This window comes from Nuphar pumila, chromosome 2 (genome assembly GCF_984573655.1).
Source record: "Nuphar pumila chromosome 2, dmNupPumi1.hap1.1, whole genome shotgun sequence".
In the NCBI taxonomy this organism is placed as follows: domain Eukaryota; kingdom Viridiplantae; phylum Streptophyta; class Magnoliopsida; order Nymphaeales; family Nymphaeaceae; genus Nuphar; species Nuphar pumila.
The window spans coordinates 138,905,913-138,978,001 of NC_143250.1; the positions used below are offsets into that span (position 1 = coordinate 138,905,913).

Genomic DNA, 72,089 nt, shown 5'->3' on the forward strand with positions numbered 1-72,089 from the left:
TTTCTTACACTTGAGGCCCTTTTTTTAACCTGCAAATAGGGGTGGCCATTGGGCCCGCCTGGCCTGGCTTGATAAAGGCCCGATAGAACTGTCCCATGTCTTGTTTCGAGCCCAGCCCGACTCAGTTATACTTGGGCTCGAGTCAGGCTTGCGCTGGGCCTGGCACGACCTGATTCGGGCATGGGCTTCAAAATGCAGCCTGAACCCGACCCGATATGCGCCACCTACAGTCAGATGGGCACCCCTACCCGTAAAGAGGTTTTTCTAAAGTGGAAAAGGAGATAAAATAAAACGCAAATAAAAAAAATGAAAGTAAAAAAAGAAAATAAAAGAATGTGGGGGCATTTACGTTATTGGAGCAAATTATTGGGGGTTTAGTAAGAAAAAAGATTTTTGATTGCTGCCCGTTAGAAGGGAGCCCTCTCCAAAACCGTCGCCCTTCAAAGAAATATAGCCGTTGCGGTAACGGTTCTGTTCTTGCTGCCATTTCAAAATGACCCCAAAAATCAAACCGGTCATTTAATGATCAATCTTCGACGCTTCGTTGTTTTTTCTTCAATCGTCTCTCTTGCAAGCTGTTTTTTTAAAAGCAGAATCAGAAAATCTGAGGGAGAAAAAAGGGAAGCACAACCATGGATCAGGAAAAGGAAGAGGAGAGCAAGATGATTCCCGTCTTCACCGTGTTCAAGAACGGAGCCCACGTCAAGAACATCATCCTCCGAAACACATCGCTTTCAGAGCCCGAACTCAACCAAGAAGACCTGACTCTGATGGTTGGTCGTCACCCTGATTGTGATATTGTGCTAGAGCACCCCAGCATCAGCCGCTACCATCTGCATCTGAAGTTCAACGAGTCTTCGAGGTGGCTCTTTGTAACGGATCTGTCCTCAGGTACTCAGTCTTTCAATTTCTTGTGATACCCAAATGGTTGATTTAGTTTTGTATCCAAAAGATTTGATGAGAACATCATGTTTGTGTGCAGTTCATGGAACAATGATTTCCGGACGAAAAATTGACCCCCAAGTTTCTGTGCAAGTCGAAGAAGGAGACGTTCTGAAGCTTGGAGCTTCAACAAGAATGTATAAGCTTAGATGGGTATCGTCGATTTGCGATTTAGAGGCCGAAAATGAGATGCCATCACCATCTTTTTCCGAAAATCAGGAGGTAACAATGTTACCAAGTCCCCCCTCCCCCCTCTCTGTTTTCAGCATTACCCTGTATCTTTGTGGAATTGTATTATTCTTATGTCAATGATTTTGATACAACAGGAGAGGAAGGATGGATTTGTTGGTGCTGATGAATATGATAAATGGTCCGCATCAGCACCTTCTATGGAGCTTGAATCTTCATACTCTTCATTACCAGAAGTTTCTTTGGTCGATCAGATGATATCTGGAAAAGAAATTCAAGGATCTCATAGTTGTGGGATTAAGAAAAAATCAGGCACTGAGAATCTTTGGCTCAGAAGGTGCGGGTCTTCAGCCCCTCGTATTCGTACTAATGAGAGGAATGACGAAGGGCTTGACATGGGATTGTATGCTGAGATCAATGATTTAGATGGCAATGATGCCGCAATTATCAGTCAGACTAAGGACAGAACCAACATAGATGTAACTGACAGCCAAGAAGAACAATTTGTTTTGAGCAAAGAGAATCCGAGCACCAACTATTTAAATGTTCTCCAATCAGATAATAAGGGTTCCCGTGAAAACTTGGATACCGAAGTCTGCGTCTGTGAGGATGCTAAAACCACGAATATCACCTCAGGAGAAATTGATCAGCATGAAGAGGAGGTAATCCTGCATGAGTCACACTTCCATAATTTTAATGAAGAGGAAGACATGTTCTTGCTAAATAAGATCACTCCACAAACTTCTCTATGCATTTCAAAATCAAAAGAGGAAGCTGCCTCTGAAAATGCATTTGAAGTCAAGGAGAACCAGATCACGGGATATTTGGATGGTCTCCAATTAGATAATGTAGTAGCAAGAGAAAACTCGGAGGCTGCACTTAGCAATTGCAATTATCGTGCAACCTTGAATAATAGATGGAGAACACAGTTGGAGCAGGGGGTTCCCTCTCACTCACTCTGCAGAAGTGTTAGTGAAGAAGCAAATGCTTTCTCTTCAGATCAGGAGAATTTGACTCCAAAATCAAATATCAAAATTGCCTGTGAAAGCTTGGTTGAGGCAAGTAACAATAAGACACCTGTGACTGCTAAACAGCGAACAAAGCAGCATCAGTTGCTGGGATCATCTTTAGATGCCGGTTTCTCATTGGATCAGGAGAATTTGACACCAAAATCAAATACCAAAGTTGCCTGTGAAAGCTTTGTTGAAGCAAGTGATGGCAATAAGACACCTGTGGCTGCTGAACAGGATACAAAGCAACACCAGTTGCTGGGATCATCTTTAGGTTCTGGTTTCTCATCAGCTCAGGAGAATTTGACACCAAAATCAAATACCAAAGTTGCCTGTGATAGCTTGGTTGAAGCGAGTAACAATAGGATACCTGTGACTGCTGAACAGGGTACAAAGCAGCACCAGTTGCTGGGATCATCTTTAGGTTCTGGTTTCTCATTAGCTCAGAAGAATTTGACGCCAAAATCAAATACCAAAGTTGCCTGTGATAGCTTGGTTGAAGCGAGTAACAATAGGATACTTGTGACTGCTGAACAGGGTACAAAGCAGCATCAGTTGCTGGGATCATCTTTAAGTTCTGGTTTCACAAAGTCTGATATGGAAGGTATCTTCCCATCAGAAGAGGAGAACCCCACTTATCAAGTTTCTTCTAATGTTTTAAAATCAAGGAGGCGGCTTTACTACGGCCATCTAGATGAAGCCGGAAGCAGCAGAACACCTATGAGTGTTGAACAGCATGCTAAGGAGCATGGTTTGCAAGGTTCATCTCCACTGGTTCATCGAATCACCAACTATGATATGGAAGATATGTCAGACAAGGAGAATTTGACTCCACAAGTTCCCTCAACACGTGTTTTAGATGAAGCTGGAAGCAGCAGAACACCTATGAGTGTTGAACAGCATGCTAAGGAGCATGGTTTGCAAGGTTCATCTACACTGGCTCATAGAACCACCAACTATGATATGGAAGATATGTTCCCGTCAGACAAGGAGAATTTGACTCCACAAGTTCCCTCAACACGTGTTTTAAAGTCGAGTATGAAACTTACCCCCAAAAAGTTGATCATGGAAGCCGAAAACTGCAGAATCGTTGCAGCTGCTAGTCTGGACATGAAGCAGCGAGTGTGGCATGCTGGTTCACCCTTGGATGATTTCAGAAACTCCATTACAGAAGATATGTTTCTATCTGACAAAGAGAATGTGACCCCAAAAGTTTCTCGAGCTTTGAAGTCGAAGACTCGGATTCCATCAAAGTTCAAAGAGGAGATGATCTTCAAAAAAAGGTCAGAAGAAAGAATACCTTTCCAAAATTTGCTCCTGAATTCTCCTGACAATGTCAAACGATCGCCTGGCATCACTGCATCAAGAACTAGTTATACTGTTACATGCCAAAAGGCCGGTGCAGACAGGAGTTGTTCTTCTGTGGTAAGCAAATGCTTGAGCCTCTTTTGTATTTCTTATCCTTTATTTTGTTGGATGAGAAAACCAATTGAACATGTTGCAGATTCAGTCTGTAAATCTTCAAGCTGCTGAGAACATGGAGGCAGCAGCAAAAAAGAAATGGTACATGGTGGTTGACACAAGTTGCCTTATGAATGCACAATCCAGAAGGTCACTCAAGTTAATGGAAGGTCTGAAAGGGACTCAGCTTATTGTCCCAAGAATGGGTAAACAAACCAAATTTTAAAACTGGCATTTTTGCGCTTAGTTTGATTCAGTGTATCTGCTTTATTCATTTAGAAGGATTCCATTATGATGTGCTGTTTCTGGTACAGTTGTTAGGGAGTTAGATAGCCAGAAACACAGAGCAAGCAGGTTCAGAAGAGAATCAGAGGCTGATTTGATCATGCAATGGATAGAGGAGTGTATGGTGAAAATGAGCTGGTGGATTCATGTGCAGAGCTCCAGTGAGTGTGTTCCAGTATCTGCAACTCCGCCAGTGTCTCCTCACACGCAACCAAGCCAAGGAGGCAGTGAATCCAGTAGCTGCAATGCAGCTAGTTTTGTTACTGCCAGTCAAATGCCATTCTCGAATTATGGGAGTTTTGCAGAGATAGTTTCACCTACATCAGGAGATCACATACTTGAATGTGCACTCCTCTTCAAGAGACTGAAGACAGATGGACAGCTCGTCCTTTTAACGAAAGAGGTTGGCCTAAAAATTAAAGCCATGGCAGAGGTAATATCAAACTTCCCCTACCAATTTCTAGAACTCATTTTCATAATGCCTCCTTCCTAGTCTAATTACTTTTGTAATCCTGATGCTTTTAGGGACTGATCTGTGAGACCCCAGAGGAGTTCTGCCAGAGTCTGGTGAACCCATACTCTGAAAGGTTCTTGTGGTTGGAAAGCACTCCAAGAGGACCAACTTGGTCCAGCTTCGATAACGATGGCGGCTTGAGAGGGACTTATCATGAACCTGTGAGAGCACCAAAGGGGGATCCCTTCAAGAAGGTGTTGTTTACGGAAGGTGCTAAGGGTCTGAAACTTATACTGCACCATAATTATCATTATGGGCAGAACAACTTACCTGCATAAGACTCTTTTCAAGTAAGCATATTGTTATACATGCAATTAGTAGGGACCCCTTCAAAAGAAGAAGGTAAACGGAAGGCGTTAAGGGTCTGAAACTTGTTTGTTACTGCACCATAATTATCATTATGGGCAGAACAACTTTACCTGCATAGGACTCTTTTCAAGTATGCATACTGCTGCATATGCAATTAGTACAGCAGTCGCAAGTTCCCTACCAATCATTATCATGTGGCAATGACAATTTAGTTGGGGAGATCAACTCTTAATAGTAGCTCTTCTCTTTCATGTTTCAGTTTGTGCAATTATGGCAGCACTCGCATGCTTCTCTTTTTTCAGTTTTCATGTTGCAAGGCCAGCAAGCTTTAAATTCATCAAATATATATGCCATTTTCTGTAGACCACCAAGTCATCTCATAGTTTGAGAGAATTCATTTGAATAAGGAATCCTTGAGTCTCTCTTCACAATGCATTGAATATTATTTTCTGTTACAATCAAACTTCAAAATCTTTAATGAAGCAGGACATGGATTTTTTAATCATCTTATGATCAATAAGAAAATGAAACTCATCTTATATTTGAATTTCAATGATGAAATCATTGTTATTCTTAAAAAGTCGTAAACAACTAATACAAAATACTTGATGTATCAAAGTAGACAAGTTTAAAATAATGTGAGAATCCTAGAATCATTCACTTGCTTCCAGTATTGATCATAATGATTATTAAGAAAATGAAAGTCATCTTATATTTGAATTTCAATGACGAAATCATTGTTATTCTTAAAAAGTCGTAAACAACTGATACAAAATACTTGAAAACAAGGAATAAAGAAGAATACAACTAAGACTCCCCTATATATATCAAAGTAGACAAGTTCAAAATAATGTGAGAATCTTAGAATCATTCATTTGATTACTACTTCCAGTATTAATCATAATGGTTATTAAGATTTATAAAATTTGCATTTTTTATAAAAGAAGATGCCTAATCTCTTATGCAATAACATGCTACTAGAGAATATCTTAGAACACTAGGGGCAAGTTTGGAAGAAAGAAAAACTCATAGGAAAAAAAAGTTTTGTCTAAGATGGATGGTGGTGGTTGTGGTGGTGGGGAGTATAAAAATAAATTCTCTTGGTAGGAAACATTTCTCCACACCCCCCATGGAGGAATGTTTCCTATTAAAAAATGTACTTAGAAAAACTCTCAACGAAAAAGTCTCTCTCGTTTGGAAGGGTACGGATTTCCCATTTTGCATCACTTTTCCTATATCTTTCTCACTTCCAAACGTGCCCTAGAGATATCATTCTTTCCATTGAGTGTGTAAACTATATTTTCTTTATGTCAACCTCTCCATCTTGATCGATCATACACTGTGAGATAGATAAAGGTTACAAGCATTTGCGGTTTTCTAAATGAACTTACAATAAAAGGTTATTAAGAAATTACCGTATACAAGAAATTACCGTAACTAAATGCGATTGAGAATGCATTTTCATAGTTCCTTTTTCAAAAATAAAAAATGATAGACCCAAGATTGATATCTAGCATGCATAATAACAATGTAATAAGGATTTAATCCTGAACATGTGATTGATAGCTCTTGACTTTATGAACAGAGGGCTAAAGGCCAACCTATGGAGGCATTGATATTTTGGTGTGCATGATAGGACTTGAAAGATAAACTCGGTTGAGGATCCTTGACCTGATAAACTTTACATGATTCCAATATTTCATTTCTCTTCTTGACTTCTTGTGCAGTGTAATGGATCTGGCTACCAAGCTTCTTCAATTTCTTGAACATAATTAGAATAACCTTTTTACTTGCCCAAGACTCAACATTGATCTCTAGCATGTAAACTTTTTCTATAATGTATGCAATTCAACTTGCCTTTTAACATAGTGCCATTGGGATAAGACGCTTCTTCTTCCCTCACCACCTCAAAAATTTATTCTATCAGATGATATATGGTCAGTTAAAAAATCTGATCTCTTCCCACTAAACCTTCTAAATGATATTAAAGCTCTGTTTGGGAGCCTTGAATGAGAGGTGTGTTGCTGGTTTCCTCAGCGCTCTCATATTCTCTGCTATTTGGGAGCAGTGGTGTTGCCAAAACACTGAATTGGGAATGGAGTTGGCAGCCCCAACAACCACACTTCAACTCCACCTCAACAATACATTTTGGCAAAACCAGATTTGGCAACACATGGGAATGGTGTTTCCATCTCAATGCAAGGCACCCAAACAGATTCTAAATTTTTCCTGTCGTTTTCTCTTTGAAGAGGAGCATACATGTACCAAAGTTAGGGTTTTCGATCCTTGTGATATTGGACTTCACATGTTATATATTATGTGGGTAGTAGACAATTTTGTAAAGCATTCGTGAATCTACACAAGCACAAGGCATCAAACACAGTAATCCACGCCAATAATTCTGGAAAACTTGTGTAATGAAAATCTGGTTAATTACATGAGAAACTAAATTCAAGGCAAATATACCAAGGGCCTTCAATTAATTTAGGGTTTTCGATCATTAAGGGAGGGCTAAAGTGTAGAAGGCATTCAAGACCTTTTATTTGTTTTTTTAGATAATCTAGGGAACCACCCCAATCCCCCATTGGCTGGCCTCAGGTTGGTAAAACCCTTGAGGTCCCCCCTGCCCGCTGAAGAGTACACTCAGCTTCGACCTTGTGGCAAGGGATGCCACCCCTGGGTTTCTGGGTTTCGAACTTGAGACTTCCCGTCAACTTGGTGACATTCACAAGTCATCCCTACCAGATGATGGGGAACCCTCTTGGGCACGTAGGATCTTTATTAGTCAATACATTTTTTAAAATAACTTCTACAGAAGTTTCAAAATATGTATCTTTTTTAATATTGTTGGCCCCATTTAATTTCTCTTTAAAAAGCCTTTCAAGATGAATAGTCACATTATGAAGAGACAAATTTTGAAGCATCTAAGATATTTTTTTCTTCGAATTTAAAATATTCTCATAGGAAAATAAAGTTTTGCCTATGGGAAGTTTTCTAAAAGAAAGTTTTTTACTTGTTTGTATAGCATGAGAAAAAATGAGAGAGAGGAGGAGGAGGGTGGTGGTTAAATGGATAATGGTGGTGGTGAGATGGGTGGTGGGGAGTGTAAAAATAAATTTTCTCATGGTAGGAAACATTCCTTCACTCCCCCTCGAAGGAATGTTACCTATCAAAAAGTATATTTTTTAGAAAAACTATCTCAGCCAAAGGTCCCTCGTTTGGGAGGGTCAAAAAATTTGTACTGATTTTCCATTTTGTATCACTTTTCCTACATCTTTCTTATTTCCGAACGTGCCCCAAGGGTCGTTGAAGGCTTCTAAAGTATGTTAGTCACACTAGGATTGTCACAATCAAAGTCAACTAACTATTTAGGGTCATTTTTGTTAGAGAATCAAAACATTGAAAAAAAGCAGTCTTTAAAAGTCATTTACAGCTCTAGAACAATCCAGAAGCTTCCTCACCCTATATATACCCATGGCTTAACCTGTGAGGCATATCATTCTTCCTCCCTTTTTTTTGTTTTTTTTTGTTTTTGGACAATTTCTTAGTTGTATGTAATCAAAATTCCTGTAAAAAGACCTTAGACGGTTGCGCACATGGCCACAGGCTTGTTGATAAAAACTTTCATGCTTCACATTTTCAAAAATTCTAAAATTAGATGATTGAAGTTCCAAAGAGCATTAGTAAGAACGTACTTGTAGTGTTTGATCTCAAACCTATAAAATCCATTTTTTACCAGTTATACAACTATACCATTGGGTTTTGAACCTCCAACGTCCCAACACAAGGTGACGTGCACTACTGCTCCTACCATACATGTGGAGCCCTTGTTGGTAAAAAGAAAAAGTTGCTTTGCTCCAACAATTTTTTTTTCAAAAAAAGCTAGACATATAACTTTGTGCATATTGAAGGGCTTGACTCGAGCCTTTGAATTGCATTGCTAGTTTGGCAACAGCCTAGGCTTGGCCGCTTTGGCATGGTACCAAAAAGGGCTATCTCCAAGCCTAACCCAGCCCAACTTCGATAGGGAATCAGGTCAGGGACTCAGGGGCACCCTACCATCAGGGGTCCCTTGGTGGCCGTTAATCATAAGATGAACGACATCCAAACCATCATGGGAGGGATGCCATCTCTTAGATGGGCCTGGCCATTTTCTTTTGGATGCTTCAGAGGGGCTTAAAATAGACAGCTCACAAAGATTTGTTTGTAGCCTTTTGATGGGTGTAAGATGAATGGCATCCAAGGCACCCCTGACCTGGGTCTCTACCATAAGAAAAACCATACCTGGGTCCTATAAGAATTACATAAACCAGACCCTATTCATACCCAGTAAAATAATTTTTTTTTATCTTTTAAATATTGAAAAATCACGTGTTAAATGAATCTCGATATGAAATTTCATAAACCATACCCAGCTCCATATACTAATTGGATCTTTTGGGTCCAACCCAGTTTCTAATTAGACCTCCTTCTTTATCACCAAACCCTAACCCTATAGGGTTTGGTACGGGTCGCATTGACACCCCTACCTGACAGAAAGAATGGGCACATTGCAGGTAAACCATATAATTGGCAGGTCTAGGGCAGTCTCATGTTGAAAGGGTCCACGGCTTCAACTACGGGTGCAAATGAATCGAGCTTGGTCGGACCTTCAATCTGAATCCAACACATTATTTCTGGATATGTATTCTTCAAATAAGAGTATTCAGGTCAGAGTCAGATTCACATGCTTGGATTATTTTCTAATTTAATTTGGATTTGAATCCATGTTTTGAATCGGATCGGTGTTCGGATTGAGATTTAATCCAATATATTTACATTTTTTACATGTGAAAACCTTGAACCTGGTTTTCATTTACCGGATAGAGTATTAACATATATACTTTGGAATTTGGATCAGGATTCAAACCCTACATCATCGGTTCTCATCTGGACCCAGAAACAAGATTTGGACCAGATGCACAAAATGTGGATTTGGATCGAGCATGACCCAGCCATTTTCCTACCCTTTGCACCCTACCTTCAACCAAAGCCATGAACGTCCAAAACAGTAGGTGACCTTAACCTGGGGGTACAACCAAGTACTTTTCACAATAACGGCTAAATGAAGGAAGGGGCGGGCTTAGGGGTGTCAACGGGCCTAGTTTACCCAGATCCAACCCCAACCAAACTCAATAGGATCCAGGTATGGTGATAAATAAGAAGACCTGACTCAGGTCTGGATCCGAAGGTCCCATTAATACATAGACTCGGGTATAGTTTGTGAAATTTTATACCAGACCTGAACCCGACCCGAGTTTCGATTAAGACCCACAAATTTTTAATGTAAAAATGATAAAAAAAATATGGTTTTGCTGGGTATGGTCCTGTTTTGGTTCATGTAGCTCTTATTGGGTCCGGGTATGATTTTTCATATAGTAGATCTACTTATACCTGGGTCTAGACCCAATACCATACCCAAAAATCTAGTCTAAGTTTGGTTCTACTTAGGTCCGAACCAAACCCAACCCATTGATACCCCTAGGCTGGCCCCACATTAGTTCTATGATGTGTCCAGCTATCATTGGTCACCTAGCTCTGATTAGACAAGGGACCAGATGAAGAAGTCTCAATGTCAAGCTGGTAAAGAGGGTGTGGGGCGCCCTTATCTAGAAGGGGGCTTGTGTGTTGTATACAAAAGCAAATTTCTCTACTTTTTTTCACTTGGGGAGACAAGAGGCAATAATAAAATTAGATTGCAATCAGGATGCATGATAGGTATGGTTTTGATAACAAGGACAGGCCCGACCCACCAACCGACCCAAATGACAGTGACTAACCAACTAGGACCAAACACAAAGCTAGATCCCTTTTTTAATAAGCCCAAGCATGCCATACATCTTTTTGTCTCTTGATTCATTAATGCATGAAGGTGTGGCCCTCACTCTTTCTCTTTGTTCCACTTTTGTAGTAGCTCGGCTTGGCTTGGGTTTGTTAGTTGGACTTTTTTTTTTTTTGAATTTATAACCCAAAGAAACTGCACTATGTACTAAGACCTGGTCTAGCTCAGCCTATCATACCTACGATCGTCACGCTGGCGGTGTAAAACTCCGAGGCTAGGACCCCTGCCCTTAGGGCCTATGCTACGCGTTGGCTTGTGTAGAGGGGTGACACCCATGAGAATCGAACCTTGACTGTAGCCAACCCTGCTTGGGGCTTGTTAGTTAGACTTGGTGTGCGGTATATGAATGTATACGGTTTGGTGTAAGTAAGGATCTAGTTGTTATTAAGTCTGACCTAATCGAATCTAGCTTGATCAGATGATTTGGAAGCAGATGGCAATCAACTGAAAACAGATCTGGATCAGACTACCTTCAAGTCTAACATTTACATATATTCAGATTAAAAATTTAGTGATCCAGATGCCAAACTCAATGTATAGACTGGATCTAGTTATTGATCAGATCAGACTTTGGCTGCCAAATCCGACTTACACATTTGGATTCAATCGGACATCCAACCTTAATCCAAGCTGTCTACTTCTCTACGTGCAGGACCAAATTTGAATGTGAATCTGAATCTTAAGCAGCAAATCTGAATCAAAATCTCGATCCAGACTTGATCTGTTTTTTTTTTAGTTAAATTTGAGAGTCAAGCCGGATCATGAGGCCATAAAATATGAATCAACTGTCAGCATCAATTATATGTTACATTCCCCACTTCCACAGAACCTAATAACTTAGTTCTTTCGACTAAATTACCAAAATCATTTGCTTTTCTTCAAGTGATAATTAGCAAAATTTAGATAAAACTACTAAAATGTGTAAAACTTCTACAAATATCTTTCACAAATAATGTGTGTGTGCATGTGTTGATAAGTCTTTTTTTTTAAAGGCAAGCTGAGGTTAGGCAGACCCCAACAGTTATTATTCAACGTACCACTGGGTTTTGAACCTGCAACGTCCCACCACAAGGAGATGTGCACTGACAGCTCCTACCAACCACGTGGAGCCCCCCTTGGTGTGAACACAAAAATTGGTATCAATGCGTATGGATTGATATACCATGCTTCTTTTACTTTAGAACATACTTGGAAATTATAAATTGAAATATTTCAATATATTTTAAGCTAAAAATGAACAGCCCAAATTGCATCAAAATATAACTACAGAAAAACAAACAGAAGGTCTTCTGCATCTAAATTGTTAGATTAAAACTATGATCTGTACTAAGCAAACAAGTCTAAGTCCAACACACACACACACACACACACACACACACACACACATATATATATATATATATATATATATATATATATATATTGTGTGTGTGTGTGTGTGTGTGTTGGGGGAAGGGGTTGAAGTTAAGCAAGACAGTTTGAAGTCCTTCCACAAATGAAAATTTTTGGAGTCTAAAATGGAATATTAGGACTTGTCTTTATAGCAGCGGTTCACAAAGAGAGTAATGGAAACCAACTTATGGAGGTTGACAGGCAGGGACAGTCTGATAATAGGAATTCACCTAGCCTGTACTTAATGAGTCAGATAGTCATATTCATGTTTATGGATCACAACAGTATGGTTCAACAGATTGAAAACACAGAAAAACATTGCTTTGCTTTATGACAAAGAACCCACCAAGTTGGAGCCTTTTTTTTTTGCCCCATGCTACAGTGAAACCTTAGGAGAGTGGACCGTTCTCATAGCACTGTTTCATGAGACAGGGTGAGGTCAGAGGGGCCTTGGTTGGATAGTTTATTAACTCTCAAATGGGTCCCACAGAGTCATTCATCTTGTAGATGAACGGCATCTAAAGGACAAAAAATGAATGAAATGTTTGGATTTACCTTCATCTCATGGATGAATGGCATCCAAGGTACCTCTACGATACTGACAATGCCTACCCCTCTTAAATCTTATAATGCAAGTCGTTTTGATCAAATCTGACCTTATGAATGGATTCAACATGGTAGATTCAGTAAGAATGGCCTTTGGACCATATCTTTTCAAGGAAAAAAAATAAATATTTGTGCTTTATGAACTGTTGATCTTGAATTGTCATAAAATCCGTCAGATCTCGATGATTTAAAAGTTGATCTTCACTAGATTAATGATGTAGAACACATCCAAAGGGTCCAACTTGATCAAAACAACTCGCATCAATGAAATCTCAAGGAAGGGTGCTAAGATAGGGATGACATAGGGGATGAGTGGAACCAAATTTGCCTCTGACCTGATAAGCTCTCTTCCTCCTATTTCATACCCATCTCATGAGAAATTGATCTCGCGATCATCGGGCACCTCGATGATCACGCCAACTAACGACGAATTAAAACAGAGAACTTAGTTTAGATTGTCACAGACTCACAGTCACTTGAAAACAAAAAGCCTGCACAACGATTCCTTGCCAAGATTGAGCATCCACCACAAAATGGTGGTGGTGGTCGGCTAGGAGCCAAGCCAATAACAAAGCAACTAAAGCATAACAACAATAGAAGAAATCACCAGACATCATTACACCTCCCTCCAAACATTCGCTACAAAATATCCCAAGATCTCAATCATGAGACAAATGAAAGCGATTGGTTGGCAAGATCCAAGTGACCCACCTCAACGGAGGGCTGATAACAGGACACGTCAGCCAGGGTCGGTGCATCTAACGGGGCTCCGTTTCCAAATCTTCAACACAAAAAAAGAAAGAAAGAAAGAAAGGGAAGGATAGGCGTGAGAGTTGTTATTGTTAAGTCTCGCCGTCCAAATTTCTTATAATCCATCTAGTGTCATCCCACGCGCAATCAAGCACTTATTTTCCTCTTTCTCTTCCCCCTTACTCTTAAATGTTTGTCACCCTCTTGAGCTGTTGCTTGCTTCCATTGTATGTCACGGTACCTTTCCTTTTCACATCAGAAGGGACTCAAGATTTTGCCACCCTTTTATTTTGATAGCTTATGTTGAGTCTCAAGAAGAATTAATTAATTTCTGGTGACTTCAAGCTTGTGTTTCTTCATTGGTTCATTTATTAGGAGGGTGTTTGGAGGTTTATTTTTTGAGGGCAGGTTGCAGAAACCATATCTAGTTGCAGAGAGACCATCGTTTCTTATCGGTTAGATCTGGTGAGTGTTGCAGTTTTTCTTCTAGTTTTTCTTTTGAGTTTCCTGTTGGAAATTTGTAGAATTTGTTTTTCACAAGATCATTAATGTAATGTGATACAACTTGATTATTTCCAACATTGAGCTCTCCCTCTCTCTGTTCATCTTTGATGGTATGTAACCAATCATCTCTCTCTCTCTCTCTCTCTCTCTCTCTCTCTCTCTCTCTCTCTCTCTCTCTCTCTCTCTATATATATATATATATATATATATATATATATATATATATATATATATATATATATATATATATATATATATATATATATATATCTGTTCATGTCTTTGATGGTATGTAACCAATCATCTCTCTCGGGATTGAAGGACTGAGTCATTTGTATATTTGAAGACTACGAGTGATATTTTTTTCAGCTTGGCAAGATCTTTTCGGTAATTTGAATGGTTGTTCAGGTGCTGGTGTAGGTGAGTGGGGGTGGCGAGATATCCACCATTGAGTGCCAAATAAAGTCTCTCTCTCTCTCTCTCTCTCTCTCTCTCTCTCTCTCTCTCTCTCTCTCTCTCTCTCTCTCTCTCTCTCTCCTTTGCTTTTCTTTCTTCACATTCTTTGCCCCTCAAAAGTCTTCGGCTTCCGTCCATCCATGGTGACAAAAGATCTCATGCATCTCCATTTTCCTCATGCGAATTCATTTATCCTAACCAAGTTAGGAATTGACAGGACCATATCCTTTATATGTAGTCTAAACTTTATTTAGTAGAAAACATGTAATAAATTAGAAATAATTTTTATCAGGTTTTTTTAAAAGATCAATAAAATATCAATGGCACACATTGCACAAAAACTTTACAGTAAAAAATTTAGGTTCTCTATTGAAATGTCTCAATAGGTCTCATATTCTGGGATAAAGAAACAACGATAAACACTTGCACAAATTCAATAAGCAGAAAAACACCTACAATACAGGGTAATACTTCTGTGCTAAATGAAATATGCTAATTGAGTTTTAAAGTTTTTTTAGTTTTATTTTTAAATTTTGACCGTATAGATGTGATTTATTTTCTTGATTTTATATGGAACAACTCTTGAAACGTTCTATTCCAACATATGGGTGAGTTTTTATAAGGTTAGAAAAAATCAACGATCCAAAATCTTTATAAATTTTTTAGGCTCCGAATAGCATTTTTCATCAAAAACACATGATTTAGGTATGGATTCCTAGTAAATCGACCATGCCCAACACATTTATGGGATTGAAACAGTAAAAAAAACTACCAGAAAAGCCGAAAACCCCATTTGACATGTTTCATTTAGTTCAGATGTATTACCCTATATATATATATATATATATATATATATATTAGTGTGTCTATTGTGCTACCGAACCACCGTAACTTAACTTATGGTGGTAGTACAATTTGGATTTCTATAGATCTAATCCTTAAAGAAAAATGTAACCTTAAATATCATTTTTAACATGTTTTTTTTTTAATCATAGTTTTAACAAGATCTATTTACTATTTTCATTCATTAAAGTTGACTCCAAGATGATGTTTTGAGCCATTTTCAAACCATGTTTATCAATCATATCATGTTTAACATGATTTATTTACTATTTCCATTCACTAAAGTTGACCTCAAGATGATGTTTTGAGCCATTTTCAAACCATGTTTATCTATCATATCATGTTTAGCATGATTTATTTACTATTTTCATGTTGACTTGAAGATGATGTTTTGAACCATTTTTAAACCATACTTCATGAACTGTGAGCCAATGAAATGTTGCTACCTTAAAGAATTGAATATATTCACATATTAGAGACAATTAAATCTACTAACATGGTAAATATGCCATTCTAATGCATTTGTACGGTTAGATCCAACATTTGGTATCATGATTTAAAGAAGAGTGTGTACCATCATTTAGAACCATAATACATTTCTTATATATATATATATATAAGTGGGGATGGAAATTAGCATATAAATAACATTGGTAATATGTTGTTAGCAGATAAATTGTAAATGGAAGGAGAATCATGCATACCCCCTGGGTTTAGATTCCATCCAACTGAAGAGGAGCTCGTTGGTTATTATCTCGCGAGGAAAGTTGCAGACCTAAAAATTGACCTAGATGTCATCACAGATGTTGATCTCTACAGAATCGAGCCATGGGATCTCCAAGGTAATTTACTCAAAAATCCACAAGGGATAATAAAATGAAGAGCATTTGCTTGATTTTATTATCTTTGTGTTTTATTTTTTCAACTATTGATACTACATTAATCAAATTTCCAGTAGACAAAGGCTCAACTTTTATGGGGCCAAATGAGATAACTGGGTGGTTAAGTCGCACTACTAATATAACCGAGGGGTCTCAGGTTCAAATCCCACATGTTATTCCCTAGCCTTTTTTTGATATTTAAGGAGAAACCCCCCAATTCAGGTTATCCCTCTGCTTGCCTATTGAAAATGACTCAATTGTTTTTTTATGATGAGGAACCTTCACTGAGAACCGGGTCACTTAATGGGGCCGCCCCATGCAAGGTAAACACTGGGTGCAAACCCTTACCGAACCCACCAGTTAAAAGCGCCCGGGTAGGACTCGATTAGTTTTAGTGATGTTAATTGGAGAATACAACTTGGCCATCAATAGAGTTGTGTATATCTCTTTACCCGAGCCAGGCTCGGGTGTCATCACATCAGTGTGCTTCTGCACCCGGCTGCTCTCTATCTGCTTTTGGGCTCCGCAACTGACAGTAAGTCAGCCAAAGATGGAGGGCATCAGGTGTGGTGCAGCCGCAGACTTCAAAGTGTGCTATGTGATGGCACCTGATCCTGGCTCCTCTTTACCCTCTCTTTAAACAGTGATATTGTTAAAATTTGTCCTACTTTTCCGACAGGTGGTAGAAGCGGAAACAGATTAGGTCATGCTGAACATGAGCGCTTTTGCTCATGCCGACATCGTGGCCATCCGATTTGTATTTTAAAAAGCTAAAAAGTCGACAAAACCACGTGGCATTCATCCAAAATACAAACAGACGGCCACGATGTCGGCATGAGAAAAAACGCTCATGTTCAGCATGACCTGATCTGCTTTCGGTAGAAGCCTATTGGTCTAAGATATTAGTCCTCTAAAATCTTGTATTTTTTTTCTTTTGAAAAGAGTCCTCTTGCATCTTGTAATGCAGTGGATAGACTTGCTATGATTCTTTTTCAAGTTTTGACAACCGTTTGCTGCATTCAGCTTCCTTCTTTCTTGCATGATTTGACTGGTTCCAATGTTAGGTTAAAAACAAAACAAGGTTGCTGCAGCTTTCTCTTGCCACATGAAAAGTTTGCTACTGTAGTGTGTAGCAGAAGGCTACAGATAAAGTAAAACGTTTTATGTAAAACATCAACGCAAAAGTGACTTTGTCTCATGTTAGCCCGCGGGACCCACTCGATACTTTGTCTGACAAAGAGGTGTCACGCTTTGTGTTGGCATTTTACAGTTAACTTTGTGAAAAGCTGTTTTACCTGAGCTTGTTGCATTTTGTAATAATATCAACAGCGACGATCACAACTACTATATAGATATGTGTCATTATTATTAGTGTTAGTATTACGGGGTAATGTTTGCTACCTCGTGGGGGGTAAGAAGCCCCTTAGTGAAGAAAATATAATAATTTTATTTTTTCATCTATTTTGCACATCTGACCCTCTAGATGTGATTTAGATATTAAGTTTTAGCAGAAACTGACCTTTGGATAATGTTTTTCTGACGTATATGTCAGATTTTATGATAGTTGTAAAAATCAATGGCCTACAATGTACCAAATTTTCAAATTTCAAAGAAACATATTTTTACCTTAAACTCTATGATCAGTGATGATGGTGAGATGTGGTGAGATGAGTGATGGAGAGTGTAAGAAAAATGTTTTTTTTTATCAAAAAGTCTACTTTTTAGAAAAACTCTTTCAACGAAAAAGTCTCTCTCGTTTGGAAGGGTCAAATTTTTTTCACTTTGTATCACTTTTCTTACATCTTTCCCACTTTCAAATGTGCCCCAAGCAAGGTGTGAATGGATGTCCACATGGGGGCAGGGAAAAGCTGAGACACACCTACCAGCATAGACTTTTCCTTTCTTTTTGCAGTTTGTTTCACCAATGGTGGAAAAAGTATGGACTTTAATTTTGTGGCCAGCATCACATTTTCCCACGAAAAAGACCCCAAACAAACGGGTTCTAGAGCTGACCTTGTTTAGTCCATCTAAGAACTAAGCCTATAGTTTGCCCCTATTATTGTCATCAAATGAATTGAAACTGACTGACTGCGTTCTAGTAATTTACAGATAAGTGTAAGCTTGGCTATGAAGAACAAACAGAGTGGTACTTCTTTAGCCATAAAGACAAGAAGTATCCAACTGGAACAAGGACAAATAGGGCCACTGCAGCAGGCTTTTGGAAGGCAACAGGAAGGGACAAGGCTGTGTTCTCCAAATTTAAGCTCATAGGGTTGAGGAAGACACTGGTGTTCTACAGAGGACGGGCTCCGAATGGCGGAAAGACAGACTGGATCATGCATGAGTACAGATTAGAGACTAATGAACATGGACAACCTCAGGTTTGTATCCAGTCCCTTTGACAATATTTCAATATTCTCATTTTTAAGTTATTTTTCATCTGCATGCAAGTATTGGACTTTGGCTGTGTCGCTCAAGATGGTTTGGTCCATGAGTTGCATTAAGGGGCGTTTGATGGCGCCCAAGAGAGAAACTTTCGTTTTTTGCATGGAGTCCGTACATGACATCAAATGTAGAAAAACATTTCTGCTTTTTGCATCGGTGACGTCCCCTACGGTATCTCTATTAGGCATGTAAATCTGTTTAGCGGTTTCTTTGCTCCCTAATTCCTTCACTCGCTTGTTCTTTTTAGGCCAGGAAAAGAATAAAAGAATTCATCGGTCACTTTCGCTCCTTTTTTAAGGGCTTTTTTTAAAACAACAATTCCATCGTTTTCCTTACTGTTTGTTGAGAAAAAGTCACTAGATGTACCTAGTGACTTTTTCCCTGGATAAAATTGTCTCCAGTAATAACTTTTACCCCCAATCAAACACGCCCTAGATGTCTTTTGAAGATTGGGACACTAAGGGTGCATTTGCATGCCATGGAAATCTGAGGGTTTCTGCGAAAAATGCATGAAAATTTGCACATATTTATGTACATGACATGCCGTGGAGCCGCCTGCTGCAATAGGCAAACACAGTTCAAGTCGCGTATGGCGTTTGACAGCTCGACTCAAAAAACTTGTGGCCAAGACAGTCTAGTTTCGATCAGTAAACATTGAAATATCTGAATCTAAACAATGTCACAATCAAGAAAAGAGAAAACATATTGCTGAGAAAAATCCCAGGATCAATAAAAAATGTGCTCGTTTTGAATAATATAAAAAGAACATCAGTATATACTTAAAAACATTAAACATATCAAAAAAAGGATTATATTTGCTACCCTCAACTGTACTTGTACCCTCTAGTAGAAACAGCTTATTTCTTAACATTTTCTTGATTTTTTTTTTGTAGATTAAACCTTATGGATATGATCTATATGGTTTGTTTAGACAAATACAAGTTGTAGTTCATCCCATCATGTCATATAAGTGGATTTTTTAAGGGCTTCAAATTTCAACAGTCCACAATGCATCAAAATTTTGCAATTGCCAAAATCATGTTTTTATGCTATGTTGCAGGATGAGGGTTGGGTTGTCTGCCGCGCATTTAGAAAGCAAAGTCCCTCTCAAAGGTCAATTACACCCATTTGGGATCTTGGAGGCCCCTCTTTCATGAACCAAGCAAGGGCACATCATCGACTATTGACACACCTAGATGACCCCACCCACAGTGCTACACTTGCTTGCAACATGGATGATCTTGTGCCCTCCAAGCTTCACACAGAGAACCAATTCCTCCACCTTCCCCAACTAGAGAGCCCTTCTCTCCCACCAAGCCAACTATATAAGGAGGCAACCTGTCATTCCTATGGTTCATCCAATGAGGGGAATGACCTTAATGGGTACCACTGCTTTGATAACACTGAAGGGCTTGTAGTCGATTGGACAACCCTAGACAGCCAGGGCACACCTCAACTCAGTGAGACTACATCAGATTCCAACTACTACATTCCACTGTTTCAAGTAGAGAAGCAATCACTTGAGCAATACCAACCACATTTTTTTCCTCAGCACTCATTTCACAACCCCTAAAGCCTATATGGAGAGATGATCTCTACTAGAGCATAAAAAAAGGTAAAGAAAACTAATACCACGGCTGATACTGTAAGATCATGTTTTGAGGATCTATTTCTGTTGAAAGGATCCAAGGATAAGAAGCATGGCATCTCTTCAGACCCTGGTAGCCATGTTTCCAATGTCTTATTTTTTTCCCCTTTTTTTTCTCACTTTATCGTTTGTAGTCCTAACAAGAAGAATGAAATGAGAAAATGGAATGCCGTGTCCAGTTTTTGCTATTTTCAGTGTACATATAACTAGACACATTGAATGTTCTATTTCTTTGATCTTCCAATCATGACATGTGAGCAGATTTCTTCAAGGGCTCAAAATCAATGATCCACAACTTCATATTTCTTTAAGGGCTCAATAATCAATGATCCACAACTTCTGTAACTTTCAAGTCTCCAAAAATCATATTTCTTTCACCCACAAAACACAGTCCAAGTGTCAATTCCTAGCAAATGACCATTCTGAACACATCTACAGGATCAGATTTACAAAAGAAGTGCCAAACATACTCAGATCGTGTGCACTTCATACCTACGATGGTTTATACCTACCAATTTCTATATTTCTGTGTGTGTAAGGTTTAAATGGCTTATTAAGTGCCAATATTGTTCAGTGTTACATCAGAATGTATTTGTCCAACTTCCTCTCAGATGAGAGAACTTCCATTGTGAGACAAATCTGTTTTTTCAGTTCATTACACAGCCAACTTAATCTGTCATGACCGTTGATGCTACCACTACTATCACGCCTAACAGGAAAACATATTTGACGGTGGCATTGTACACAAAAACTTCCTAATACAAACATTAGAAGACAAGAAAACAATCAATTAATGTCAATTCATAACAAAGAAAGCTTGACAGTTCATGGGAATTTCATTGAGCAGCTCCAGTGGATCCTGTATTGATGATACACGAGAGCTCATACAGACCAACAATCTGGAAAGCCTTCCAATGCAAAGCCCTAAATGACAACCAAGTTTAATATGAATCAAATGTTTCAACGAATTTTCATGATAACGACGACTTGGCTGAAGCACAAGCTGGACGGTAACCAACTGAAGCAGCAAGAAGGTTTAACCCTTGCTCCAATTGATAACACATGTACGTGTAAGCGGCTAAGTGCAGTAACACAACAAAGAAAAGAGAACCATTGCTCATTGATATGTACTCATATTTGTAAGAATTGTGAACTAGATTTACAGGATTGCAGGAAAAACAGCCAATATAATAAGATTAAATGAGGATATGATAAGAATCAGAACTACCGTTTTAACTATCAGGAGCTGCATGTTGCAACTTATTTGACAGAACAAGAAAAGAACCTCAGCATGTGTAAAATCCCCCAAAAAATATACCTGCCCATGCCTCCAACAATTCACCAACGCAATCTCTGTACTGCAAGATTGATTAAGAAGGGGTGGGAGAAGCTGAAATCGTCAAACACCATGACTTAAAATTAGAGAGGCCAGTTGGGTGCTTTTTGACACACCATCACTGGAGATCAAATAAAATTGAAAAAAAAAAGATTGCTTTGTCTGTTTTTAGCCAACTCGATAAGGGTCCCAACCATAATCTGGCTCCTTCCTCTTCACAGAAGACCCTGCAACAGGAATTTGTTGAAAGGGCTTGAGGTGATCTTCCATAGATGAGCTGGTTCCATGCAAGAATAAGTTTTTGATGCTTGGGCCCTCTCTTGAATTTGTCTCCAAGGATATTGATCCAGCAGTATTCAGGTCAAGATTCGGCTTTGATGGACCAGCATCATTCGTGCAAGGTCCACCAGTGACACCCATGAGAAAAGGTCTGGGAAGAGTAGCAAGTGTCCCTGGGCCAAGCATCTGGGGGATGATGGTGGTTACACGAGGATCCACCATGTAAGGAACTGCACTTGATGTGTAAATGGAAGAATTAGATGGCATTGTAAGGCCTAGACCCATCCCATTGTAGGGGAAAGGAGGCTGAATTGCATAAGCCAGAGTGGGCTGTAGAGGAACCATCCTGCCTATCTGGCCTATATAGGGAAGCGCACCAGTCCCAGCTACTAAGAATTGCTGTGTAGGGTTCACAACCTCCTTTTGATGCTCAGAGGTGGAGTGTTGAAGTAACGAACCCAAATCAGAACAGTTTGGTGCTAACACATGATCAGCCTCTGGGTATATCCTCGAACCCATTATTGAGACAACAGGAACATCAATTCTTGCTACCTTCGAATGTTTACTGGAGTGTGATAGATGAGAATCATAAGGGTGACTGGAGAATGGTTTGTCATTCAGATCAAAGTCCCTTGCTGGAGCCCTTGAAGAAGATGGCACAGATGCATTGAACTCCTCATTTCGTTGGTGTTGCTGCCTACAGTCTGCCGGCTGATTTGATAAAAGGGGTCCACAATTTTCATCATTTTCACCAGCGCGATTGAGATCCAGATTAAGCCTTTCAACCCGTTTTGAGCTGACTTCCACAGATGAGTCGCCAGAAGGCAGAGTTGATGACACGTGGACATGTTTGTCCACAAAGATCTCTGTTGCTGCAACATCACCTCCATCAGCTACATTGAGGTCGATGCCCCTCCATTTCGGAATATGGTTATTCTCTTCAGTGGAGCATGCCTTGTCTTTGTCAGGAGTCCTTCGAGATAATGCTGGACGGAATGCACTAGTTGCTGCAGTTCCTTTCCATCCCAACTCCCCCTCAAAGTGCAAGCGAGTCACGGGCAAATCAACAGGTCCCCTAAATGCTGCTACCACTCGAATTGGTACTGACAAGTTTTTGAAATTGAATGAAGATACAGCAGTTTCACCCAGAGACTGTTCAGGGCAATCAGCTTCTTCCATCTGAATATCCTCATTCAGATTGAAACTAAAATGAGTCCTTTCATTGACACTTGATTCCTGAGGCACGGTTGTTAGCTGAGAGGACTCCTGATCATGTGATTTATCCTCATTTTCAAGTACTGTAATGATCTCTTTTGGCATATCTTCTCCTTCTGAACATGGCTGTTCATTTGCTGCCAACATTTCTAAATTGTTCTTCGCATTGCATGATTCACTTTTCTCAACTTCTTCTGATCTTTTCTGGAGTTCAGAAGAATCAGCAGTACTAGGATTTACTGTTTCACTGTCCATGTCCCTTTTGGAGCCAGAGCTGCATGAAACCTCTCTGTAAATTTCCACTTCTTCCTCCACTTCTTTTGCAACCTGCCTAGCCACCTCAAGTGCATCAACTACTCCATATGCAAGGTCCATTTCTAAATTTTTTCCATTCCTCTCTATCATATTTTCTCTTTCTAGTGTCCAATTTGAAGAATGGTTCTGTTCTTCCAGAACTGATATCCTTTCAACTGCTTTCATCTTGATATCAGATTTAACTAGGAAATCTTCCCTTACATCCTCTGTTCTAAAGGTGTTTGGCTCCTTAGATGATATGCCAAGCTCATGCATGTCATGCATGGTGTCAACATTGTTCTCAGTTCCCTCACAGAACAAGGACACATCTTTAAGATTCTCAGGCTTCTGCTGCATTACCTTTTTCCAATAATCTGACGAATTCTCACATAATGCTACAGAGTGTGACTCATTAGGCTTCTGATCTGAGCTACTATAGGTCCTGCACAAAATGGGTCTCCCCTCTTTGCCTTGTGTACCTGCATCACATGGCTCAGCTTCAGCTGAAGTGTGGATAACATCTGGAGACGCTGATGAGATAAGATTCCTTGACACAGATGATGAACGCTCAATTTGTTTCTTCTGTGATGATTCCAGAGGCACAACCAAAGGCTTATATTCAGCAGGGTTCTTCCCTGTATCTGACTGATTTTCACCAACTATCTTGCTTCTTTCTCCATCTTCAGAAACCTTACCATGCCCCAGATCTGTTACATTTATTAAAGATCTGTCCTCAGGAGCTATCTCTTCCAAAGAATTTTGTTGTATGTTGGAAGTAAAAGAGCTTTCTACTGAAGTATCATTTGCATCAGGTCCGCATGTATCTACACTGGCTGGACAATCAGTTGTGTATTCCCTGCTTTTAGTTTTCAATAGATTTCCATGAGTGGTGCATTTCTTTTCACCATCCTCCACACTAACATCAACAGGAACAACATTAGAGATGGAATCCTGGGCACTTTGACCATTGCATTCCCCCTCAGTGGAATTCTCAAGAGGGGTATCTTTAGTTGTTAAAGTGTCAAGCTTTTGGCATTTTGAATGCTCATTATTCTCAGAGGAATTTGAATCTTTCAAAAATCTGTCATCACATCCTTGAAGAATTCTAATTCTGTTTTTCTCCTTCACGCCTGCATCCATATCTATGACCTTTCCCCAACCAGAAGTCAAGTTTTTTGCTCGGCCCTGAATCTCAAAATTTTCATGTGAAAGTAAACATGCAACAGTGTTCCCAATTCCACATGCTTCCAATCCTTCTTGATCAAGGGGAAGCTTCTTGAGTGCATCTAAAACTATAATTAATAGTTCTTCCATAGGCATATCGATGCCACTGACTTCACCCTTCCGAGCTTCTTGGAGCCACCTGTCCAATGATTTCACACCACCTAATTGAATAAAATATCTCAGGCAATTGCTGTTCTGTGTAATAGATAAAGTGTTTGCAACAGTGGACCAATGCCGACGGAAATTTGCCTCATTACCTTGAACTTTATCCTGCTCCATCAAAGAAATCAACTGTTCAACCTTAGAAGGGCTTATAAGCCCTCCCTCCAACTCCATTGATGTAAAGAAGCCTTCCAGTGTCATATTTATTCACTGTCAAGAATACTGATAATGATATCAAAGCATAAGTTACATTATGCATTAGAGATCCCTGCAAAATTATTACTAGCAAGGATTAGTTTCAGGGAAGAGCATAGAATTTATTCAAGGTATGACACCAAGGAGAGCTTGAACTTTCAGTTTGATTGCATAGAAGGCTCAAGAAAAAATATTTTTTTTGGCACAGAAATTGGAAAAAGACAAAAGGTTCTTGCAAAAGTCAAAAGCTACTTGTGGCTTCTTTGCAGGTGATTCAATCCAATAAATGTTGTTATGGTATCCCAAGGAGAAAAGTACAACTAGTCATTCATTAAATGTCCAAAATGCAGCAAAAAAAAAACTTGTCCAGTTTAATCAACTATAACATACACCAGGAGAATTGATAATTTATTTGCATATACTGTCTTTAAGTTTCAAACATTTCCATCATTTTTTTCTTGAAACTCTCATGTGCGTTCCGAGAACTATTGTTTAGCACATATTTTGAAGATAAAAAACCTCATTCGCTGCACCCACTTTTTGTGTTTCCAACAGCTCATGTGTTTGTTTTGTGTGGCTATAGAAAAAGAGTATCAATTTTTTGGGGAAAATAACGTAAATTTCACAAATAGGTAAATCAACAACCAACTCCAGGTTGTTCATCCACAGAATACAGGTGACCGTAGTTGATGAGAACAATCATTACAATACGAGGGACACAGATAGCGAGATTCTGAAGATAATCAGATGCCACAACAACCAAAAGAATCGAATCAAATCAAATCAAATCAAAGAACCAATCCCTCAGATTTAACAAGAAACTCGCAAGAATTTCCAACTGTATCTATATTGCCTACATAGTTTATGTAGGTGTCATGGAACCACTTCTCCTATGTGTTCAATCAGCAAATTACAATGATGACAAAGTAGTGCACCTATATTTGTTTTACCAGCTTTACCTATATGGTTCTTCCAAGAACTGAGCTGGATTGAGAAGCCAAACATCACAAAATTTCTGGCAAGAACCTTTTCCCTTACCATTCTCAGAATATCACTGATTTAGTAATGATACAGTAGACACCATTTACTCAAAGAAATTGCCAACATTTACACTAAAGGACATAGAAAAAGGCATTTAATTCTATCGGCTGAGATTTTCTCGTCGCTTGCTTGGAAGGAATAAGTTCTGAACAACAGTGAAGGGGCTGGATTAACAGGTCCATTTCATTTCTGCTATCTCATTTTGTTTTAATAAGACTGCTATCTCATTTAACTTTAATGGTATCACATGGAGATGGAGGTTTACTTTGCCATCGGTTGGTAGGGCTTAACAAAGACAATCCACTTTCACCCCTTATCTTTGACACTGCTAGTGAAGGATTTTCTTTGATGGTAAAGAAAGCAGTAATCATGGGTTTCCTAAACATTATCCCCCTACCGGGCATTCTTCCCGTAACTCACAATTTGCAGATGTTATATTGGTGCTTAGTGAAGCTTCTCACACTTGGATATGGCAGTACTGGCTGCTAAGGAAATTTTTTACTGCAGTTTCAAGAATAGAGATCAATGAGAAGAAACATGGTCTTTTACACTTTAATCCAAAAAGAAGAAACTAGTTTGACTGCTAAATGTATCTTCCAGTGCAATACAGGGAGTCTTCCCTTTAAATATCCAGACATGTCTTTCATTAAAGGCTATAAAAAAATTCACATACGATAGATATCAAATAAGTTACAAAGCTTTGCACTATACGTTGGCATTGTATCTTTCTTGCTGGTATGATCACCCTATAAACATGTTTAAAACATTATGTCTTCATGGACCATGTTAAAGATGCATAAGTCCTCAAGTCTCATTATTCTCATAGAAATAGCATCTAGGAAAGTGGCACTACTATTAAAAAGTGAGGTATTTCATTCCAACGTTACCACCTTATCTTCACCCACCTTATGCTCCAAGGTTTAAACCAAACATCCAAAAGTAGATAAAATGGAGCCCAAAGAAAATGAAGCCTATAGTGTGCAAAGGTTATTGCCAGATGACATGAAGCCTGTAATGTGGATGAAACACTATAGAGGTGGTCATTTCATGCCCTTTCCTATGAAAGAAGGCGTTCTTGCCTGATGATATGAAGCCTATAGTGTGGATGAAACCCTAAGGAAGTGTTTGTTTCACGTCCTTTCCTATGAAAGAGGTGCCTTTCATAGGAAAGAGAGCCTCTTTCCCAAGAGGGGTGAAACAAACATTACCATGATAAGTATGTTGGAGGGTCCACATGATAAATGCAAAAAAGCATCTTTCCTATAAAAATGGGTCCACATGTTTAAAAATTGTTTGTACTCGAGCAGTAAAAACTGAAATTTATTCCAGCAAAAGTATCTATATGGATTTTACATCTTATTTGAGAAGTTTCATTTTCTCAAGCCTTTTTTCATTAAAAAAAAAGTATTGCTGCATCTACTACCGTATTGCTGTCACGGGCCTATTTCCTTCAATGGGCCAGCGCGGCGCGACGGTCCTTCCCCACCGCCGTCAGCCTACTTGTCAGCTCGCTTGCTGATCGCGGAAGCTTGTAATCAGAGTGCAAGAGAGCAAGAGAGAATAGAGGGAGAGAAGTTGCAATCACAAGAAGCAATCACAACGACGGTGAACAAAAGAAAGCTCAACGCATTTACTTCATTCACAAATTTGCCCGCAGGCTATTACAGTTCAAGTATACGGGCTGCCCCTTCGGGGTATTGATTCACCTGAACCGGGCAGCTTACATCAGACTCAACAAAAGCAAAACAGACTCTAAGCGCAACTGTATACTGTAAGTCGCAAGGGAACATGCTCTCCCCTTCAAATCATGCACCGTCCTCAGCGCCATCTGTTTCGTGGTAAGTCCTAACTTCAGTCGGGTAGCGGTTGTTCATTCGAAATGCAGGCTCCCACGTTGGTTCTGTTGTTTCCTCCCACTGCACCAAGTATTTCTTCGCTTGCCCCAAGTAGTTGACCTTATGGCGAAGGATCTGACTGAGGTGCTTCTCGGCCCGTTGTGTTGTCGGGGCCCTCTGCATAATGGGAGCGCGTTGTGGCACACTACGTTCTGGGTCTCTATCATCTGGATGGAACTGCTTGAGGTTGCACACGTGGAACACCAGGTGCACCTTGAAGTCTGGGGGCAACTCCAGCTTGTATGTCAGCTTGCCCACCTTCTTTGTGATGGTGAAGGGTCCCTCATACTTTCTGAATAGTCCGCGGTGCCGCCCGCGGAAGATGCCTGTGCGACCAGGATATAACTTCACCAACACTTGGTCCTCAACTTAGAACTCTGCGGGCCGACAGTGTTTGTCCGCCCACTTCTTCATTCTCTTTGCCGCTTTGTGTAAGAATGACTTCGCCAACTCATTATGCTCGTGTCAGTCGCGAACAAACTGATAGGCGAAGGATGGCCTTTCCTTTTCTTGTGCGACAAGAGTGTGCGGGGTCAGTGGTTGCTGCCCCGTAGCTATCTCAAACGGATTGTGGCCTGAAGACTCGCTCTTCTGCATATTATAACAAAACTGTGTCACATCAAGGAGCTTCACCCAATTTTTCTGATTGGCATTAACAAAGTGCCTAAGGTACTGCTCTAGTATCCCGTTGATGCGCTTTGTCTGCCCATCTGTCTGCGGATGGAAGCTTGTTGCAAACAGCAACTCAGAGCCAAGTAGCTGAAATACTTCACGCCAAAAATTGTCCGTGAAGCGAGCATCGCGATCACTCACAATGCTCTTTGGTATGCCCCAGTGCTTCACCACATGCTTTACGAACAACTTTGCAGTCTTCTCTGCAGGACACTCCTAAAAAGCTGGGATGAAGGTGACATACTTTGAGAAACGATCCACCACAACCAAAATAGAACTGAAGTCCTCTACTTTCGGCAGACTAACAATAAAGTTCATGGAGATGTTATCCCAAGGACGTTCTGGAATTGGTAGAGGCTCAAGGAGACCGGCAGCCTTATGGTTTGTCCTCTTATCTTGCTGGCAGATGAGGCATGTCCGCACATACCCCTCAACGCCGTCTCTCATCTGCGGCCAATAGTAGCCGCGCTCAAGGAGTGCTAAGGTCCGCTCCTGACCAGGATGGCCGACCCATAGTGTATCATGGCACTCCTTAAGTAGCTCTTGGCGAAGGCTTCCCCATCGTGGCACAAAGATGCGTCCTCCTTTTGTTACGAGGAGGCCATCCTGTAGCCAAAATCGCCGAGTCTTCCCTGCCTACGCTAGAGAAACAAGGTGTTGTGCAGTCGGATCCTACTGTGTACCTTCGCGGATGCAGCTCAGCAATGCGTCCTCCAAATGCACTTTAGAAGGCTCCACGCGGGCAGCTGTCAGTTTAGCCCTACCACTCAGAGCATCTGCCACAACATTGGTCTTTCCAACCTTGTACTCCAAGGCAAAGTCGAACTCAGCCAAAAACATCTGCCATCGAGCTTGTTTAGGCATCAATTTCTTCTGCGTCTGAAAATAGCTCGTGGCCACATTGTCCGTCTTAACGACGAACTCGACACCCAAAAAGTAGTGCCGCCAGGTCCTGAGGCAATACACAATGGCGATCATCTCACGTTCATGCACTATGTAATGCCTCTCTGTATCTTTCAGCTTGCGATTCTCATATGCGATCGGATGGCCATCTTGCATAATAACTCCGCCAATAACAAAGTTTGAGGCATCCGTGTGGACTTCAAAGGGTCTCGAATGATCAGGCAGTCGCAGCACTGGCTCCCTCACTAAGGTTTTCTTCAAGCCATCGAAGGCATCTTGGCACGCTCTTGTCCAAAGCCATACCCGATTCTTCTTTAACAAATCTGTGAGGGGCGCAACAATGAGGGAATAGCCTTCGATGAAACGTCGATAATAGTTTGCCAAACCGAGGAATGACCGCAATTCTGGCACTTTGCTTGGCGAAACTCATTCCTGGATGGCCCTTATCTTCTGCCCATCCATACGCAGCACACCACGCCCCACAACGTGGCCAAGGAAGCTGATCTTCTTCTGCCTGAAGAGACACTTCTCTCGTTTGACACAGAGGTCATTCTCCTTCAGCACTTGAAACACTGTTCGCAAGTGCCCGACATGTTCCTCCATGTTGCTGCTGTAAATCACGATATCATCCAGGTAGACTACCACAAACTTGTCTAAGTAAGGGTAGAAGATTTGGTTCATTAAAGTCGTGAATGTGGCTGGAGCATTTGTCAGCCCGAATGACATTACTAGAAATTCGTAAGCACCATAGCGGGTGACACAAGTTGTTTTTGGCTCATCACCTTTAGCAATCCTCACCTGCCAGTAACATGATCGCAGATCTAGCTTGGAAAAGATACGGGCACTGCCTAGCTGATCGAACAAGTTCGCTATCAATGACAATGAGTATTTGTTCTTCACCGTGACCTTGTTCAAAGCACGGTAATCCACACATAACCGTTTAGAGTCATCATGTTTCATCTAGAAAAGGACTGGGGCACCAAATGGGGCTTTTGATGGACGAAAAATGCCTGCGTCCAACATCTCGTCTAGCTGCCTGCTCAGCTGACCCCATATGGTATGAAACCATTGCGGGAGGCTTCGCTCCCGGGGTCAACTCAATCTTGTGGTCGACCTCACGTCTTGGCGGAAGACGCTTTGGCAATTCCGGAGGCATCACCCCCCGAAACTCCTCCAATAGTGGGGCTAGGGTTGGCGGCACTGCTGCTTCTACCTTTCATTCTTCTGCGCGCACTGCCACTAAGAATGTCTGCTCCCCATGCTTAACACCCTTCTTCAGTTGCATTGTCGATAACACTGAAGACTTATCTTTCTGCGTAAGGCACTGTACTGTGTGGGACAAGTCTGACCCCATGATCGTCAACATATTAAACTTTGGCAACATCATAACATTTTGGCTTCGCAGAAACTCCATACCCAGAATCACCTTGAAATCGTCCAGAGGCACCACAGAGAAATTGGCTTTGCCGACCCAACTCCCCACTTGAGTAGTCACATCTCTTGCTTCACCAAGGATGAACTTGGCCTCAGAGTTTACTGTTTTGATAGTCCTCTGCTTTGGCCCAGTTTTCAAACCCAACCGCTATGTCTCTTCCTGCGAGACAAAGTTGTGTGTGGCCTCGGAGTCTATCATTGTTGAAGTAGACTTTTCATTCATAATGACTTCTACGTACATAAGTTCCTTACTGACCTGCATGTTCTTAGTTGCGCAACTTCTAGCTGCGTTAATCGATCGCATGGCCCCCATCCTTGGTTGGATGGTCTCAGTGTCACTGCATTCAGTATCACTGCATTCTTCATGTGCAGCATTGGCTTGCCTGTCGTCCTTTACAAGGCGCTTTGGGCACTGCCTGGCGATATGTCTATCGCCACATAACCAACATGTCACAATCACACCCTTGTTGTTATTGTTATGTTTTGTGAAGTTCTGTTTCTTTTTGGATTGATGACGTGTCGACGCCTCACCTTTATCATTGTGTTGCTCATCATTCTTGCCTCCGTGGTCAGGCTTCTTCCCAACTTTGGTTGATGGGGTGAAAGGTTTGCGCTGAGTGTCAACCAAGCGCTCGACCGCCACATATGCATCTTCCAAAATATGGGGGTTGCTCCTTTCCACTTCAGACTGTGCCCATAGCTGAAGTCCCACAATGAACCGGTTGAACATGTCGTCTTCTGGCATGTTAGGTATCTCCAACATAAACTTCTGGAACGTTCTAACATAGTCTTGCAACGAACCAGTGTGTTTGAGCTCACGAACCATTCGGTATGCTTGTCTCTGCGCATTTCTTGGCATGAAGTAGTTGCGCAACTCCATTTTGAAGTCATCAAAGGTGTCTATCACACATTGACCTCTCTCCATGTCATTGTGCTTCCGCCTCCACCAAGCGATAACATATCCATCAAGTAAGGTCGCTGCAGCCTTAATCCTCAGATCTTCAAGGGTCACATTTTGGATATCCAAGTAATCTTCTACTTGGAACAAGAAGTTCTCAATGGCCTTGCTGTCACGAGAATCATTGAATTTTGTGGGTCTTGGCACATCAATCCTTGATGGCCTCTCACTGTTTCCGCCATTTAGAGTCACTGTCTGTTGCAACGTATGGTTCTTCAACTGAAGCTTCCCTACTTCAATCTGCAAGTCGGTCACTGTAGTCGTCAACGAAGTGACCTGTCCCATTAGTAAGTTTACCTGCTCTTGCAGGCTCGCCACCACATCATTCAATCCATTGAATGATTCACATGCGCGTGAAATTGCTTCCTCATGCGAAGTCACCTCTTCCACCAGCTTGTTAACAGTTGCAGCCAACTCTTCTTGGTCCTGAGGTGAACTCATCTCCTCAGCTTCGACAACTGCCTTGCCTTTGGTGTTGCGCAAGTTTTGATAAGGCGCCACGATGTCTTGCTCACAAATCGCAGCCTGTCGGCATGTCTGTCGACACCGACTCCAGAGTCCCTTCCCCAGCACGAGAACGGGCTCTGATACCACTTGTCACGGGCCTATTTCCTTCAATGGGTCAGCGCGGCGCGACGGTCCTTCCCCACCGCCGCCAGCCTACTTGTCAGCTCGCTTGCTGATCGCGGAAGCTTGTAATCAGAGTGCAAGAGAGCAAGAGAGAATAGAGGGAGAGAAATTGCAATCACAAGAAGCAATCACAACGAGGGTGAACAAAAGAAAGCTCAACGCATTTACTTCGTTCACAATTTTGCCCGCAGGCTATTACATCTCAAGTATACGGGCTGCCCCTTCGGGGTATTGATTCACCTGAACCGGGCAGCTTACATCAGATGCAACAAAAGCAAAGCAGACTCTAAGCGCAATTGTACACTGTAAATCGCAAGGGAACAATTGCAATCCCAAAGTATTTTGGATGTACTCCATCAATCCCTCAATGTCACATGAAATTTCACAATGACACTACAACATGCATGATCTTCTATGCAATATGCATTCTGATAACATGGGCATCCTGCAACCTTCTCACCGTCTTATGCCAAGTAAATGACACCCAGGAACAATAATAAGAGTTGTGAACCTAGATCACGAATATATTCATAGAAATACCAGGAACTTGGTTCTTATAGATGAGAGTAAAAAGGTTAATCAAATGAGAAGCTGGTTGCAATTTTGCAGTTAAATTTTCTTGGGTAAACAAAGTGTGATACTGATACAGCATTCCAAAGTTACACTTCCATAGTGCAAACAATGAGATCCTACAAAAGTGATGGACAGTGGTTTTATTATGTAATGTTTCATACCTTGGGAGGTTCGAAGCTAAATGAACTTATCCACTGTTTCTAGACCAATGGACCAATCATAGGAGCGTATGATAAACAGCTGATTGAGTAAGCTAATAACAGAAATGGCACCATGCATCACAATCAACTAGAATTGCAGATACCTGACAAGTAGATACGTGCATGACCACAATTTAAACTAAAAAACATGTAAGGAACATAAGCATATAGGTATTTAGCTCCAAAAATAGATGATCAAAATCTACAGGACTGAAGAACAAGATTAAGGAACAAGTAGCCTCTCACAGCAAATTAGGGCTTGTGTACACTCTAAATTAGGTTAGCCAACACGCTAGTAACTAGGGGTAAGGTAGAATGGTCATCCACAGTTCAGGAAGAGAAATATCTTGGGTTCAAAACGGCCGTGCTAATTCCGTTGAGTATAAACACTGTCCAAAAGAAATCAGCCAGGCAAATAAAGAAGTTATTACATCGAATCAGGCCCCATATATTATTTAGGAGAAGATTAAAATAGTGGGTCAAGCAATGACATGGAGCAGGGTTCCACTATGGAATTCTGGGGGGATGCACCCTTTCGTGAACCAATATAAATGTAGATACACTGATGCACATGATAAAAGTAGACCTTCTTAGCTTTCTCCATAGGAGCCTTACGAATAAAAGCGTACAATAAATACCTGATATGGATGTCGAGATGAGATCAAAGTATTATCCTAGTACAATGAATCAAAGCTAATATATACCAGATCCCACCAATATTCTACTTCTGCCGTAAAATAAGAACAGATAATAAAACAAGCATGGTGAAGGATTTCCACAAATATATTCATATGAAGAATTAAGCAAGTGTTCTAATTTCTTTGTATGCTCTGTTTTCATCTTTTCCACCCTTGTGAGGAATCAAGAACTTCAATGTTCCACCAGAGATCACAAATAATAACTACAAAGCCGAAGAAAACATTGACATTAACTACCTTAGGATACATAATAATTGAGCAATAGTTGCGATACCCGAAATCTTGTGTTTTTGTTCCAAAAAGGGAAACCCAGATAGAAAGACAAATCATTGAGGCATTATCTAGTCAAGGTTCACAGTTCCCAGTGTCTCCATTTTAGGCAACCTAACACCCAGAATATTGAGGTCATCCCCGACGAACTACTCCCCGTGCTGATGATCGACTCAGGACAGCCTACCAGGCATTATACTGATACTGTTTTTTAGAGCTTGAACAATCCTACAAAGATAAACTACCGTCTACATCAGTGCTCCAAAGAGGAAGAAGGATCAAACCTTTTTTTTTTCTTACTCACTACATCTCACACCTAAAAAATCGATTCAATTGAGCTTCTAAACTTAAGATTTCCTATTACAACAAAGCTTCAACCAAAACAGACACCAAACAAGCACACAGACAACAAATTTTCTTTACACTTCTTCAAGCGACAGAGCCCATAGCTCCATCCTCCGTTCAACAATTCCAATCCCGTCCCAAACTCGATCACAGAAACCGCGAATTCGCAACAATTGATAATCTCAGCAGGATCAACAAAAAAAATCAAATTTTCGGTGCATATACACCAAATTCGCAAAAGTAGGGCTCAAGTAAGGCTTCACCGCCACTAATCCGATAGCTGAAATCGATCCTAGCGAGAAAACCGAAGCAACTTTTCAAGACAGAAGATCCAAACACAAAAGGAACCACAAAACCACAAGACAAGACAAAAGACTTTTATGAAAAAATCAGCACCAGCTGTCAGCTTTTAAATGATAACGTTCAATGAACTTTTCGCGATCATAAAAAAAAAAAAAAACAGCCATCGGCGGTCAGCTTCTAAACGATAAGATTCAATCAACTTTTCGCAACATCGTATACCGTCAAAGTATAAAACGCAGCGCCGCGGCTAAGCCAAACGATCCGTCTAACCTAACCGATCGCAAAAAACAAAAAACAAAAAGGGACGGAGTGGCATAAACATGCGCACAGGGCGAGCACAAAACCCTAGACGGGAAGCAAGAAAAAAACGAAGAGAGCATCAGAACCCGAGGGAAAAGCAAAACCCTCGAATTTGCACTCGCTGAAACAGAAACGTCACGAGAGAAAACATAGCTATTACGTACCTCACCAAAACACCATATCCGAACTGAGCCAATCCCCCGAAGGAAATTTCTTCTTTTTGGTTTTCTGGAGAGAGGAGAAGCCCGAGAGGAAGAGGAAGAAGGGAAAAAAAAAGAAAACGATAGCGATTGAAAAGGGAAGGAAATTACGGGCGGGACGGATTGATGTGTTCTGATTGATTTGGGAGTCTAACTGAACCGTATAGTTCTCTCTTTTTCCTTGAGAGGGAGTTGGGGCGGAAAGGACGGAACCGATGGACGGCGGTGTCTCTGGTAGGTGTCAGACAGGGGCCAGATGCTTGTTGCCACGTCATCGTCAGATAAGGGCCCCACGAGTCCGATTTTGACAATTCACTCAGTAAGAAAACAGGTTGTCAGTTTCGGTCTGAATCGATCGATACGTATCGTATCGCTAAAAAATCGATATGATACTGACTTGAATCGACTATTTTTAAAAAATAGATTAAAATTAATTTTTTAATAATTTTAACACGTGTCTCTTTTTTATTGATACGTAATATTTTTTAATTATTTTTTACCGATTCACTTGAGAATCGGTATCGACCTATTCAACTGAATCGTTGGCCAAACGATACAAGTCCGATTCCGATACTGACAACATCCGAAAAAGAACTTGGCGTGGGGAAGTGGCACGAGTGTGATTTCCGGAAGTATCGTGGCTATTTGAACTTGATAGGCTCCAGCTGGTGACGTTGACAGGCTAAGGACGTGGGATGCGAGTGGGTCCCGTGGGACCTGAAGGTGGGCCCCGCTCAGAACCTGCGGGTCCCAGCAGCAGCGAAGGACACACTCTCTCTTTTATTCCGTCCGTAGTTTGGGATGATGACGGTTTCGTGGGCTTTTTGCCTAATTTTTGTCTCACTGTCAATTTGCCAGAGCGTCGCGGTGGCCCCCAAGGTACGGTGTGGGGCCCGGAGTCAGTCTGTCTTCCAGTTTGTGAGTGGGTCCGGATCCGGTCCCCAGCCAATGAGTTGGCGGGTTCTGGTCTTATTTTGTATACGTCAGGGTTCGGGTCGGGGTTTTCAGCCCTCCTCCTGTTTCCAACTGACCTGGGAAATGTTCTTGTCCAGTTTTGTCCAAGTCACTGGACCTGGCAGTCGGAATTCATGATTGGATCCAACATCCAAGTACGGGTGTCAAGAGGTCGGGTTCAGTTTAGATGCAGGTAAAACCATACCCAGACCTGTTTTGTGATACTGGTACCGAGTTCAGACCCAGGTCCACTCAGACCCACTATAAGAGAAACCATACCCAATACCCACAAAAATAATATGTTTTTATCTTTTTTACATTAAAAAAGTGTATCTTAGTTGGAATTCGGTAGGGGTGGCAAAATCTGACATGACCCGCCAACCCGCTTCTTAGCCGGGTTCAGGTTTGACTTAGACGGATTCGTGTCGTAAATGGGTCGACCTGCCTAACCCGTTTATTAAACGGGTCGAGTTCGTGTTAGGGGTATGCCAACCCGCCAACCCGGCTGACTCGTTTAATAAATAGGTCGGGTTCGCCTCTTTACCCTAATTCAAGTCCTTCACTTCGCTCTTTTTCTTGCTCTAATTCACGGCCTAATCCTCTACCCCTCTCTCCTTCTTCTCTGTGTGCAGGACCCGCCTCTCTCCGTAGGCCATGGCCACCGTCCCGTTCGCCTCCTCTTCCGTCGCTCTAGCGTTGTTCGAAGGCCTTAGGCCCTCACGGGTTAGGGTTTCGTCCCTCAGCCACGGCGGTCTAGCGCTGGAGAAGCCGACCTCCGGGAGACTCTCCGTGAGGGCAGCAACCGCCTCTCTCCGTAGGCCATGGCCACCATCCCGTTCGCCTCGTCTTTTGTCGCTCTAGTGTCGTTCGAAGGCCTGAGGCCCTCGCGGGTTAGGGTTTCGTCCCTCAGCCACGACAGTCTAACGCTGGAAAAGCCGGCCTCTGGGAGACTCTCCGTGAGGGCAGCAACCGCCTCTCTCCGTAGGCCATGGACACTGTCCCGTTCGCCTCATCTTCCGTCGCTCTGGTGCCGTTCGAAGGCCTGAAGCCCTCACGGGTTAGGGTTTCGTCCCTCAGCCACGGCGGTCTAGCACTGAAGAAGCCAGCCTCCGGGAAACTCTCTGTGAGGGTAGCAACCGTCATCGCGCCCAAGGTATTTGGAGTGTTCTCCCCAACCCGTTTACCCGACCCGACCCGTTTATTAAACAGGTTAGGCGGGTCGTGTTAGGTTACCCGTTTAATAAATGGGTTGGGTTCGTGTTTGCCATAGTCGACCCGTTTAATAAATGTGTCGGGTTCGTGTTGAGGTATGCCAACCCAACCCGATTGCCAACCCTAGAATTCGGGTCATGCCTGGGTTTGGTATGAAATTTCACAAACCATACCTCACTCCATATATTAATCAGACTCTTCTGGTCTGACCCGGATTGTGATCGGACCTTCTTATTTATCATCGGGTCATGCCTGAATTTGGTATGAAATTTCACAAATCATACCTCACTCCATATATTAATCAGACCCTTCTGGTCCGTCCTGGATTGTGATTGGACCTTCTTATTTATCATCAAACCTTCATCCTATAGGTTTGGTACATGTTGGTTCCGGGACAAACTCCACCTATTGACATCCCTAGATCCAAGTCACTAGGCCTGAGAATATATGGACTACCAGTGCATGAGTAAATCCAGATACAGTCAACCCGTTGTCAGCAGTAACTAAGGTAAATTGGGGTGTCAACGGGTTGGGTTTGGTTCGGATCCATGTGGAACCAGACCTTCCCTCAATTTTTTGGGTATGTTATCGGGTTCAGATCTGAGTCTAATCGGATCCACCATAAGAAAAACCATACCCGGACCTGATAAGAACTACATCAACCAGACCTGGTAAAATATTATTTTTTATCAATTTTACATTGAAAATTTGTGGGCCTTAATCGAAACTCGGGTCCGGTCGGAGTCTGGTATAAACTTCACAAACTATACCCGGCTCCATGTATTAATTAGACCTTCGGGTCTGGACTTGGGTCTTAATCAAGTCTTCTTATTTATCACCATACCCAGACTCTATAGGGTTTGATACGGGTCGGGTCCAGGTAAAACTGACCCGTTGATAGCCCTAAAGGTAAGTAAGGCATGATAAGAGTAAAGGCTGTGGATTTAAAATAGTTTTAAACGTTACTATTCCACGTTTTGTTTGCAATGAAAAATTCTACGTTTTCTAATTGATATATAAAAATATATATTATGTACAAATGAGGTTGAGATTGGGTCAAGTCGCTATTACATATAAAATGAGGTTTTTTTATTCATTTTTGTATTGTTTTTCATGAAACTAACCTTACAGATGTGATCCACATGGTTTGGTTAGTGGGAATCGGCTCTCGAACTTGGGACATGTAGATAGGGTATCATGAGCTTTAAAAAATCAACGCCTACAATATATGATATTTTCTCAGCTTATAAAATCATACCTTTTCATCTCAAAAGCATGATCCAAGAGCTGGTTCCTAGCATTTGGATAATGTTGAATCCATTTATAAGGATAGATTGGGTCATTTATAAGGATAGATTGGGTCGACGAATCATGCTATGATTTTCAGCTTATTTAGACAGTTAGGTCATGACCAAATATTATCCTTATATATATATATATATATATATATATATATATATATATATATATATATATATATATATATATATATATATATATGTGTGTGTGTGTGCGCGGGTGTGAGTGTGTGTGTGTGAGAGAGATCTCAATGGTTAAAAACATATGAATAAACTCTTGCATCAAAGTTTGTATGTGTAGGTAAGATTTTATAACATATAAAATTTTCGGATCTATGCGTCAAAAAAATTTGATCCAAGAGTTTATCCATATGTTTTCAATGATAGAGACCTCATCCATAAGGTTAGATTTGCCAAAAAACATAGATTTTGAAGGGGATAACAAGGGATGGACCATCTCTCTCTCTCTCTCTCTCTCTCTCTATATATATATATATATATATATATATATATATATATATATATATATATATATATATATGTATCATGACATGATTTTAATGAGATCTTTGGTCTTCATTTTTTTCATATATTTATTTTTCTTTGCATTTTATGTATTGAATTTCTTTTCTTTCATGTTATATTTGCTGGAAATCTAATTTTGCAATAGTGTGTTCATCAAAATTTGTCTACATGATCAATGCATGAGCTATTTAATGATTTAGAGGAAGGGGATAGTCTTACCCCTTTCCTCGTTAGGTCGTCCTACTTTCAAGTATTATTTACTTGCCCAAAGGGGTTTGGGTGGTCTAGGTTCAAATCTCATGGGTGTCACCTCTTGCGCAAGTGAAGGGTGGCTAGGTTTTTATTCTCAAATGTGTATTTTAAAGAGGTAAGAAAAATCAATGGTTGTTATTATACTAAAAATTGATGATAAAATATTTACATGTCTACATTAAATCAATTTGAAAAAAACTTGTTTCTTAGTAAATAAGTAATGATAAGCACATCTAATGGTTCAGAACCAGCAAAAATTACTGGAAAGTATGATATTTAGATGATCTTAACCGGACCTAACCAAAAAAAGGATAGTACCATCCCCCCTTCTCATTTAATGAAACGTACAGCTGATTAAGTGTCTGGCGTTGCCAAGGCAGGTTGGTCATAGGGATGGGCATTGGCTGCCCGTGACCCACCATGTTTTGGTCAAGCTTGGGCCGGTTGTTGGGAACCCAGTCTGGCCTACTATCAATGGGCTAGGCCCAGCCCTTTGAAATTTGGCGGGTGGTCCCTGACTGCCCGCAGCAGGCTGCTTTGACTTGTTGCCACTCCCATTTGGTCTAGGCCTATGATCCTAGTCCAACTAACCACAAACTTAACCTTTTTTCTTTTCTTGCTTTTTTAAAGGCAATAGGGATGCCATTGAAATGGATTTTGTCTGATATCGGACCAAATTGGATTCCGTTTACTTGCATTGGAAAGCCAAAACCATAATTATATATAGTTGGATGGGGATATGTTTTCTAATTTGATGGATATCTGAATCCATTTACATGTAAAAAAGTAGATCTGGTATATATCTCTCTCTTTATTTATATATATATATATATATATATATATAAAGGGAATGAAAACCTTTTCAATGGAAACCCTCCCAAAACTCTTCAATGAAAATTTTTTGGTATTTTTTTCAAAATTCTGACCGTACATATGGGTTCAGCACGATTGATTTACTATAAATCGACACTTGGATAATGAATTTTGGATAAAAAATGGTATTTGGTGCCTTGAAAATTTATAAAATTTTCACACCATTGATTTTGAATCTTATAAAAACCTATCCATGCATTATAATCAAATGCTCCAAAAACTGATTATTATAAAAATATGCATATAGATCACATATGTATGGTCAGAATTTTGAAAAAAATATAAAAAAATCCAATAAAATGTCGATTGAATATGTTTGGGAGGGTTTTCCATTGGGAAGGTTTTCACTATATATATATATATATATATATATATATATATATACACACACACACACACAATTTGCAAAAAACCACTTTAATTACGTGTTAAAAACATGATATTTTCAAAATAAGCAATTTTTCAAAAATCATGTCTTTTAACTGCAAAAAAATGGTAGTTGAAAATATTGCAATGATTCACCATATTTTCACAATATCTGCCATGTGTGACTATGTTCTACCAAATGATCTGATGGACTACCCCCACTCAAGTTTTCTTCCACCCTAATCTAGGTTGCCATGAGATCCATTATGGGTCCAAAACATAGTCACAGATATCAGTCATTTTTGTCGTCAATGTGATGTTTATATTTTTGTATAATTTTTACGTCTTCTTATGCTTATATGTTTTTATATAATTTTAAAATTAAACAGTTTTTTTTTTTAGAAAAGCAATTTTTTTTTTAATTCATCATAAGATTTCCTTTGCCCAGAAATCCCGATAACAAGATTTGTGGCCATGGTCCACAATCTAATCCCAACCCGCTATTGACCACTGCCCATTCCATACTGCAAAAAAGTTAATTAGTGGTTTTTAAATATTATATGTTATGTACATATGCTATGTATAAAACATTGGTTTGAAATCATTTAGGTATCGTTTATAAGATATGAAGATTAACATAATCAAATTTACGATTAAAAATATAAAAGTTCTAATAGAATCTAAGATCTCCATTTTCGGGGTTCAGTATCGGTATCGGCCCTGAATCGTTTTGGCCAACATTCAGGTGAATCCGGCTGATAAGGATTCTCAAGTGAATCATTCTGAATCGGCTAAAAAAGAATTAAAAAATATTTTGTGTCAATCAGAACGTTGTGACATGTGTTAAAACCATTAAAATATTATTAAATAAAATTAATTTTAAGCATTTTTTTACATTTGTTAAAAAAATAGCCGATTCAGGTTAGTGTCGTATTGATTTTCTGCCGATACGTATCGATCAATAGAGGCCGATACACACCAATTCTGAAAACTTTGCAAAACCCCACAAAAATCCAACATTCATTAGAGATTTTGGACCTTATTATTGTTACTTTTTTTTGTTGACAAGCTAGTGTTTGATGGAAATTTGAATATGAGATCTCTGGAGTCTCGCCCATGATAGTGGCACTCTAACAGGTCTTGCTATAATATTGATTTTTTTTTTGTTTCTTAAAGGATGGTCTAACTTCATCATAATTTAATAGAATTTATTTTTTTTAAAAGAAAAACTTCTGGGGGGTCTCCTGATTTTATTGATATAAAATAAAAGAATTACAAATGATCACCCAATGAGGGTAGCCAATCCGGTGGCTTATCCTTCCAATGCCAGGAATCAGGCTTAAGCAACATTAAAAGAATATAGCCCATGGCCAAAAATGGACCCTTACAAGAAACACCATCAATCAGAAAATTAAGGGAGAGGAACTTGGCTGATGACGAGTTTCCGCGACCCCGATGAAAGTAATTTGCACCACATTTTGTTGTTGGAGACCACCGGTACTCGTGTTCCCATCGGATCCTCGCTGAAAAAAATGGCAGCATTCTTTTTTTTCGAAAGGCAAGCTGAGGTTAGGCGGACCCCTATCAAAACAACAGACGCCTCATGTGGCAAATTTTTTTTTTTTTAAAGCCCAGTCCTAGTCCTAGCCCAGCCCTGATTCCATATGAAATAGATTTTTATCCATTTTTGTAGCCCAGCCCTGACTGCAGCAAATAGTTTGATTCGTCTATATGAAATAGATTTTTATTAATAATTATAGCCATTTTTTATTTTATCTCAAAAAAAAAAATTTCGGGGCGCTGCCCCTGAACCCCCGACTATCACAAATTTTTTTTTTTTGCTACACGCCTGTTTGCCTCCCCCCCCCCCCACATGAATCCTAGCTACGCCACTGCATGTGGCAGAGGGATTCAATCCTGGGCCTTCAGCTTGACATAGGACCCCGCTTACCTCTATGCAAATCTGAAAACCACCTGGTGTTGAACACTTATAGAAAAGGAACCACAATCAGGCCACCAAAAGCCCTTTCCTAACCTAGACACACAAGATTTGACAAGCACAACTTATCTCTTTGAGAGATAAGACAGGTGAAGGTCAGTTCCAAGGATCAGTCCAAAACTTAGATTCACAAAATGATTTGATACTAGATTATCCCAGGCAATACCTCTCTAGACTCCAGATCTTCTACTAGAATTTGCTCTCCAAAAACTTTTATTTCACAAATATTTAGCACTCATGGATTAATCTCATAGAAAGTTTTTAAAATAAATGTTCAGGGCTAACTTAGCCAAATAAGCCATATTAATTCCTCTTTTCTATGAACACCAACACCTACTTTTGACTTAGGTTTACATAGAATCACCCATGCCACCAGGTGGGGACTCTCCATCCTACCACAAAAAGTAACTAAAAAGTACTTAGTTGATAACTTTTTAGGCAATCTAAACTAAAGAAGTTAAAATACTAAAATACCCGATTGAGTATTTTGAATGAGTAGAATCCTGTCAAAATAAAAAACCAACTTCAAAGGACAATACTCAATTTCTGTTTTAGACTTAAGAGAACCTGCTGACACATATTAGAATTCATCATCTTGCTTTGCTGAGACATAAAGTAAGCCTCAAGTATTTAATAGGCAACTGGTGCAACGGTCTACCAAGTAATTGAGAGATTTGACACATAAAACTCGGCTCAGTATTAAAAGGAATAATCACATATTGCTATCATTTACCTCCATACCAACTGCTATCTCAAATTCCTTTAAGATTCTTGATTTACTCTTCAACAATGTTACAGAAGAGGACATCGTTAGTAAAAGAAAATGTGAGACATAATGTGGTTAACCATAACCTTAGAGATGATCTTATAAAAAAAGTTGCATAAGGAGATGGGCCGAAAGTCTTTCTATTGATCTGCACCATTAGTCTTCAGGACACGAGTTACAAGGGTAGAGTTCACGTTCTTAACAATCTTCTCTTTAGAAAAGAAATACTTCATAGCAGCAATGATGTCAGTCCCCATCAACATTTTTTGATAAAACAAACCTGGAAACCCATTAGGATCTGCAAACTTTTCACCATTAGAATGAAATACTGCATCCTTAATCTCACTATCATTAACCAGTTCAAGCAAGGAGTAATTTTCTGCTTGAGAAACAACCAACACACCTTGAAATGGCATGTATTCATTCCTGATTTTCCCTTTCACGAGAAGATCTTGAAAAAAATGTAGTCTCTCCTCTTCAATACGCTGAGTAACTATAGACCCATTGATCACCAGCTTATTAATATTATCATGTTTTCATTTCCCCTTGACAGATTGTTAGGAAAACCATGAGCAAGAAACAACCAAAAGGAAACAAAGAACAAGAACAATCTAACGAAACACAAGAGGAACACAGATTTACGTGGAAAAACCTCTCCTCAAATCCGAGAGAGAGTAAAAAACCACGGCCGCCCAAAGAGAAATCTTATTACTCTTATCAGAAGGAAAGAAAAGCGAGAATATAAACAAGGCAAGGGCGACAACCCTAACCCTAACCAAATCGGGTCGGATCCACTGAAAACCAGGTCCCAAACATAAGTCCCAAAAAAAAATCTTCTGGGGGGGGGGCGCTGCCCCCCTATAACCCCCCGCCAGGGGCGGCCCCCCTGGACCCCCGCCCGCTGACCGCGCAGCGGGAGCCGCGCCGGGGGGGAGCCCCCGGACCCCCCTTCGTGCAAGGGCAAAAACAGTGAATCAGGCTCCACAACTCATCACAGATGTCATGAAAAAACAGGTATTCTTGTCTCCTTCCATCAACCACTGAACACGTGATTTTTGTGTCCAATGCATTTCTTCTTGATGTAAGACCTTTGTCAGATCTAGTTTAAGTTTTATCTTCTGCTCAATATCCTCATAAGTCGGGTGAAGACATTCAACTTTTTGCTAAATCACATGAAGTTGCTCTCCAATGGCAACAATCTTCTCATCAAATTTTCCAACCTTGGAATGTTTTCATAGAGATAATTTAGATCTAACATCATCGAGTTTGTTAAGAACATGAATCATAGAACAACCTATTTGGGTCGAGTTCCAATACTCTAAAATAGTCTTTGAGTATTCAGGTTCTGTTAACTAACATGAATAAAATTTAAATGAGTACCTTTTTCTTTGATGAACCACAAATTCCGAATAAAAAAACAGTATGTTGTGATAGGATATAGTTCTAGGAAAGATTTTTAATGAGCTCTTCATACCCACATCATCGAACCATTGATAGTTCACAATGCATGTGTCAAGTTTACACTGAAAATTATATCTGCCTTTCTGATTATTCGTCCACGTAAATCTGTGACGCAGATCTCCAATCTCAAACAGTCTCCCTGCTGATAATAAATCTTGAAAATGGATTGAGCAGTGTATATTGGGTGGCAGGCTAGTTTTCTCGGAGGCATTCAAAACACAATTAAAGTCTTCAAATATCACCCACGACTCTGCATGAGTTTCAATAACAAACGAAAGTGCATGAAACTGTTGTAACCCCTTCTGCCATAAACTTTTTATTTTTACTAAATAAAAAACCAAACACCAAATATAACCGCCATTAATATGAATATTAGAACATTCCACTATTAAAGGGTCCCAAAAACACATAATATTTATATTTATAAAGAAAAACTCTTCAAAATTTTTTAATACAGATCCAACTTTTCCAGATCAATCATCTCAGGTTGTAGATTAAAATTCAAAACTACCTATGCCATAAATCTTTAATATATATATATATATATATATATATATATATATTTATTTATTTATTTATTTATGAGGTAAGTATTAGATACTAACGAAAATGCAAAATTATTGAATAAATAACTAAATATCACCTTAGTTTCATTTTTTTGATTTTTTTTTAGATCGAACCTTATGGATGTGAATTACCATATTTGTTCAGTAGAAAATGATTTTGAATAATGTGATTATGACAAGTAAATAGGGTTTTCAAGGGCTTTAAAAATCAACAGCCTACTGAAGGTAAAAACACTATTGAATAGAAAGCACCATTTTCATATTATTTATTATTATTTTTTATAGATAAAACCTTATGAATTTGATCTAGAATATAATATTTGGTTAGTAGGTAGCAGATTTTGAATGATATGATTTATGACTTATAAACAGGTTTTTCAAAGTCTGCAAAAAATCAATGGCCCACAATGTACCAAAGTTTCACGACTTAAAATATCACATTTTTACTTTAGTATGATCCAGTCTTGATCCTTAACAAAGGAACCACTAGAACAAAACGTCTTTCCAGAACCCACACGCACGGTCTTTTTCCTTACCCATTTTTGTTTTATAAACTAATGCAGCCATGAAGAGTCAAGGAGCCTGGCCCCCAGCACTGGTGCTAGTTAGAAGTGAAGTGGGTTGTGTCCACGACGGTGACAAAAGATTTGAGCAGGAAAGCAACACCAATTTTTTCTTTTCTCGTGAGAAATTGAGTTCTTTATTTTTCTCACCTTTCATCCCCAAACAAAATCAACTAACAATAAAAACTAATTTATATGAGAAAATAAATTTCATAAAAATAGTTTCTGCCAATATTTGCCTTAATTTCTATTGGTAACCTAAAAACCACATTTTCCTTTTCTGAAAGAAAAAAACATGGTATTTGTCACGATGGTCGTATTCAAATCTGGTGTTAGATCAGCAAGACTGAATCTAAGGCTCCAAAATGAAATTTACCTATTCCAGTTTCTTGTTTGCAATGAGAGTCTTCTCAATTTCTTGGTGGATAGAAGGTATTTGCCAACCAAGTTAAGGTTTCCTTTGGAAAGCGACCATCTTCTTTTAAGAGATCATGCACCAAATTAATGTCATTATCCCTGAACTTCAATGACTCTAATCTCCTAAAATAAATCATGGGTCAATAATAAACATCATCTCCAGCTTACGAGATCTAATAGAGTTTTGTAACTCTCGATGGGCAGAATCTTTAGCAAAGCCTCTCATGTTCCATGCTAGTATCTTTATTATAAATTACCAGTTTTGGGTTTTACACCTCCACCCTTTCGTGGGCATACACTATCACCCTGACTTTTGTGTCTGATGTGGATACTAAATTGCTAATCTTCTTTTCTTTATCTCCCACCAATAAGTTTGGGGCAGCCAAAAGGTTAACTTCCTTTGGTCTAGTGCCTACTTCTCCCTTGAAACTAATATCACTTTGAACTATAAGTGTCAGATCCAATGCCACCATGGCTCCACCTTCTTGCATCTCATGTACGAGGTCTATTTCTTGTGCATCAACAAGACCGTGAGGAATGCCAAGAATAGATTTAACTGTTCGATAAATCATGTGGGCCTACATATGTTTAATCAGACATTATATGTTGTCTAAGGTTAAGACCCATATAAAGTCATCACATATGGTTGAGCCATATGATACCTCATATAGCATGATTATATTATGTGTAGAAACCTCATGTGTTCTCGTTTATCAATTTTCTATTTTATGATAGGCTAAATTTAAAATAGACTCTAAGGTGGTTACAATTAGGTTATAGTTCCCAAAACCATATATAGTGGTTGTTTTCTTTTGCCTTCTCATCAAAAAAGAAAATTGTTCCTCTCTCATTAGGTTTAGAGAAAAAAGAAAAGCCACGTATAAAGGTTCTGAAAGATCATACTCGTGAAAGATCTATCGAAGCACCAATGAATTCAGGTACGCTTTCGCATCAAGTTTCATTTATGATCCTTTTAATGATTTAGCACTAACAAGTTAACAATCATATAAAGTATTTTTTGGATTTATGAATCCAACAATTAGTATCAAAGATGCTTGTTCTTGTTGAATCATTGAAATATTTTATTTTGCCATTATACTTCTCGTTGCGTTCGATGATCTGTTACAGTTGGTTTTCGTCGCAAACACCGTTGGGTGCCTGCACGGTTCTCAAGAAAAAAGAAAGGACAGAATACCCTTTCTTGAGTTCCTTTTCGACCGATGTCGAGGCGCGAGCGAAGGAGGGCAGATCAGCCATCATTGCGTCGATCGAAAGTGCCCGAACGCAAGGGAGGGTCGTTCGGCTTTCTTCTTAGGGTTATCAGACAAGCGAGAGGGTCGATCAACCCTCTCCCTTTTTGTCTCTTAAGATCATTAGGCGGCAAGGGATTTCCCCTCTTGAGATCATCGGACGGTAGGGGGTTCCCCTTCTTCTTATCATCAGCAAGGGGTTTGCCCTCTTTTGAATGTCGGACGGGCGATCGCCTGCTTAGATCGCTGGACGATGGGGGTGGACGTCCATTCAGACCGAACGTTTCAGGGTGAGCGACAACCCAAGGTTGTTTCCGGCAGTCACCGGGTGTTTTAAGGGCCTGTGATAGTCGGTATTTGGTTCAGCCCACCGCCAGTGGCAGTCGATATTTGGTTCAGCCCTCCGCCGACAGCAGTCGACATCCAGTTCTGCCTTCAACCACAACAATCAGGTGGGTCGATTTGGCCTTCAGCCGATCTAGGGACCCATACCAGTTCGACCTTCAGCCGACCGAGCTGGGGCCGGTTCAGCCTTCAGTCGACTCTATCGGAGCTGGGTTCAGCCTCCAGCCGGAGCTGGACCGGCTTTTAGTTTCCTTTGGGGGCGGCTAACCTAGTTTGGTCCTCATTTAGTTGCAGGGATTGAACCGAGTCAGCTGATATCTCTGTGCACCGGGCTTGGCCCGACCTACATTGGGTCAGGTTTGACTTGACCCACGGGTCAGGCCTGGTCATACTCGACCCGATGGCTTGGGGTCATACCCGACTGTGGTGTATTAGAGTCTAACTCGAGTCGAGTTAGGCATGTTTTGACCCACCAGTTGGGTCTGGCCCAATCCCATGGGCCAGACCCTCGCATGTGCCTTGAAACTTGTAATAAAATTTTTTTTAAAGGATTTTATTATTGAATTAAGAGCCATTAAGTATGCATTTGGGGTTCCTTTAGAGGGTTGACTTCAGTTACTTTTTAACCCTATATAGGTTATGGTTATGTTTTCTTTTGTTCATATGCATGTATTCACATATTTGAACCATGATGTTCTTTTAAGGTTTGATATTCTAAATTGAGTTGATTGAAACAACATGTTACCAAAGTAATCTCTCTTGTGTAGATTGACTTGTTTGAAATATTGAGATGTTTATATATTTGGGTTTCATACGAATAACGATCGACCCAAAGGAAGATTACTATTTGGCTGAGCCTAAATATATATTTTCAGTAATGAATATGAGATGATTATTAGGTTTTTCATGTGAACAACGAGTTGGTCCAAAGAAAGGCTTATTGTTTGACAGGATTAATTATCTATTTTTTATTATTGTAATTAAGGGTACCACTTATAAGTTGACATTTCTGTCCAAAGACCAAATGTCAATGTTGTGTTGGGTATCTTGTGATTGAGTTCATCACAGTTTAAATATGTTAGTTTATGTTAATGCATGCGAATTTGTATATTATTTGTGAGCTTGTTGTGATTTATTTTGTTCTTGATTCAGTTAATACTTTTGTTTCTACGATATCTGCAAATGTCAATTCAATCCATATTTTGAATGGCTCTAACTTCAAAAATTGAAAAGAGAACATTATCATTGTTCTCAAATGTATAGATTTGGACCTTTTACTTCGAGAGGATCAACCACCTACTCTTATATATAAATGTTTGGCTGAGGTTAAAAGGAACCATGAGCGATGGGATTGATCCAATCACATGAGTCTTATGATCATGAAATGTGTAATTCTGAAATCTTTAGAGGCACTATGTCTAAAGAGGACAATGTCAAGAGGTTCCTTAAGGAAATCGAAAAGCCTTTTGCTAAAAACAAAAAGGTTGAGACAAACACTCTCATTTCGAGTCTTGTTTCAATGAGGTATAAAGGTAAAGAGAACATTAGAGAGTACATTATAGAAATGTCTCATCTTACTTCAAAACTAAAGACACTAAACTCAGAGTTGTCTGAGGACTTACATGTGTACTTAGTTTTGATATCTCTTCCTACACAATACAGTCAGTTTAAGGTTAGTCATAACTGATAGAAGGACAAATGGACTCTTAATGAACTCATTTCACACTATGTCTAAAAAGAGAAAATGATGAAGCAAGAAAAGATAAAAAGTGCCTACTTGACGGTAGCCTCTAAAGACAAATTTAAGAAAAAAAAAGAAATAAGGAAGTTGTAGTAGACCCTCAATCATAGAAGAAATAGAAGAGACATCAGGATCCAAAGTCTAGTTGTTTATTTTGCAAAGGTGAGGGTCACATAAAGAAGGGTTGTATCAAATATTATGCTTGGTGTGAAAAGAAAGGTACACTCCTTACTTTAGTTTGTTCTAAGGTTAATTTAACTTTTGTATCCAAACACACTTGGTGGATGGATTCTGGTGCTATCACTCACATAAGTATATTTATGCAGGGTTGCCTAAGTTGTTGAATACAAATTAATGTTGAAATATTTATTTATGTGTGCGATGACAAATCAGTTCAAGTTAAGGCAATAAGGACCTTTGGGTTATTATTAAAGACTGATAGTTATTTAGATTTGAAAGAAACATACACTGTATTGTCATTTAGACATAACTTGGTCTTTATTTTCATATTAGATAAATCTGGTTATTTTTGTTTATTTGGAAATAGTCAAATTAAATTGTTTCTTGATTCAAATCTTATAGGGATCGATTTTTTATCTGTGATTGATAACTTATATTTACTTAATATTGTTGCCTCATATAATGAAACCATGCATTCAAGTTCTCGTGGTATAAAACAAAAATTAACAAATGAGAATTCTGCTTTATTATGACACAAGTGCTTAGGTCATATTTTTAAACAAAGAATTGAAAGGCTTGTGACAAGTGAAATTCTTGGTTCTCTTGATTTTACTAACTTTCAGGTTTATGTTGAGTGCATAAAAGAGAAATGAACAAACATAAAGAAAATAGCTGCTAAGAGAAGAACAAACGTCTTAGAACTAATTTATACAGATATTTATGAGCTTTTTAGAATGACCAACAATATTTTATTACGTTCATAAACGACTATTCACATTATGGGTACCTATATTTAATTCATGAAAAGTTTCAATCCTTGGATGTGTTCAAATAATTTAAGGTTGAAGTTGAAACACAACTTGACAAAAGGATTAAGGCTGTCAGATCTGGCCGTGGCGGTGAATACTATGGTAGATATGATGAATCAGGTGAACAATGTCCATGAATTTTTGCTAAATTCTTAGAGGAATGTGGTATCCACCCTCAGTACAACATGTCAGGCACTTCTAGCATGAATGATGTTACTTAGGGACGAAACCGGATCTTAAAGGATATGGTAAGGTGTATGATTTCTCATTCTACTTTACCAGAGTCCCTCTAGGGTGAAGCATTAAAGATTGCAGATTATGTATTGAACATGGTATCAACTAAAGCAGTAACCAAAATCTCATATGAAATATGGACAGTCAAAAAGCTTAGTATGAAGCATTTTCATATTTGGGGATATCCAACTGAGGCTAGGCCCTATAGGCCATATGAAAAGAAACTAGACTCAATAACTGTTAGTTGCTATTTTGTTGGGCATTCTTAAAGATATAGGGGTTATAAATTTTATGACCTTATGAATAAGTTCTTTTTTGAAATGGGAAACACTTGTTTTTTTGAAGATGTTGTATTTGGGAGGAGTGATAAGGTAAAGTATATTGCTTTTAAAAAAGAGTCTGTTTCTCTTCCTATAGTTGTTGTTGACAATGATCAGATGACTATTTCTGATATTGCTCAACTCAACAACCTCAAGAAACACCTCAAGTTATACCTAAAGAACAAGTGTCATTAAGAAAATTCGTTAGAGAGACAAGATGAACAACTCTAGATGATTATATTGTTTTTCTCCAAGAGCATGAAGGTGATACTGGCTTAAGGAAAGATGATCCAATCAACTTTCATAACGCTATATATAGTTCTAACTCTAAAAAATGGATAGATGTCATGCATGAGAAGATTAAATCCATCACTACAACAAAGCAGTAGATTAGCGACGACCACATTCCGTCGCGAATCCGTCGCATGTTAGCGACGGATTAGCGACAACGCGGCGACAGTATGCTTACGTCGCAAATATTTCGACGCTAACTGGCGACGGAATAATACCGTCGCCAGGTCCGTCGCTAATTGCGACGGAATAACGAGCGCTATATTCCGTCGCCAATCCGCCAGTACTAAACGGCGACCACGGCTTGGCGACGGATTTAATTCTGTCGCTAGATTAATATGAATAGCGACGGATGGTTCCGTCGCTAAGCCATCGCTAGATTAATATGAATAGCGACAGAATCATCCGTCGCTAACACGAAAAAAATAAAAAAAAATTTATTTAAAAATTAATTACCGAGAACTGTACAATTTCTATTTCCTGTACAATTTATATTTCCTGTAAATAAAAAACAAACCACACAAAAAAATTCATATAACAAGTATCTATAATAATTAATCGTTCCACCTTAAAATTAAGAAGTTTAATTATTTACAATTCAATAATTACAATTAGGAAAAATAAAAAAAATAAAACTTCTTCAACACAGTCCTCTAATCATCGCCAAGATTTTGTGCGTCTTCTTGTTCATTGTCTTTATCTGTCCCTTCAGCTCCACTACCCTGATTATCGCTAGCAGCCTACACAAGAAAAGAACAGTCAGTATTGATAAACAAAATATAATGAAATAAATTACACACTATATGTGTTTCTATCATGTGCTCATGTGCGATCTAAGGCAATAAAAAAACTCTATATGTGATTCTATCATGCTCATATGTGTGCTAAAGCAGTCAAAAAATTGAATATGTGATTATAGCATGTTCATATGTGTTCTAAGGCATCTAAAAAAACTCTATATGTGATTCTACCATGCTCAGATGTGCTTTAAGGCAGGCAAAAAACTATATATGTGATTCGATCATGCTCGTATGTGTGCTAAGGCAGTAAAAAAATTGAATATGTGAATATAGCATGCTCATATGTGCTCTAAGGCAGGCAAAGCCAAAAATTTTATATGTGATTCTATCATAAATGATATATAACATGTTCATATGTGTTCTAAGGCAGTTAAAAAACTCTATATGTTATTATAGCATGCTCATATGTGTGCTAAGGCAGTCAAAAAACAAAATATGTGATTATAATATGCTCATATGTGTTCTTAAGCAGTCAAAAAACTGAATATGTGATTATAGCATGCTCATATGTGTTCTAATGCAATAAAAAAAACTTTATATGTGATTCTATCATGCTCATATGTGCTCTAAGGCAGACAAAAAGTTAAATATATATATGTGATTCTATCATGCTCATATGTGTGCTAAGGCAGTCAAAAAATTGAATATGTGATTATAGCATGTTCATATGTGTTCTAAGGCATATAAAAAAACTCTATATGTGATTCTACCATGCTCAGATGTGCTTTAAGGCTGGCAAAAAACTATATATGTGATTCGATCATGCTCGTATGTGTGCTAAGGCAGTAAAAAAATTGAATATGTGAATATAGCATGCTCATATGTGCTCTAAGGCAGGCAAAGCAACTTTATATGTGATTCTATCATGCTCATATGTGTGCTAAGGCAGTAAAAAAATTGAATATGTGATTATAGCATGTTCATATGTGTTCTAAGGCATCTAGAAAAACTCTATATGTGATTCTACCATGCTCAGATGTGCTTTAAGACAGTCAAAAAAACTATATATGTGATTATACCTGAGAGGGACCTGGAATCGAAGATCCCCTATCTTGAACAGCGGCCTTGATCTCATTTCGGAGAAAGGGGGCGACGGTGTATTGGAAGTAGTTATTCAGTGATTCATTAATGATCTCACGTACATCATCACCGGAAAGAATATTCGGCTGCTTGGAGCTTATGTCGGCGCAAGAAGTCGGTGAGCCATAATTGGAAGAACCAATAACTGGTGAAGTGTTCATATTACTCCCAAACCCGAACACGCGACCTTTTTTGGGTTCACCTGGTGCAGTCACCCATGCTGTAGGATCAAATGATGGATGCTGAGTAGCGTCTTCGCCATATCGCTCTACCATCTGTTGCTCATATGCCTCCTACAAAATAATGTTTAAAGTATTCATTAATAATTAATGATAACATTATGATAACTTGCATATATATTGCAATGATTATTAATAGAATTAATACATACCGTTGTCGTTCTCGCCTTCTCTGATACGAAGACTCCCATGGTCTTCCGTTTATGTGTTTCTATAAACACATCCTTATATGGTACACTGCCTCCTTTTTCTGCTTCCTGCGAAGTTAAATGACAAAAAATTTAGTACACAAGTTTGCAACAATACTTATAAAATTAATATTATATATTGATGAGTTACCATTTTCTTTAGGTGGCTCCCAAATGTCTTAGATCCACCTGTGTGTAGATGGGCTTCGGGCATCTTCGATCGATTTTGTGAAGCCTTCGCAGAGCGATTTTTAAATGCATCTCCCGCCCACTTATCACACATTTCATCCCAGTAATCTCTCCTCATAGTAATAGGACCATGGCCCTTCCACAGTAATGGATCATCTACTACGCCAGATGCTTTTTTTGCTGCAGTCTTCATAGTGTGCAGCATGTCTGCAAATCGATTGGCAGCCACCTTCTGCCACATCTTCCTTGCATCATTTTCTTCCACCGTAGTTGCAAAGCGATTCGAAGCCTACAAATATTTTCAGAAAGTTAGTAGACATTGCTTAAATAAATTAAATATGAAACACATTAACTATGAGGAACAACTATATACCATGAATGAGGACCACAATCTGTCTAACACCTCCTTTGGGTACTCTTTCCATTGAGCAACTGGTCCTGGTAGATGTTGAAGAAGTGAATTCCTAATCTCCCGTACTACTTCTTGTGGCTCAAACCTCGTGCTGCACATGAATTGTTACACAGTAAATATCAATATAAAATATTTAAAAGATATGCAATAATTGAAAACAAAATACTTACGGTCGATTATCGATATACACTATTTGAATGAGTCTTCTTGTGCCAGCCTGAGAAGACCCTGTTTCCTGTGTTGGCTGTTGACTTGTGCGATCAACTGGTGTAGGTGGGTCGTGTACAAGCGCAACATCATCTGTAAAAAAATACATTAGAAATTCTCAGAATGTGCATTTGAACTAATCAAGCATCTAATTAGTTATATGATATACCTATCACAGGAGCCCGTGAAGATGAAGGTTGAGCCTGACTACTACTGGATGAGCGACCACTATAACCTCCACGAACCATATTCTAACAAATAACATATGTCATACAATACATTCAAATAATTCACATCAAGTATTACAATGCATTCAAGTCATTCACATCAAGCATTGCAATGCATTCAAATAATTCAAATCATTGACATCAAGTATTGCACTAATTCAAATCATTCGTTAATTGCATAAATTATAATACATTCAGATAATTGAAATCATTCACATCAAGTATTACAATGCATTCGAATCATTCGTATCAAGTATTACAATACATTAAAATAAAATTTTTAATCATTCACACCAAGTATTGCAATAAAACTCACATCAAGTATTACAATGCATTTAAATAGAGGTTTGTAGTATAAGATTTTGCTCACTAGCTTGAGAATTCTTCCTCGTCACTAGTTTGACTTTCTTCTTCTTCTTCTTCTTCTTCTTCTTCTTCATTGTTTGCCCATCCACTTGGTACATCATTTGGATCACATTCCTCTATGAATGTTTCATCAGCCAATGGAGATATGACATGCATATCATGCGCAACATCGTGACCATAAGCGAAGTCACAAACATCATCTGATTGATAGTAATCACTGTCTTCAGCTAACTCATCTTCCTGTAACTGATCATACTCGGGGTATAGTTTGGATTTCACCTTGCAAACTGCCCACCATTCATTTCTATCTGACTTTTTTATACTCGGATATGAAGTATAATAAACTTGTTGAGCTTGCGAGGCTAATATGAATGGTTCATATGTTCCAAACCTGGATTTATGATTCACCTCCACAATGCCTGAAGCTTTGTCGAGTCTTGTTGCAGTTGGATCAAACCAATGACACTTGAATACCGTAACCCTGTTATTCATGCCTAAGTAAGTCAACTCCATTATTTCCTCTATAACACCGTAGTAATCATGTTCATTTTCACCGTAGCTGCTACCCTTGACACACACGCCACTATTTATCGTTGATTTGTTTATACCGTAGTCTTTTGTATGGAATCGATAGCCATTTACGATATACCCGTTGTAGCATTGCACAACTTTGGTCGGACCATTTTCTAAATCACATATTCCTTGATCTTTAACATCACCATTGCGAACCTACGCACAAACATAAACAATGATTGTGATCACGATAAATTAAGTAACTTAGTGTTGTTTATAAGTACAAAATTTATGTTAGCTTCTTTACCAACTGTTTCAACCACTCCACAAACTTAGTTTCACGTTCTTTTTGTACTTCTGCATCAGTGAGATGTGAAACTTCATTTCGCAACTCCAGATCAAATCGTCTGCAAACCACAAATACTTATATTACCGAGTCATGTATCCACATATAGAACATAAAAGGATTTATAATTGAGTTGCATATACATATACTTACTCGATGTATGGGTCGATCGCTGAGCAATTAAAAAGAATATAGGTGTGTGCTGCATCTTGCTCTCGATTTGTCAATAGCCTTGATCGACAACTACCAAATGCATGCCCAAGTGGTTGAAATATGGACAGCTTGTCAGCTACAGTTACTTGTTCTCCATCATCGTTACGGGGCGGGCATGTGTAACGTGTTGGAATATGAGGTTCAAAGTACATAGATGAGAAATTTGAAATCTCTTCTAAAGTGTACGCCTCACAAATAGAGCCCTCTACTCTTGCTTTATTACGAACCTTTTTTTTTGGTCGAATATGCATCTGACAAGAATATACATTTCAAATTTTAAATATCTGTCATTAAAGAGACAAATATAAAAAAACATATACCTTTCAAATGGGTACATCCATCGATATTGCACAGGGCCACCAACCCTTAGTTCATATGACAGATGTATGATCAAATGTTCCATAACATCGAAAAATGCTGGCGGAAATATCTTTTCTAACAGACAAACAGTGGTGATGACAGAGTCCTCGAGATTCTTTACATCTGATACAATGACCTCCGATGCGCACAATGTTCTAAAAAATCCGCTCAACTCAGACAATACCCCCCATATAGGTTTGTCTAACATATCATGGAATGCTAGGGGTATCAATCGTTGCATAAAGATATGACAATCATGGTTCTTCAACCCATATAATTGTCCATCGTCAATCTTCACAGCCCGAGCAATGTTAGAGACATATCCATCTGGAAATCTCAGTTGTTTCAACCATTGACATACATGTTTTATTTGATCAGGTCCGAGCACGTACTTCGCCTTTGGTTTCAGTACTTTACCATTATACTCTTTGAGTTCCAATTCTGGTCTTTTACATATTGATTTTAAATCCATACGGGCCTTCGGATTATCCTTCGTTTTTCCTTTAATATTCATTACTGTATTGAACACATTATCAAACACGTTTTTCTCTACATGCATCACATCCAAATTATGTCGTATCAATAGGGTCGGCCAATACGGTAGTTCCCAAAAAATAGATTTTTTCGTCCAATTGTGTTCCTTCTCAAATCCACGGAAGGGTGTAGGACTGCGGGCATCTGTTAATACATCTGGAAAGTATCGCAATCTTCTTAAAATCTCTATGCCATACAATCTTGAGGATGGACCTTCCGTTTCAGTTGTGCCTGCTGTAAATGCATTATTTTGACGTCGGAACGGATGATCGCTGGGTAGAAATCGACGATGGCAATCAAACCAGCAAGGCTTCCTTCCATGCCTCAATCTAAAAGCTTTGGAATCCTCCATGCAGTACGGACAAGCCAACCTCCCATGTGTGCTCCAACCAGATAACATACCATATGCAGGGAAGTCACTGATTGTCCATAGAACAACGGCCTTCATGTTGAAATTTTGTTTTTTGTGGGCATCATACGTGGTAACACCGTCATCCCACAGTACTTTTAATTCATCAATCAATGGCCTTAGATATACATCAAGATTTTGGCCAGGTGAGGTCGGACCAGGGATCAACAGAGACAAGAAAAGATTTGGACGTTTCATACACAAGCTTGGTGGAAGGTTGTATGGAGTTACAAATACTGGCCAGCATGAGTATGGAGTTGATCTACCCCCAAATAGATTAAATCCATCTGTACATAGACCGAATCTAACATTTCGCACTTCCATTGCGAAGTTCTGATGAGTACGATCAAAGTGCTTCCAAGCTTCAGCGTCAACAGGATGCGTGATCTTGTTTTCATTGTGTCGAACTTTATTTGCATGCCATCTCATGTGTTTAGCTGTCTTTGAAGACATATATAATCGCTGCAATCTAGGAGTGATAGGAAAGTAGCGGAGCGACTTGTATGAAACTTCTTTTGATCTCGTGCTACCATTGCCTCTTGTCTTTGGCTTGAACCGAGGATGCCCACATGACGGGCATGATATGTTGTTTTCCTGCTCCTTGAAATACAACATGCAGTGATTTGGACAAGCATCAATCTTTTTGTAACCCATACCTAGAGCGTTGACCATAACTTTCGCACGATAGAAATTTTGTGGCAATTTCTCATCTTTAGGCAACATACTCTTCACAATCATGCACAAACGGTCAAAACATGATTGACTCAAATTATACTCGGACTTCAAATTCATTAGTTGAAGAACTGCAGACAAGATAGTGTGACTCTCACAACCGTTCCAAAGTGGCTCATCAGCATCTTTAAGTAAATCATAAAATCTACTAGCTGCATCGTTTGGTGATTCTTCATCTACGGCAGTTCTTACATCACTAGAACTCATAGCAGAACCCAGTTCTGTTCCTGCAACATCAAATATCAAATTCGTATATGGATTATCGTGCACCACATTCACCCGTGCATCAAAATCGTTTCTAAATTCTTCTCCATGAAACATCCAGTTCTGATAATCACTCACAAAACCCTTCCTGTATAGGTGATGTCTAACGCCATGAGGTTCTACAAATCGATTATTCTTACAAATCTTGCAGGGACACCTAATCCGACCTGTGAGATCTACCGTACTGACACTCGCCGTTGCAAATTCAATAAAACTATGGACACCATCCATATATTCATGCGATAACTCATTGTCCACTATCCTACGGTACATCCATTCACGGTTTGCAGTCATTCTGTCGTATGATGTTACGAATAGTATCCTAACGAATTAAGAAAAAAACAATCAGAATGCTACGATGAAGAAAATATCAAATTTATCATGCAATATACTATGTCAAACAATAACAAGAATTTTGATGCATGCATTGATAACTTAATATTTTCATGTGCAAACTATTAATGACACGATACAATCATTTGAAGCATGCTTTTATTATAAAATTTCACATGGAAGTCAAAATCAAATTGAAAGTAACTACATGCAAGCATGGATACAATTACATCAAACATTGCAATACATCATAATCATTCATATCAAATAAATGGCAAACATGTACCTGCAGCAAACACACTTCAATATCTCACTAACTACTACCATGCTTAGCATGGACTCCGTACTCCAAAAATAAGAACACTTCCATATTTCTACATTAAAATCATGCTCAGCTTGATCTCCGAACTCCAACAAAGCAGTCCTAGATATCAACAACTAAGTGAGTGTGTGAACAATAAAGTGCTGCATTCAATAAATTAAATAACATGTGATACGTTTGCATCACTTACTCACCACGGGTATTTACCCGATTTGCATTGTTTTTGTCATTTACTTACCACAGGTGGCCGAGCACGAGTTGGTTCCGTTGAAAAATCTGCACAAAAACAAAACAAATTAAGTAACAAACTAACTAATCATGAAACAAGATGAAACACTAACTAAAAAAATTAAAACAAATTATAATTTGAAACTGTGAGAGAGAGACTCATGCACATTCCATCAAGCGAGATGTGTGGTGAGGATTGAATATAGTCAATGAGTCACTTAATATGACCCAATGTTGTTAAAATCGGTTCACTAGGTGGATTGGTTTCTTAAAAGACATGAAAAAATCAAATCGATATTGAATCGACCCCCTTTTACCATCAGATGACACATGTCATTAAAAATAAAAAAAAATGATTGTTTTTAAATACCTGAAAAATATTGAAAAATGAATTGAATCGACCGAGTCGACCCCTTTTGAATCGTCTTTGGGCCAATTGGATCTGAATCGGCCGATTCAAACCGATTTTGACAACATTGATATGATCTGCTCTGTCCCCAGATATGCATGCACCATGCACGCTCAAATGGATAAGAACATGAAAGAAGCTAAAGTACACAAGGCAGACAAGATATTTTACACATTTATTTTATATACCAGCACTATGTACATGCAGTCCACGCTATAACAGGATGCCTTATTACAAACCAAGTCTGAGCATCCGATAGAAAGCTTGACATTAGAACTAACTTCTAGATACAGACAACTGTTGGTAAACGGACACCATCTTCGTGGAGCACTGCCCATGCAACTACAAGCATACACAGACAAAGCATGCGATTGCGTATTGATTGTGCTCAAGGAACAAGTGACAGCATTGAAATTTAATTTCTTTGAGGAGGATTTGGCAGATCATGTGTAAAGGCAGGGAAGGGGGTTAAACCCTCTGCCGGAAAGGCAGTTCCGGCATGGGGGGTTGACCCCCTGCCGTGCCTTTACGGCAGGGGGTTAAACCCCCTGCCTTTCCGGCAGGGGGGTCGACCCCCTGCGTTTTCGGCAGGGGGGGTCGACCCCCTGCATTTCCGGCAGGGGGTCGACCCCCCATGCCTTTCCGGCAGGGGGTCGACCACCCCTGCCGAAAACGCAGGGGGTCGACCCCCCCTGCCGGAAAGCACGGGGAGCGACGGCTGGCGAGGTCGCCGGTGGCCGGCGCAGTCGACAGCAGAGAGGGGGAGACCTGGAGCGAAGCTCGGGGGCCACTGGGTCGCCGGAACTCAGAGCGGAGGCGAAGAGGTGGCTGCAGGGAGGATCGTCGGTCGTCGGCGACTGAGGACGCCGGTTGCGAGTCGTCGGCGAAGGGGAGACAATACCTCCCGGCAGCAGCCACAGGGAGGAACAACAGGGAGGAGGAAGAGGTCGGCGGCGGGTCGCCGGTGCTCGGGGTCCCTGGCGCAGCCGCTAGCCAAGCAGGGAGGTCGGCAGCGAGGATCGTCGGCGAGGCGGCGGCGGCCGGACGGTGGCGAGAGCCGACGGGCGGCGGGAGGGAGCAATACAGCGAAACAGGAAAAAGAGAAAGAGGGATGGGATTAGGGATTTACGCGACATTTAGCGACGGCTTAGCGACGAAAACATTCCGTCGCTAAATCAAAATACAAAACACGCGACGGAATATATTCTGTCGCTACGCCATCACTAATTAGCGACGGATTAGCGACGACAGAGTTCCCTCTCTAAATCCATCGCTAAAATGGTGTTCTTGTAATAAAAAGTAGCGACAAAAAATTTAGTCGCTAATCCGTCGCTAAGTAGCGACAGATTAGCGATAAAATTTGTTTCCTCGCTAATCCGTCGCGAATTAGCGACAAATTCTATCTCTAGCTAATCTGTCGCTAATTAGCGACGGAAAAAATCCGTCGCTAATTTCCGTCGCTAATTAACAATTTTCTTGTAGTGCCATGAAAGATAATGACGTGTGAGATCTTGTCTTATTACCTTATGGTGTGAACCCCATTAGTTGTAAATGGATATTTAAAACCAAGAGGGATTCAATGGGTAATATAAAAAGATATAAGACACATCTTGTTGCAAAATGATTTACTCAAAGGGTAGGCATTGACTATACAAAGACTTTCTCTCCAGTTTCTACGAAAGACTCTTTCAAAATTATGATGGCACTTGTCGCTCATTTTGATTTGAAGCTGCATCAGATGGATGTAAAGACTATATTCTTTAATGGTGACATTGATGAAACAATATATATAGTGCAACCAGAATATTTTGTCTTAGGCGATGCAAAGAAAATAGTTTGCAAATTAAAAAAATTCATCTATAGACTTAAGCAGACTTTCCGTCAATGAAATCATAAATTTCATCAAGTTGTTCTCTCATTTGGTTTTGAGATGAATGTGATTAATGAATGCATATACCATAAGTTTAATGGGGGTAAATATATTTTTCTGGTTTATATGTTGATGATATATTACTTGCTAGTAATGATATGGGCATATTGCACAAAACCAAGAGATTTCTTATAAAGAAATTTGAAATGAAAGATCTTGGTAATGCCTCTTTTTGTATTAGGAATTCAGATACATCGAAATCGTTCTCAGAGTATTATTGGATTATCGCAAAAGAGCTATATTGAAAGGATTCTTGATAGATTTGGCATAAAGGATTGTAAATTAGGTGATGCCTCTATTGCTAAGGAAGACAAGTTCAGTCTCGCTCAGTGCCCCAAACACTAGTTCAAAGTTATGGATATAGAAAAGATTCTCTATGCATCTGTTGTAAAGAGTCTTATGTATGCTCAAGTGTGTACACACCTAGATATAGCATACATTATAGATATGTTGGGCATATATCTAAGTAACCCAAGGATGGATTATTATAAAGCAGCCAAACGGGTTATGCAGTACTTACAAAGAACAAAATGTTACATGCTCACATATAGAAAGTCAAATTAGTTGAAGATCATTGAGTATTCTGTTTCTAACTTTGCTGGATGCCAAGACAGTCGCAAATCCACGTCAGGTTATATTTTTCTTTTGGTCGGGGGAGATATTTCTTGGAGGAGTGCCAAGCAAACACTCATTCCATCTTTCACTGTGATAACAGAGTTTGTAGCCTGTTATAAAGCATCCAATCATGAAATATGATTATGCAATTTTATCACTAGGCTGCGAATTTTAGATAATGTTAAAATATCGTTAAAATTATTTTGTGACAATGATTTGTCAGTGCTATATTCCAACAGCAACACGAGCTCATCAAAGTCAAAGTATATTGACATCAAGTTCCTTGTTGTTAAAGAAAGAGTATAGAATGGTCATATGTCTATAAAACATATTGGCACAAACTCCATGATTGAGGATTCGCTTACTAAAGGTTTGCCACTCAAGGTCTTTCATGAGCATATATACTGCTCAAATAGGTTTTTTATCATTTAATGATATGTTGGTTTAGAGGGAGTTTGTATTTGGACGTTCTAAGATATAATAAAGTTTCATTTTACTGCTTCAGTATAAAGTTAAGATTTCAGTTTCATTATGTACTCATTTGTTGTGATCTCACTAAAGAATAAGGCAAGACCAGTTGGAAATAGACATGTTTGGATCACATTACATGTAATTTTCTTGCTTTACATCCATACTTGATCTATGTCATTTGGTTATGTCAATATACATGATCATTGATGGGTTTAATTACGAGGATTGTAATGAAGACCGCTTTGGTTCTATGATAATATGATCAATGGACCAGATTATTAGAGATGCCGTATGATAAGACAGAGTTTTTGAGCTCATAAGGTTATAATGCATGATTGTAAGGTGACATATATGGCCCAAGTGGGAGATTGATAGATAAATTGTGTGGGCCTACATATGTTTAATCACATATTATATGTTGTCTAAGGTTAAGGCCCATATAAAGTGATAATATATAGTTGAGCCATATGATATCTCATATGGTATGTATATATTATGTGTAGAGACCTCATGTGCCCTTATTTGTTAATTTCTTATTTTATGATAGACTAAATTGAAAATAGACTCTAAAATGGTTACAATTAGGTTATGATCTCCAAAACTATATATAGTGGTTGTTCTCTTTTGCCTCCCCATCAAGAAAAAAAGTTGTCCTTCTCTTATTAGGTTTAGAGAAGAAGGCAAGACCGCATATAGAGGTTCTGAAAGATCATATCCGTGAAAGATCTACCAGAGCACCAATAGATTCAAGTACGCTTTTGCATCAAATTTTGTTTATGATCCTTTTAATGATTTAGCACTAACAAGTTAATGATCATATAAAGTGTTTTTCGGGTTTATGAATCCAACATTAACTACTTGGTTGCTACCTTCAATTGATACATCTTTCTCCATAGAAGAGGCCACTACTTCAGCCAGTCCCTCTTGAACATAAAGAGGGACCTTGTTGGGTTAGTGTTTTGTTGATTCAACACTCTCTAAGGATTTTACTGAATATCCATATTATCATTATCCATTTGAGGAGAACCCCCATCATTATTATCTTGAATATTAATAAAAACTGAAAAGGAGTTGAGGTTTTTATTTCTCTTAGCTTTAGAGACTCAAACTTTACCTACCTTCTTCCTCTGAGCTATTTGCCACCCATCACCAAGTTGCTTGCGGGTTGCATTACCATCAAAAGCTTGTGCCTAGGACATCAATCCACTGTATGCATACACAATTGGCAAGCATCACAAACTCTCATAGATGATTCATGCTCGAACTGAAGATCACTAAATCAATTGCCTAGGGTAATTGACAATAAATTTGATGGCAAACATTTTATTTGTACTTCAATTAGTAAGGGAGTAGAGTGAAACATGACCTGTAATGAGTTGTGCTCATATGCTGCAGTTAGTTTCTCATCCAAAGCTTCTGCAATTAGGCAAAAATATCATTACACCACACAGTTGGTGGAAGACCGTACACAAGAATCCATACAGGAACAAAACAAAGCCCATGGAATTTTGGAATTCTTTCGCTATCCCACTACTCCATCTAGAGTGTTCTACCTGTAACCATCTAAGGACTTCTTCAAAGAACATACCAGCGTATCCTCTTGATTATCAAACCGAACAAGAAACTTGCTATTTGGAAGCAATGAAAAATATGGTTTAGAGCCCAACTTCCATCGTTTGTACAGTTCTGCCAGGTAAAAACTCCTGCTCTATGGAACAAGTATCTCACTTACACACCAGCTAATTCAAGAATCTTTTCCTCCTCTGATCGCAAAATCTTTGAGGGATACATATCGATTTTTTTACTATTATCCTCAAGCAGAGGCAAAAGATCTGGGTTTTCCTGTATTGAAGTGCATCCCATGATCTGTGTTCATAAGCGAAGCACCCTCACTTTGTTACCGCCATGATCAACTAAACCCTTGTGATGGTTGAGGGTGTTATTTTTTATGGCTTTGCCTCGATGCTTTTATGTTCTAATGATATATTTATGTTTATTCTATCTTTTTGTTATACCAAATGATATCTCATTGTTTGGGTATGCCTCTTGTCCTTATTATCTATTTATCAATGATATTTTTCTTTAGAAAAAACCTAAAACTGAACCCTTGTGATCACCATCCATGGCCACATGCCTAGAAGAATGATTGATCATAAAGGCGTCGTTATCATTGTTGCTCTGGTACCCACTGTCTTCTGTCACGCAATTCAAAGATCTTTTCCTATTAACGTATTCGTTTCTCTATTGCACACAATCCCTAACTGCATGACTAATTCATAGGTTGAGAGATTGTCTCGCTAGTGTCATGGTTGCCTTTGATCTAGTGATCACCGCATATGGCCATGCAATCATCACCACTGTCTTCAATGCCATCATCCATCATAAAAATGACAGACCCTCGCTCTACTTTTCGTAGGCCACTCTTGTTAGATAAATTGTGTGGGCCTATATATCTTTAATCACACATTATAAACCGTCTAAGGTTAAGGCCCATATAAAGTGATCTTATACGGTTGGGCCATATGATATCTCATAGATTATGTTTATATTATATATAGAAACCTCATGTGCCCACATTTATTAATTTTTTATTTTATGATAGAATAAATTAAAAATAGACTATAAGGTGGTTACAATTAGTTTATGGTCTCCAAAATCATATATAGTGGTTGTTCTCTTTTGCCTCCTTATAAAAAAAATGTTCCTCTCTCATCAAATTTAGAGAAGAAGGAAAAACCACATATAGAGGTTCTAGAAGATCAAACCCTTGAAAGATTCACCGGAGCATCAATGGATTCAAGTACGCTTCTGCATTATGTTTTGTTTATGTTCTTTTCAATGATTTAGGACAAACAAGTTTAACGATCAAATAAAGTATTTTCTCAGATTCTAAATCCAACAATTGGTATCAGAGCTCCTTGTTCTTGTTGAAATATTTGGTTTTGCCATTATTTTTTTGTTGGGATCAGTGATCCACTGCAGACAGTTTTTGGTGCAGACATCATCAAGTGCATGCACGATTCTTGAGGGAAGGGGAAGGATCAGATCCTCTTTCCCTGGGTTTTTTCTTTATGATCGGTGACAGGGTGTGGGTGGGTCGATCGACCCTCCTCGTGCCATTCGAATACACTCGAGCCAGAGGGAGGGTCGTTCGACCCTTCCCTTTTTGGGGTCACTGAATAGGATGGGAAGGAGGACCATTTGGCCTTCCCCTTTGGGTCGTAGGACAGGCGGGAGGGCCGATCAACCCTCTCACCTCTTTTGGATCACCGGATAGGATCAGAAGGGAGGGTCGATTGGCCCTCCCCCTTTTCTGTCTGCCAGACGGGAGGGTTTCAAACCCTCCCTCTTCCTAATCGTCAGACGAAAGGGGTCGCCCATTTAGTTTGCCGGACAGGGTGGGTCGCCCATTCAGATCGTCGGACGGGGGGGGGGGGGGGGTCCCCATTCAATTCGTCGGTTGGGGTCACCCTTTTAAGATCTTTGAATGACGAGCATCACTGTCGGCCAGTCAGAAACCGGTGTTGGTTTGGGGCATCCGATTCGCCCCAGCCACCGCCAATGACCATCTGGGGTCGGTTGTGTCCGGTGATGGTGCACACGACATCCGCTTCGCCCCAGCCACCCTCATCAGGTGGTTTGGGGCCAGCAACAACTGTGATCTTGTTCGGCCTCCCGGGTGCTTGGTTGGGATAGCCCTCCTCCCATGGGTCGGGCTGGCTTTGGCTCCTCACTAGGGCAGGGGGTAACCCGGTTTGGTCCCCATCAGGTTGAGGGGATCGAATCGGCTCGGGTGGGGGCCCAGACCTGTGTCAAGAACATATATCATGGGATCTCTTCTTATGTAAAAGATGCAACTTTGTCTATAATTAACACAAATAGATAAGATTATAGAGTTGGTTCTTGGTGAAGCCAATATCTTCATAGAGTTAGTCTTTGGTGTAAGCTTCAAAAAGGTGACATCCCTCCATGTGTAGTCTTAATAGTTATAACTTCATAGATGTCCTAATTAACACATTCAATATATCTTTAAAGAATATATTAATTTCTTCTTCAATTTTATAAATTATTATTTTATTATATGTTTTGAATATATGGAAGAAGGATTGAAGGAAGGCATGCATGGTCGGACATTACTGTGTATTTTTCATGGAAAATACACCATTGTTGACTTTTAACAAACAAACCATGCCGAATACACTTGCAAGTGAATTCGTTTGCAAAAAGAAACAAAAAAAAGAGAGGTGATACATATGTAGCATTAAATTAGTTGTATTTAACATTAAATGGATTCAACTTTATTAAAATAACTAAAATATTATTAAAAGAATTATATTTTTAAAATTATGATTATTTTTTTTGTCCAGGTTGAACTTGAAAAGAATTAAAAAGTTAAACACTTTTTTTCAAAAAGTAACATTTATGAGTTAAACTTTAAAAAAAATACCAGAATTCTATTAGCATGTTGCACTGTTTTCCATTTCTCATATATATATATATATAAAAGTGTGTGTGATTTTTTTATTAAAAAATTAAAACGCCAATAAGACTAAAATTATAATTTCGCACGAAAATTTGGGCGTTATTTGACCTTTTGAACGGCTGTCAGTCAGTGCAAACGGTCAATTCTCCTGGATGGCGGGGTCGACAGTGTAAATTTCGTCCACGCACTGGAGGAGCAACAAATGAACGCCGATTGAGCGAGGGCCGACGACGTCCGTTCTCTGGATCTGTGTAAAGAGTTAAGACTCGTCCAAGATCTTCTTCTTCTCTATCGCTTCTTAATTTCAGGATAGTTTGTCTCTCTCTCTCACTGAGTGAGGAGCGAAGGAGATCTTCTGGTAGCAAACGGCGATCAGCGAGGCGCCTGGGCGAGATGCGTCCAGCGGTCCGATTCCTCTCCCTCTCAACGCTTCTCCTCCTCCTCGGGTACTCTGCTCCATCTTCCGCTTCCGAGTCGGATCACAAGGTACGGCCGGCTGCCGTTCTCAGAATTCTAGGGGGTTTTCAGTTCGGTTATCTTCTAAACCATGCGACGTTGTTGTTTCTGTGTGCGTGTATTTCTTGTACGGGGATTTGATGGTTTGGTGTTTTTGATTATCGGTCCCTGTTTTGGTGCATTTTGAGTTCCTTTTTGGGGATAGATTCTGTGTCTGTTGCATTTCAGGTGTTTGTTACGTTTGTGATGATGGCTCCGTTGGTTGGGGTTTCGGTTTGTATTTTAATTTCTGAGGTTGATGCTTTCGGAAGGAGGTGGCGCACTGGCGCTAGTGTGTCCGACCTTCTTTATGGATTATAATAAGATGGCTCGTTTTCTTGTTGGGGTTTTCACTATAGGCCCTGTGAATCCCATATAGAGAAAGACAATTTCCTTCGGTTTTTGTGCAATTGAAGATCTATAAAGGCATTGTATCGGGCGGAATGATCCAGCGAGTTTGTGCATGCGATGGTTCCGATTGGACACCCATAGAGCTTTTTAAGTTGTCGCGGGATCACGAATGCTGGCATGTTGATTTGGGGAAATTTGCCTTAACAGAGTATAACAGTGTAGAATGTGGGATCATGTTCAATGAATGTAGCAGGTTGATTTGTTGATAAAATCGGGTGCTTTTCCTCTTTGTTTTTCCTGTTGGTATCTATAATGGGCAAATCATGACTTGTCTTAGCTTCCTTTCCCCCCCCCCCCCCCCCCCCCCCCTCAAAGGAAATCATACTGAAATTGTTAAGAATCAATACATGACCTGGTCAAAACTTGGTACAATATGCATATTATATTTTGATAGAGTTGGCCGAGTTACTAATATAAAACCAACACTATTATATGGAGTTGAATGTTGGGCAACTAAAAAGCGCCAAGAAGACAAAGTGCATGTTGTAGAGATGCATCTACTAATCTGGATGTTTGTGGTTACAAGAAAGGATAAAATTAAAAATGAATATATCAGAATGTGCCTAGGGGTCAGACCAATAAAGGGTAAAATAAGTGAATGTCGCTTGAGACGGTTTGGACATGTTGCACTAAGACCTCTCATGGTGCCTATGATAAAAAATAAATTGCATGTGTAACCTTTCCAACCACAAAGTTGGTGCAGATCCATTTGGAGCGAGATCCACCAAGCTGCCCCAGAACCAGCCGGTCTTGTGGGGCCCACTTGGGGAGGGGCGACTTTCCCATATTGGGTATTTTGAAAAATTCATGAGATGTGGTTAATACAAGCTTAGAAGTTGGTGTAGGCTTTTTCTCAAAATAGCCTAGGCATGGGAGGTGGTACCTAAGCCAAGTAGGAGCTACCTAAGGCTTGGGGAGGCTTTTACTAGAAGTAGATTTTGTGTGTATTCTAATTTTGGTATTTAGCCTAGTAGGTGTTTTTTAGAAATAGGTTGCATTTACAATTTGTCTTGAAACTTATGAAGAAGTGTAAAGCCCCCTCTTGGACCTATATATAGGCCTTGTAATTCCTTTGAGAACATTATGAAATGAATTGAAATTGCTTCAAAATCATCTCTCTCTCAAAAATGTCTCTCCCTCTCTCTTTATAATCCCCTAGGCCTCTCTCTCTCTCACTCCTTGGCCTCTAGGCCCTCTCTCACATTTCTCTCTCTCTCTCTCTCTCTCTCTCTCTTTCTCCATTCTGTTCTTACATCAGACTCATAACCTACTTGGTCTGAACCTTGGTATCTTGGCCCAAGCTAAGGAGGGCGGTGGTCTCGAGCTCGACGGTGGCCAAACCCTTGCTTTACCATTCTACGCCCAGATGACTCCTTGGATCTCCAAACCTATAGCAGACCCTCTCAAGAGTCCCCTCTAGGTCCTAGTGAGTCAAACCAACCTTAACCTAAACTTAAACCCCCGTTTGCACCCCTTAGACTCAAACTGTTTTAAAAGACCCAATTTATTTTGCATGCTATGAAATGCAGAATTTGACCCAACTTCCTTGAGTCAGATCTCCCTAACCTGACCTGATCTAAACCTCAAATTTTAACCATAGATTCTTTCACGTGTCCCTAACCAACCCTCTAAAAATCAGCCTTAGACCATAACCCATTAGCGAGAACTAACCTTTTTACTGAACCTGGCCGAGCTCAAAACTCATTTGAGACCCGATCTGAACCTAGTACCCTGCAGCCTATTCTTGAGATCATAACTCCCGAACCCCGTGGAGTTAGGCCCTAAGATTTTAAAGGGACCTTCCCCCGCGTGTCTAGAAGCTTGTCTTAAAAAATTAGCCCTTTCTGTTCAGCCATTTGAGAGATCATTTTTCTCCCAAACTCTGTCAGAATGGACCAAAACAGACCCTGTTTTTCTACTCGACTTGACTCACCTAAATCTGCCCTTGAACCCAGAACTCACCTATGGGCCTAAGAACGTAACAAATTGGTAGAAGAGCGAACAATCCTTCGTACCCCCAATTCTCTGAATGAAGAAGGGCTCCTCAATGCATACTATCATGGATTTGGTATGGCGTGACTTAAGTGACCCCATAACTGCGATGGTGCACAAGTTGGAAGAGTTGAAGCGTGAACGAGAAGAGCTTAAGTGGCAAATAGATCTTGATTGGATCAAGGAAACTGAGTTGCCGACTCTGTTGTTGAAGAAGATACAACAAACTAGTGCATTCGGTTGTCACCAAACTAAAATTGCTGTTTATGTAAGGCAGATAAGAGCACCCAATTCAGGAGTCAGACATGAATCAGTAGTTCAAGTGGTAAAATGGTATGATAGAGCTCCATCCAGGGAGTTCAACTACAACATCGGGAACTAGTATCCCGGTTTCTTGCCTAGCAGACTAGGCAAATATTAAGGAGGAGATGATGCGGATCCATTTGGAGCGAGATCCACCAAGCTGCCCCAGAACCAGCCGGTCCTGGTGGGGCCCACTTTGGGAGGGGCAACTTGCCCATATTGGATATTTTGAAAAATTTGTGAGATGTGGTTAATACAAGCTTAGAAGTTGGTGTAGCTTTTTTCTCAAAATAGCCTAGGCGTGGGAGGTGGTACCTAAGCCAAGTTGGTGCTACCTAATGCTTATGAAGGCTTTTACTAGAAGTAGATTTTGGGTGTTATTTAATTTTGGTATTTAGCCTAGTGGGTTTTCTATAAATAAGTTGCATTTACAATTTGTCTTGGAAACTTATGAAAAGGTGCAAATTCCCCTCTTGGGCCTATATATATGGGCCTTGTAATTCCTTTGAGAACATTATGAAATGAGTTGAAATTGCCTCACTCTCTCTCTCTCTCAAAATCGCCTCTCCCTCTCTCTTGAAGCCCCTAGTCTTCTCTCTCTCTCTGTCTCCATTCCGTGATTACATCAAGTTCAGACCCTGCTTGGTACCTTGGCCCCTCCTAAGGAGGACGATAGACTCGAGCTCGGCGGTGGCCGAACCTTTGCTGGACCATTATGCACCCAGACGACTCCCTGGATCTTCTGAACTGTAGTAGACCTTCTCAAGAGTCCCCTATAGGTCCTAGTGAGTCAAACCAACCTTAACATAAATCCAAACCCTCGTTTTCACCCCTTAAACTCAAACCGGTTAAAAAAACCCAACCTATTTTGCATGCTGTGAACTGTAGAATTTGACCCAACTTCCCTTGAGTTAGATCACCCTAACTCGACCTGATCTAAACCTCAAATTTGAACCATAGGTTATCCCACGTGTCCCCAATCAACCATCCAAAAATCATCCTCAGACCATAACCCAGTAGAGAGAACTGACCTTTTTACTGAACCCAGCCGAGCCCGTCCAGACCCAGTTTGAACCTAGTACTCTTCCATCTGTTTTCAAGCTCATAACTCTCAAACCCCGTGGAGTTAGGCCCTAAGATTTTAACAGGACCTTCCCCACATGTCTAGAAGCTTGTCTTAAAAAATCAGCCCTTTATGTTCAGCCATTTGAGAGAAATCATTTTTCTCCCAAACTCTGTCAAAACGGACCATAACAGACCTTGTTTTTCTACCCGACTTGACTCACCTAAACCTACTCTTGTACCCAGACCTCACCCGTGGGCCCAGGAACGTAACAAGAGTTAACTATAAAA

The 72,089-nt window shown here is 39.7% G+C and overlaps 3 protein-coding genes and 1 pseudogene across 4 annotated transcripts in view; 3 read left to right on the forward strand and 1 right to left on the reverse strand.

Moving 5' to 3' along the window:
* The first annotated feature begins 632 nt into the window (after window positions 1-632).
* Window positions 633-4,679, forward strand: LOC149847309 (uncharacterized). The gene is made up of 6 exons (XM_089993925.1): window positions 633-891; window positions 983-1,164; window positions 1,269-3,566; window positions 3,646-3,808; window positions 3,917-4,320; window positions 4,413-4,679. The coding sequence occupies exons 1-6, from the start codon at window positions 633-635 to the stop codon at window positions 4,677-4,679; spliced, it is 3,573 nt and encodes a 1,190-aa protein (XP_089850051.1).
* Window positions 4,680-15,824: 11,145 nt separating this feature from the next.
* Window positions 15,825-20,041, forward strand: LOC149847310 (NAC domain-containing protein 105 pseudogene; annotated as a pseudogene).
* A 1,188-nt stretch (window positions 20,042-21,229) lies between these two features.
* LOC149847311 (uncharacterized) lies at window positions 21,230-35,389 on the reverse strand. Of its 2 annotated transcripts, XM_089998375.1 has the most exons (3): window positions 35,208-35,389; window positions 24,722-24,894; window positions 21,230-24,625 (listed from the first exon to the last, which is right to left on the reverse strand). In XM_089998375.1, the coding sequence occupies exons 2-3, from the start codon at window positions 24,825-24,827 to the stop codon at window positions 21,621-21,623; spliced, it is 3,111 nt and encodes a 1,036-aa protein (XP_089854501.1). In that variant the 5' UTR covers window positions 24,828-24,894; window positions 35,208-35,389; the 3' UTR covers window positions 21,230-21,620. The 2 variants fall into 2 exon arrangements, with proteins under 2 accessions (XP_089854501.1, XP_089854500.1); XM_089998374.1 differs by having other exon boundaries at window positions 21,230-24,894.
* Window positions 35,390-67,704: 32,315 nt separating this feature from the next.
* LOC149847312 (transmembrane 9 superfamily member 1-like) overlaps window positions 67,705-72,089 on the forward strand; it is a 17,790-nt gene continuing 13,405 nt past the window's right edge. The window contains exon 1 of the mRNA XM_089998376.1: window positions 67,705-68,021. Coding sequence (XP_089854502.1) covers window positions 67,929-68,021 — 93 coding nt within the window. The 5' untranslated portion in view covers window positions 67,705-67,928. The remainder of the gene's footprint in view (window positions 68,022-72,089) is intronic.

What these genes read in the sequence shown, in the direction of transcription:
- LOC149847309 (XM_089993925.1), top strand. Translation starts at nt 633, where the DNA reads ATGGATCAGGAAAAGGAAGAGGAGAGCAAGATGATTCCCGTCTTCACC. An exon ending in GCTTATTGTCCCAAGAATGG is followed by an intron (nt 3,809 to 3,916) that starts GTAAACAAACCA and finishes TTTCTGGTACAG; the next exon opens with TTGTTAGGGAGTTAGATAGC. An exon ending in AAATTAAAGCCATGGCAGAG is followed by an intron (nt 4,321 to 4,412) that starts GTAATATCAAAC and finishes TGATGCTTTTAG; the next exon opens with GGACTGATCTGTGAGACCCC.
- LOC149847311 (XM_089998374.1), bottom strand. Translation starts at nt 24,827, where the DNA reads ATGACACTGGAAGGCTTCTTTACATCAATGGAGTTGGAGGGAGGGCTT.